General features: G+C 37.4%; 1 protein-coding gene and 2 pseudogenes across 2 annotated transcripts; 2 read left to right on the top strand and 1 right to left on the bottom strand.

Annotated features, from left to right (window-relative positions):
- Nucleotides 1-1,634: 1,634 nt before the first annotated feature.
- On the bottom strand, nt 1,635-55,796 carry DHX40 (DEAH-box helicase 40). Of its 2 annotated transcripts, XM_028109415.1 has the most exons (19): nt 55,637-55,711; nt 55,174-55,309; nt 54,627-54,794; nt 53,452-53,597; nt 51,470-51,589; nt 51,049-51,276; nt 50,765-50,831; nt 49,673-49,804; nt 40,217-40,316; nt 38,363-38,449; nt 38,044-38,226; nt 33,902-33,982; nt 32,742-32,899; nt 10,542-10,656; nt 9,778-9,886; nt 8,533-8,627; nt 5,563-5,632; nt 5,053-5,281; nt 1,635-2,925 (listed from the first exon to the last, which is right to left on the bottom strand). In XM_028109415.1, the coding sequence occupies exons 2-19, from the start codon at nt 55,289-55,291 to the stop codon at nt 2,786-2,788; spliced, it is 2,346 nt and encodes a 781-aa protein (XP_027965216.1). In that variant the 5' UTR covers nt 55,292-55,309; nt 55,637-55,711; the 3' UTR covers nt 1,635-2,785. The 2 variants fall into 2 exon arrangements, with proteins under 2 accessions (XP_027965216.1, XP_027965218.1); XM_028109417.2 differs by lacking the exon at nt 55,174-55,309 and having other exon boundaries at nt 55,637-55,796.
- Nucleotides 22,345-22,400, top strand: LOC148163471 (U2 spliceosomal RNA; annotated as a pseudogene).
- A 2,624-nt stretch (nt 55,797-58,420) lies between the features above and the next one.
- On the top strand, nt 58,421-58,629 carry LOC114213881 (ATP synthase F(0) complex subunit j, mitochondrial pseudogene; annotated as a pseudogene).
- Nucleotides 58,630-60,948: the final 2,319 nt, after the last annotated feature.

Genomic DNA, 60,948 nt, shown 5'->3' with positions numbered 1-60,948 from the left:
CATGTCCTTTGGCCATTTTTCTATGTTAACATTTATCATTTGTTTTTATTTTGTTTCATTTAGTAATTTGAAGGTGAATCCTCATTCTTTAAAGAATAAATTTGTCCATTACCACTACTGTTCCTCCAAGGCTTCTTCCACCTTCTTAACTAGATCTAGTATTCTTCTCATCCTATGGACAGCCTCTCTCAGGGGAAGTCACCTATTTTTATAGGAACTGTTGTCACAATTACCTTAAAGCTTTAATGATGTCATTCTCCTTTAATACATTTGTATAGTACAAAATAAGTCCAAATTCCATAGCTTGGCTTTCAAAGCCTTGTATAATCTGTTCTGAACCAATATTTTTAGCCTATTACTATCCTACATGTACTCTATGTACCAAATAAACTGGTTTGCCACCCTTCTCAAATAGCCCCTGGCTTTCTAATTCTCTGTCTTGATCTATGCTACTCGTAGCATCCATCTGTTTACTGGAAATTCTTCTTCAAAGAAAGCTCTTTCTCATAATGCCAACAAATAAATATGTGAAAGAATGAGGGGGAAAAAAATCACCATTTTGCAACCATAAAAATAACACTGATTTGGCAAGAATCATCAGGTTATGGTAAATCCAGAGGGTGGTAATTTATGTGGAATAGGCTATTTAACATAATCTCAACATATCTCTCCCCAAAATTACTTAATAAAAGAGTAACTAACACTGAAAAAATCAAAATACCCTAACCAAGTAATCAAAATTAATGTCACCAAAAAGGGGCAAATACCATGTACCTCCAGATTTGATGCCTTAGGAAAGACATTGGCATTACATATGCAATTTTCCAGTCATGGAATTCCTACCATGTGTTAAACATCAGAGAAATCCAAACTGAGGACATTCTATAAAATAACAGCCTGGGGGCACCTGGGTGGCTCAGTCAGTTAAGCGTCTGACTTGATTTTTGGCTCAGGTCATGATCTCAGGGTTATGAGATCAAGCTCTGCGCTGCTTGAGATTCTGTCTCCCTCTCCCTCTCAAAAAAAAAAAAAAAAAGAATAATAACTTAGCCTGTATTACTAAAAACTGTCAGAAATGTTATTCAAAAATGTTAAGTGTGAAAGTTCAAGAAAGACTGAGGACATTTTGCAGACTAAAAGATTAAATACAGTATACGATTCTTGACTGGATCCTGAACTGGGGCAAAATGCTATAAAGAACATTACTGGGAAACGTGATTACGTACTATAGATTTAGAATGTGTGGCTAATATTTACTGAAATGAAAGAGCATTTATTCTAAGAGTCCACATACAGCCCTACCACATCTAAGGAAGTACACTGATACATATACCTGAGAAGAGAACCTGGTAAGACTAATGTGCTGAAATAGTGTCAAAAGCATTGAAGATTACAATGAGCAAAGCAACAATGCTGGGAATGTTAGAGGAACCATCATCACTCACCTTACTTTAAGAACAAACCCACAGATTTGGGTCCTCATGGGATTTTTCAATAAAGGCTCAAGTTTCTAATATTGAACAGAAAACTATTTAGACACCAAAGGAAATAACTGCAAAAGAATTAGTTACCTATGAAAAATTTAGATCCTTAATTTTTACAAAAAATATCTAAAAACAACACATTATACTACCTTTTGAATTTTAATGACACTAAAAGCTTTATTTAACAAACATTGAGTGACTACTATGTGCAAAGCACTGTGCTAGGTGCCATGAAAGATACAAAGATGAGAAAGACATAGTCCCTGCCCACAAGGAGCGTATAATCTAGTGGGGTAGACAGACAAATACACAAATAACTAGAATACAAGGCAGTAAACAACAGAGTGGGCAAGTGCTGAGTGTGGCCTGAGTGTGATTTTAACTAGCCTCAAGGTTCCAATTTGAAACACTGATGATGTGGTGTTGGCTGCTTTGAAAAACTCCCATCTCAAGATCAGCATAACAGATGTTTAAATGGTCCTACCCAAGCAGCTGGAGGCAAGAGAGTAGGCCAGGTGGAAGGGCTGTTTGAAACACTGTCACACCTACATACATGGTAATGATACAAGTATGTAGGGACAGCTAAAAAAAAAACATATATATATCATCTGTCCTTTGGTTAATGGCTATAGCTACTGTTTTAAACAATATATTTTTATATAAAAAGGAATTTGTATAATCCCAGAAAAATCAATTTAAGGATTAATATTAATTCAACAAAGAAACTTGCCATAGGCAATTTTCTTATTTACTAATTGATTAAGTCTTTTCTCTAAATATCTATAAAGCTCTGTAGCAATTAAACGGTTAGACATCTAAGTATTGCTGAGTAAAAACCTCTTATATTCAGCCTTCTGAAGGAAATGGTCACATACCTGATAACCTGATATAATACTATTCTAACAGCAACAAGAAGGCCTTAAAGAGATTTAAGGAAAATAATTTTTAATGCTTCAAATGCAAATGGAATACACGCTGATTAAATACAATTCAATGTTCTTTGAAAATATCTCAATGACAGCATTTGATACCAGTTAAGGCCAGCAAAAGTGAAGTGAGGAAAATATCACATGTATTGTCTTTCATTGGTTTCATATATCATTGCCTATGACAATGGCAACTCAATCTTTTCTTTGAAAATTTCATTAATTGGTATTGATGAACTTGGATTTGCTTTTAGCTTGTATGCTAAAAACAGCTGCTGACCACTTCCTCTTGGTAGTGCTGTCTGATATAAATGGCAAAGTAGAAGCACATTTCCTGGCTGCTTTTCCTACTTCCTGAACTGGCGGGTTCACTGCTTAGCCTGTTTCCTTCCGTGTGTCACTGTGATCCTGGGACCTCTGCTGCTTTCGCTCAAGGAAACGAGCACGTGCATCTGATATGGATTTATCATCATTTCTTCTCTGCATTTTCTTTAGGACTTCTTTTGAGATTCCATCTGAAAACATTACAAATTAATCCAGTAAAACTTTAGTCGTGAAACTCAGTACAAGAAGTGTTAAAAGAAGGAGATGCTCTGATTTTTCAATGTCAAGGGGGGAAAAAAGGAAATTAAATTTTGTTCTTTCAAAAGAAACAAATAGTCTATGGTTAGAAAATAAGAAGAAAGAAAGAGGGAAAGGGAAGAAAAGGAAGAGAGAAAGAAATGCAAGCATGAAGGCCTAAATGTTAGGATAACCGACCCTAATTCAAATATGTAGTACAGTTATACATTGCAACAAAACACTACATTTCTAAACACTCTTCCAGATCTTGGGCAAATTTCCTTACCATTCTATTTCTCATGATGTTAAAAAAGGATAATATAATTTGCTCCATCAATCAGCCTCGGAAGAGGAAGACAGAATCCCAAACAGGCTCCAGGCGCATTGTGGAGTCAATGCGGGGCTCGATCTCACAACCCTAAGATAATCACTGAGCCGAAATCAAGAGTCTGACGCTTTAACTGACTGAGCCACCGGGGTACCCCACTGCCTTAGACTCTTAGGTTCTTGCATTGGTATGAGAATTAACATGGGTTCTTGGAATTAGACATAATTCTAGCTGAGGGCATGAATAAATGTTACTAAATGCAGAGGACATGACCCTCATTTCTTCTGGCCAGTTGTATATTGTTAGGTCTTCATGACAATATATATACATTGTGGCAGTAATGGTAATGCTGGTGAAAAATCCATCAGCAGATATCTATATTTACATTTCTCTATCTTTTATATATCTTAATTTTTTGTATGAGGCTGTATAGTTTATGTATTTCTTTTTTTCATTTAAAAAATTAAGGTATAATTTATCTACAATAAAATATACCCTTTTTAGTAAACAGTTCTATGAATTTTCACAAGTACATTACAGTCTGTGACCAAACTCAAGAGACAGAACCCTCAACCCCCCAAATTCCCTCCTATCCCTTTGTGGTCAGCCCCTCCTCTCACCCCCAGCTCCTGACAACCACTGATTTCAACAGATCTATTTTTTAAAAGGCATTGGTCTTTCCACCCCAAGTTGACCTTTATTATAAAATCATAGGGGTGCCTAGGTGGCTTAGTGTGTTAAGTGCCCGACTCTTGATTTCGACACAGGTCATGATCTCAGGGTTGAGACATCAAGCCCTAGCTTAGCACAGAGCCTGCTTGAGATTCTCTCTCTCCTTCTGCCCCTTCCCACCCTGTGCCCTCTCTCATAAATAAATAAATAAATAAATAAATATCTTATTAAAAAAATCAGCCCCAGAAAGCTTTACTGAAAAGCTTTTTGTATATGTGAGCTGAAAATTAAACTTTGTCTCCTAGTTCAGTATAACTGTTTATGCCTCCTAACTAGAGTCCTAATGTTTTACAGAAAAATCCTGTAGGAAAAAAAAGATGTTCTGAAGTAATAGTTCACAAAATTTTATAAACAAAATAAAAATAGCAAAGGACTACTGAGAAGCAGTATGCTATTATGATTAAGAGTATAAGCCATCAAGGGGTGCCTGCATGGCTCAGTTGGTTGAGCATCTGCCTTTGGCTCAGGTCATGACCCTGGGGTCCTGGGATTGAGTCCTGCATTGGGCTCCCTGTTCCATGAGGAGGCTACTTCTCCCTCTACCTCTGCTGCTCCCCCTGCTTGTGTTCTCTCAAATAATCTTTAAAAAAAAAAAAAAAAAGGTATAGACCATCAAGTCAGTTTCCTTGGATTCAAAATCCAGACTCATGAATTATTAGCTATGGGATTTTCAGCAAATTATTGTTAACTGCTAAGTATTTCCTCATCTATAACATGGAGATATGTACTTACCTCATGGGGTTATTGTGAAAACTCAATGGGGTAATGCCAGTTGTTAGCACATGGCAAAAGCTCAACAGATACTGTTATTAATAATGTTGGACAGAGGAGTTAAGGAAAACATGATTAACTGGAAGGAAAGAAGGAAGTCAAAGTAACGAAGTCTGAGACTTACGACAACTTGCTTTCTGAGGAGACTGAACCAGAATCTACACTCTGTAACAGTATTTCTGTAATTATATGATAATGTAGATATATATGCTCCTTGGACTTACATCACTAGAACAAGCGACTGACTCACCCTTTAGATGTTTTACGTTTTCCTTATTTGTCCATCTCCTTCTTGCATCTTCTCTCACTTCACGTCGGGCCACACTGCTCAAATCATGTGCATTAAATTCATGCAACTTGGGTAACAAGTCTCTCACCCATTCGTAACGGATTGGACACACAATTCTTGCGTAGACCTTGGTGGTAACTAATACCTCATGAAAAATGATCCATTCGAGTTTGGTTTCTTGTTCATGAAGCTATACAAAAGATTTCATTTAAGGATGATAACTCAGTAACTTGCCTCATTCCACATTTAACAAGCCACATACTAACAGCCCAAACTCTTCTGAATTAATTCCTATATTCTTCAATCAAACAGAGGGCATGGGCCAACCAGTACCTTTACAGCTTTATGTAATAAAGATATATGCCTCAAAGTGAAAAGCAGAAGACATTTATGCATGACTTAGTCCTACACCTTTACAAATTTCTTTCCTTTATTAAAAATAGGACACTTTAAGAATAATAAGGCACTTACTGCTGAAGAAGGATGAATGTGAACTGGGCTTCCACGCCCATCCATTGTGCAAAACGTTCTCCCAACAGATCTAAAAAACAAAACAAAACAAAAATCAAAGGATAAAGACAAGAACAGTAAAATAATGAAATAAGTAGAGCACCAAGTCTAACAATAAACAATTATAATATGTTCTACCACAAAAAGTGTTATAAGCATAAGTTTAAACTTTTTCAAGTGTCACTATAACTTCTCTACCAACTCCTCTTAAATAATGATACAACTTCTCATTACATACAACCTAAACAGTCATTTAAGTACAAAGATTTTTTGGCTAATAAGTAGTAATATCAACAATAATATTGTATTTGTGCTTTAAAGTTTCCAAAATGATTTTATAATAAAGCCTCAAAACAACCTGTGAGTTTTGAGAGCAAGTCATTTTTATTAAGAAGTCAAAACTGAGATTCAAATAAGTCAACTAGCCTTCTAAAGATCACAGAGTTAATATATGGTGAAAGCAAGTCCCAAACATAGGTCTTCTGACTTAAATACAGTGTTCTTTATAGTATGCTACATCTCTTTTTAAAGAGATAATTTTCACTATTCTAAAATCTGATAATTAGAACACTGTACCTATCATTTCTCTAATTCATGTTTTAACTTCAAATTCCTATCCTCTTCTGGGGCGCCTGAGTGGCTCAGTTGGTTAAGCGTCTGCCTTTGGCTCAGGTCATGATCCCAGGGTCCTGAGATTGAACCCCACATTGGGCTCCCTGCTCAGCATGGAGCCTGCTTCTACCTCTCCCACTCCCTCTTCCCCCCACCCCACTCATGCTCTCTCTCTTTCTCAAATAAATAAAATCTTTTTAAAAAATTTCTATCCTCTTCTATACTTCCCTATATAAATGTTATTCCAAAAACTTGTCAAAATATTAGCCCTAGTTCAATCATCACCACAGATGATTTCCTATAATACTTTATAATTATTCCCATTATAACTCAGATCAGACTGCATTATAATTGTTTATATACTGTATGGTACAAAAATCTTTTTTACTTGAACCATTTGAGTTAGTTGCCAACCTTATGCCCCATCATCCACAAATATCTGAGTGTGTATTTCCTATAATCAAGGACATTCTCCTACATGACCATAATACATAATACAACCATCAAAACCAGGGAATTAACACTGAACATGACTAACATCTAATCCTCAGACCCCAATAAAGTTTTATCCAAATGTCCTAATAATATCCTTTATAGCAAAAGAATCCAATTCAGAATCAAGTATTAATTTTACTTTTCATGTCCCCTTAGTCTCCTTCATTCTGGCATACTCCCCCAGTCTTTCTTTGATCTTCATGATCTTGACAGCTTTTTGAATAATAATTTTGTAGTATGCCCCTCAATTTGAGTTTGTTTGTTTCAGGATGACTAGATTTAGGTTATACATCTCTGGCAAGAACATCACAGAAGTGAAGCTGTATTTTTCATTATATCCTATCAGGAAGAACATGATTTCGATTTGTTTCATTACTGATGGTGTTCACTTTGATGGTTTCATTTGGGTAAAATCTGCCAGGTTTCTCCACTAAAAGTTACTTTTCCCCTTCCCCGTTGTAATTAATAAGACTTTTGTGGAGGGCGCCTGGGTGGCTCAGTTGATTAAGCGGCTGCCTTTAGCTCAGGTCATGATCCCAGGGTCCTGGGATCAAGTCCCGCATCGGGCTCCCTGCTCAGCAGAGCGCCTGCTTCTCCCTCTCCTTCTGCCTGCCTCTCTGCCTACTTGTGCTCTCTCTATCTCTGTCAAATAAATAAATAAAATCTTAAAAAAAAAAGACTTTTGTGGAGAGGTGCTCAACTAATTCCATTTGTCATTAAACTTTTAATTTACTCATTTACTAATTTATATGACTATAGACCCATGATTTCACATTTTATTTAATGGGCTATATAATCCATTACTATCAATATTTATTTTGATGCTTAGAATGTCCTATATTGGATCAGTTGGGGCCTATTCAAGCTAGCTCCAGTGTACTTCTAACATGGCCTCAAACCTCATAGATCACTTCTTGCTTGCTGGCAAAATAAGATGTTCTGGGCTGATCTTGTACTTTCCCACCCCTATTTCTCCAAACAGTTCTGAGTCCTTTATGCAGCAGATGGTTGTTTCAAGTCAAGATCTGGGCACTAAGTATATTCATTGCTATTATGGTGTTATTGCTCCCAGTCCATCTCAGAGCTAGGGTGAATTTGTATATAAATATTTACACATATACAAATACATATTATAAATATACACAGTAACATCTATTTTTATTCCCATATCTATCTATTCATCCATCTAACTATATAGAAAACTGTAAGTTCACAATGATACCCTGAAATTCCAATCCAACACCACAGGGCTCATTCTCATTTTCTCCCTTTTAGTATTTCTAATACTCCCTTCACCATTCTTTAATATATTTAATTATGTGATCAATTCCTTTGTATATAATGAGTCTCCTATGATCACCATTGTTACCCCTTTCCCTAAGAAGATGCCCTCCCCCTCACTACACTCAGACTCAAACTCAGACTCTAAACTCAACACCAAACACCTCCTGTATGAGTGCCTTCCCCCTCCTGTTCAATCGCTGACACTCCACACCAAGTTGTTCTTCCTCAGAGATGCCATGCTCAACATGTTTGTCTTTCATATTCCCCAGAGCCACCCCTCTGGAAGAAAACCCTTGTCACTCAACTTAGGTGCTGATCCCCCATGCTAGACAGCTATCCTACAAACTCCCTCTTACTGAATATCCCACTCTGAGCCACTGCAGCTCCCCCTACACAAGTGACAATTACAGAGTCATTGTAATTGATGTCCTGATAATCACAGAGCTTAGATAAATCATCGATCTTTAATATTAAATAGTTCAACATTATAGCCAAATACAGTAGTATTTCTTATCCATTTCTCAAGCTCATATTGCTTACCTTCGAGCTACATTTTTGAAATAGCCTGCACAAAGACATCTTCGTAGTACTTCATGTTTAGGGCCTTCAAAGGTCTCTCTTGGGAAATCACTTTGCTATAGAAATAATAATATATATACAGTGGTAATATCACAGAATAATATGAAATAATCTTTTATTTTGAAAACTACACATTTCTAGAGACTTCTGTTTCTGGCCAATATGAAGTAAGAGGGATCAGATTTGGGGCACCTGGGTGGCTCAGTTGTTTAAGCATCTGACTCATGATTTCAGCTCAGGTCATGATCTCAAGGGTCGTGGGATCGAGCCCCATGACAGGCTCCACGCACAGCATAGAGTCTGCTTCTCCCTCTCCCTTTGCTCCTCCCCTCGATCGCACTCTCTCTCTCTCTCAAATAAATAATAAAATCTTAAAAAAAAAAAGAACTCAGATTTACTCTTCTCCTTAGAAACAACCAAAAATGTACAAAACATATGAAATAATGATTTCCAAAATACTGAATATCAAGCAATAAAGGACAGTGATCTCTGAGAAATAAATGAAGTATGGGAAATAAATGAAGTAAGCCCAATGACTGGCCCAGCTTACAGTCAACCTGGAGAGAGATTCTGGATGAAGACTCAAGGAAGGAAAAACCCAAGTGGAACCTGGAGAACTCCCTGAGCTAAAGAGACAGAGCTGGGGCACCAGGGTGGCTCAATCAGTTAAGCGTCTGCCTCCGGCTCAGGTCATGATCTCAGGGTTCTGGGATCGAGCCCCGCATCGGGCTCCCTGCTCAGCGGGGCGTCTGCTTCTCCCTCTCCCTCTGCTGCTCCCCCTGCTTGTGCTCTCTCTCTCTGTGTCAAATAAATAAATAAAATCTTTAAAAAAATTTAAAGAATTTAAAAAACATAAAGAGAAAGAGCTGAGAGTCCAGGAAGATTAAGACGACTAGAGTTCACAGGCCAAGAGTTCAGGAGAGAAGAGAACTTGATAGAGACAAAACTCCAGAGATTTGCAGAAGGGCCTCCACAAGTGTTTAGCTGAGCACTGGTTAGCATATAAATGTGAGGCAACTACCCAAGACCAGGAAAAGAACCTCCCCAAAGGATAAGAGGTAACAGTGCTTGTACTCACACAGTTAGGAATGGGGCCTATTTCTACAAATCAGAGATCAGAACACCTCATAATTTCCATAGCTGGGGGATAGTACTCAGAGAATCTTGCCAAAATGCTACTCAAGAAAAGATCGTTATAATAATTACCTGCTTAAGCTTCCTGATTAGTTCTCGAAGTTGAGCTTCAACACGAAATGCAGAAAATAAGCATCTCCAATGAATCCAATGTTTTTGGCACCATGAAGCTGGAGCTCCACTGCAAAACAAAAATACTGGTATCTTGAAAATAACTTCTAAAAGAGAAAGACAGTCTAACAGAGGCACCTGGCTGGCTCACTCAGTAGAGCATGTGACTCCTGATATCCGGGTTATGAGATCAAGTCCCATGTTGGGCACTGAGTTTACTTAAAAAAAAACAAAAACAAAAAACAAAAAGTCTAACATTTTCATTTCTATTACAAAACTAGAAACAAATAAGCAACAGTCAGTTCTTTTATGAGACTTGTCCAATTACTGAGAAAGCACTTTAAGGAATTTGAAAAAACTAATGTAGGTGCCTCTGAGTGAATTAAAAAACAAGTTATAAATGAATTTCTTCTTATACACAGATGCTTTAACAAATATATACAATCATTTTCTCATCTAAGCTACTTCTACAGAACCAAAATTCTATAAGGTCATCTTCAGGAAAGGTTTAGGGAGAGAAAAAAAGAAGAGAACTAATACTATATAATAAACGCCTACTTAGTAACAGTCAGCTGGCATAGATAAATCTCACTAATGTTCACAAAAATACCTTGAGGTCAGTAGTACCCCCACTGAATCTTACTGTCTAAAGTCACATGGTAAATACATATTGGAGCTATATTTCAAACTGACAACTTTCTAGTACATAGAACTATTCCACATACCTTGATTTGCACTGTTCAAAGATGACAGCTAAAGTTGCAAAGTCATTAAATCCTCCAGCTTTAGCTGCCAATTCTCTGTGTCTTTGTTCTGCTTCCTTCTGGTACTCTGGATCAACTAAAATGACAATCAGAGAGGCAATTTAGTTATACTTTACATCAAATGCCTACATTCACTTTGTTTACTCAAGGTCATTAAAATCTGCCTCATCATCTACAGTGGAATAAGGTGAACTATATTAACCCTTCTGGGGGGTGGGGGGGCTCTAATTACTCCCACAAGTCCTTTTCTACTTTGGATATTTAACCAGAATAGTAATAATAATTCTCCCAATACATCTGCCTTTAAAATGGTATTTAGAATTTATTTTGTTTTGATTATAAGAGTAACCCATGTTCACAGTAAAAAAAATTATGTAAAAGTTCAACATTTACCACTTTGTCACATTACCCACAAATTAATCCTCAAGGCTAACCACTGTTAATTACTGAATGTGCATCCTTCAAGATATTTTCCTTTTTTTTTGTTTTTTAAATTTTTTTTTAAAGTTATTATTATTAATATATATATTATTTGTTTCAGGGGTACAGGTCTGTGATTCATCAGTCTCACAGCGCTCACCACAACACATACCCTCCCCAATGTCCATCACCCAGCCACCCCATCCCTCCACCCCCCTCCCCTCCAGCAACCCTCTGTTTGTTTCCTGAGATTAAGAGTCTCTTATGGTTTGTCTCCCTCTCTGGTTTCGTTTTGTTTCATTTTTTCCTCTCTTCCCCTATGATCCTCTGCCTTGTTTCTTAAATTCCACACATCAGTGAGATCATATGATAATTGTCTTTCTCTGGCTGACTTATTTTGCTTAGCATAATACCCACTGCAAATGGTAAGGTTTCATTTTTTGATGGCTGCGTAATATTCCATCTCTCGCACACATACCCCACATCTTCTTTATCCGTTCATCTGTCGATGGACATCTGGGCTCTTTCCATGGTTTGGCTATTGTGTACATTATTGCTATAAACATGGGGGTGCACGTGCCCCTTCGGATCACTACATTTGTATCTTTGGGGTAAATACCGAGTAGCGCAATTGATGGGTCGCAGGGTAGCTCTATTTTCAACTTTTTGAGGAACCTCCATGCTGTTTTCCAGAGTGGCTGCACCAGCTTGCATTCCCACCAACAGTGTAGGAGGGTTCCCCTTCCTCCACATCCTCTCCAACATCTGTTGTTTCCTGACTCGTTAATTTTAGCCATTCTGACTGGTGTGAGGTGGTATCTCATTGTGATTTTGATTTGTATTTCCCTGATGCCTTCAAGATATTTTCTATGTATATACCAGCGTATGTATATGATGGTTTATTTTTACATAAATGGGTTATATGTTTTGAAACTTCCTTTATTTAATAATGGCTTCCTTGGACCCCTGGGCTAATGTAGAATTATTCATTCTCAAAATAGCTACATTGTATCCCCAGGGGTATAAGGAACATAACACAATTTAACCAGTCCCTATTTATCCAGTTCCTAATTAAGGGCAATTAGATAGGACTACCATGTAAGCAGAACTGAACTACTACAAGCTTTTCTTTCCTTTTTTTAACTTTATATTGAAGTAAAACATGCATGCAGAAAACTACCAGGTCATAACTGCATAGCTCAATGTTAACAAACACAACATACCAATATACCCAACACCCAGATCAACAAATAGAATATTACTAGCATCCAGAAGCCCTCTTTTTGCTCTCCTTCCAATAACTATCTATTCCCCTCCACAAGGGTAACCAGATCCTGACTTCTAACCCCACAGAAAGGTTTTGCCTGCTTCTAAATTTTGTATAAATGTACTTCATGTGTCTGATTTCTTTTGCTCAACATTATGTTTTTGAGATTTATCTGTTACTGACATGGACCCAATCCCACTCAGCACTGATATGCTCTCTGATTGCCCAAGTTCCCCACACAGTACTTTACCCAAGCTAAATTTCTTTCAGAGTCCCACTTTTTTTTTTTTCAAAATTTCCTAGGGTTCCTTCATTCATTCTACCACATCATACCACAATTTCTATTCCTTCAGTATACCCATCACAACTAGATTTAGCATAGGCACCACGATGCCTGATACTAGAAAGCAGCACTTATATAGACTACGATGTGAATCTGCAAAGCAGCAGTTCTGGTATTAGGAGGAAAGCAATCTGATTAAAGCAAACACTTATGAAGATAAAAAGTCTTTCATCCCAGGCTTTAAGTAGCTTCCACCTTTGTTACCCAGGTAACAACTGAAGGAAGCAGCTAGAGACAAAAGGAGAGAGAATATGATTAACTACAGACCATACAAACAGCACTGTCAAGGTGAAAATACAATTCCCATCTCTTGAACCACTCAGGGAAACTGATTTTTAAGCCAAAACATTTAATTTCAAGTACTGAATCACCACTGCCCAAAAGGTATTATGCCAAAAGTCAAATTCCACTAGACTTGAGCATCACCCTGTTCTGGCTCCCAACACTAGGAGACAAGCCTATCTATCAGGCTGGGGCCCCTGGATCCCTCAATTGTGTTTCCTGCTATAGAAATGTAGAGCACCAGCTGCCTTGGACCCCTGGGCTATAAAGCCTCAGAGAAGCTTCCTACCTTGGCTCAGTTCTTACTTTCTCTGCCTCTAGCCAACCATTCAATTTGGCTATAATACCTCCTAGCATAATTTATACAGGTGGCTTACCATCTCTTATTAAAAGGTCAGTAGAACGGCAACAACTTTCAGCACAGATTACAATTTTAAGCTCAGCTCATGTTTTCTGAAGATTAACTCTGCATGGTTAGTGTTGGATCCCTGTTGTTTAGAGTGGCTACCTGCTCACGTTTTTAAAAATGTAGAGAGCATATTGCTTCCCTGGATGTCCATCCCACATTGCTACCTTCTCTTTGTCTCTTCCTCCATTATTCTCAAAGTCAAGAGAACAGATAACATTTTTTTGTTCCTTTTCCTTGACTCTCCCCCCCCAAAAATCTAATTAACTAAAATTAAAACAGGCAGAAGTCCCATAGTAAATTCAAGATATGTATGGGAAAGTCAAAACCCATATCACACACGGTTCCTAAAATTTCAGCAAGTTTATCTGCTAAACAACAGTCTGACTATCCATCTTTAATTACTTTCCAGTAGACTTGTCACTTTATTATCTTTCCCCAGATGAAATTCTTTTTTTTTTTTTTAAGATTTTATTTATTTATTTGACAGAGAGAGACACAGCAAGAGAGGGAACACAAGCAGGGGGAGTGGGAGAGGGAGAAGCAGGCTTCCCGCCAAGTGGGGAGCCCAATGCGGGGCTGGATCCCAGTACCCTGGGACCATGACCTGAGCCGAAGGCAGACACTTAACGACTGCGCCACCCAGGCGCCCCGTCCCCAGATGAAATTCTGTTATCAGTTTTATGTCTTGCAAATAGGTAGATCTACTGAAGCAAGAACTGTAAGTAACAAGATGAAGCAGTAAAACAAGGTTGCATGAGCTGAACTTCTCCATTTGGAAAATTAATTCAATACTTTTCTATATAGCAATCAAACAGAAAACAAAACAGGATTTCAATAATAATAAGTCCTCAGAGCTGAAACAGAGGAATAAAACCACAAGTGTCACATGCACATAAAATGCCCTTTATGTCTAAAAAGTCACAATTAACATAATTAAAGACTACAGAACCAACCCAGTGTTATTTTAAATTTGTTCCATTTTAAGGCAATGCTTTTTACCACCTAAAAAATATTTAACAGCTCTCACTCTATTGTCTGACTTCTAAAACAACATCTATACTAGCAGATATTGGATACGGTTTACTACAGCAAAAGACAGATCATTAAAAATGTTGACAGTGTGATCATCTTGATATTTATAATCTTAATTTAATGTTAGAAGTGAGAATACTATCCAGTTTTACCAGTAAGTATATGATAAACTAAATTAGGTGATCTCCAAGACCCAAGCCAGAAAGGACTGCTTAACCTATAAAGACTACAAATGCTTATAGAAGCAGCTGGAAAGCCAATACACATTTTGGGTGTAACAAGATCCTAGCAAGTCACATGCTCAAAACCTGAAGCTGCATTCTGCAGCAGCTAAAGTTCTTCATGATCCAGATTTAAAAATTAATTAATTATATATATGCGCATATATATATATATATATATATGCGCTAAAGTATCTCTCTAAGTTATGAAGAAAAAACTGGTAGCAATTGTTGCCTCTAGGAATCAGACCTAAGGACATCTTTAAGAGAGGAAGACTTACTTTTCACTTAATTCTTTGTGCAGTGTTTGAAAATTTAACTATGTACATATATTGGAAATGGTGATGTGAGGAGTTAGGTGAAACCTCTGTCCCAGACAGACATCTGTTAAGCCAGTCAAAATTACCAAAGACAATCATTTAAAGTCTCTGGAGATTGACTGAATCTATGGACTTCAGTAAGAACAGAAGGAAGGATCACATTCGAGTAGGAACTACACTCAACCCCCCATAGCTCTGTGTGTGGAAGAACTATTCCAGAGCGTTTAGCAACCAGAAAGTGGCAGCCTTTCCCTCATCTCCAGCTCCTACTCTGTAAGGAGGATCAAGGCCCAACAGCTCATGACTGTGAATTACTGCTTTCCCTTCCCTTACAGCTCTGGATTGCAGAAAAGCTATTCTAGTGAGTTCAGCAGCTGAGTGGTAGCTCCCACTACTCCCAGTTTCCTAGAGTTATACCAGGTTTTTGTTTTTGTTTTTTTGTTTTTCTTTTTGCAGTCACAGATGCCATCTCACCAAGCTTTATGCTAAGGAAGATGTATACTGGGCAGTGGTGGTAACCAAAGCACCAGTTCCCACCACCTCCCACTTCAAGCTTCTGCTCTATTGGGAGGATCTTGGTGGGGCAGCCAGTGAAGAACCCATCCATTCCCAATCAACTCCCAGCTCCTGCTCCACAGCACAGAGGTTCTTCCCAGAAGAGGACAGAGACAAGCACTATTAAAAACAAGCAATACTTTGCCCCTGCCAAGGTGCCCAACTTTATTTGGATCAGACTATAGAGTAATTTATGCCCCAAAGGCACTGTCAAAAACAAGAGAGCAATCACCTAGCAATCAGTGGAGACTAACAGCTTAATCTGTTACCATTAGAGGCAGACCAGCAAGAAATTAAGGCAGGCCAAAAACTTCACAGAAAGATCAGAGAAACCAGCTAAACCCATAGTTGTCCTGATGTTCTGAAAGACTATGCAGATCTCCAAGGCTGTACTTTCTGAGGAGGTACAAAAGGAAAGGGAACATCCGAGCCTCTGGTCTATGGCTGAACATAGGACTAACTCATAAACTCTGAACTGTGAAAGCAGTCTCCAAACCACATAACACAGATTCAACAGGAAAGGATGCAAACATCACTAGCTTAAAGGTATTAAGTACAACCTGCAACCAACCAGGAGCTGACTGCTGGAACTGAAATGTACAATAAGAAATAGAAAAACTTCACTGAGTGGGGCTCAATAGTAGATTTGGGCTGGAAGAAGAAAGAATCAGCAAAATATAGATCAAGAGAGATTATGCAATCCAAAGAACAGAGAAAAAAAAAGAATGATGAAAAATGAGCAGTCTCAGAGCAATGTGGGACACCATTAAGCACATGAACACTTGTATAATGGGACTGCCAGAAGGAAAGAAGAGGAAGAGGTAGAAAAAATTTTAAGGAAATAATGGCTGAAAAATTCCAAAATTTGATGAAAAACATTAATCTACACATTGAGGAAGCTTAATGAACCCCAAGTAGGATAAAAGCAAAAAGACCCACAGACTCATAATAGCCAAAATACTGAAAGCAGCAAAAGGAAAATGACTTATTATGCACAAGAGAATGCCAATAAAATTAACAAATGATTTCTCATTAGACGTGATGGATGCTGGAAGACTATGGGATGATATATTTATTCAGTGTTGAAAGAAACTGTCACCTAAGAATCCTATATCCAGTAAAATGATCTTTCAAAATGAAGGCAAAATAAAGACATTCCCAGATAACAAAACCTGAAAGAATTCATTGCTGGCATACCTGACTTACAGGAAATAATAAAGGAAGTTATTCAGGCTGAAAGGAAGTGACATCAGATAGTAATTTGACACTGAAAAAGAGCACTGGTAAAAGTAAGTATGTAGGTAAATAAAAAAGAGAATATAATTATTTCTTCTATTATGTCCCCTTATGTGACTTAAAAAGAAATTACATGAAACATCACCTATAAAATTGTGTTGTTGGGCCTATTAACATAGAAATATATTTGATAATAACACCTCATGGATTACCTATTTTTATTTTTAAAGATTTTATTTATTTATTTGAGAGACAGAGAGAGTGAGCAATGAGCGGGGGGAAGGGCAAAGGGAGAAGGAGAAAGACTCCCCACTGAGCACGGAGCCTGACATGGCACTCGATCTCAGGACCCCGGAATCATGAACTGAACTGAAGGCAGACACTTAACGGACTGAGCCACCCAAGCACCTATGTACTACCTATTTTAAAAAAAAAGAGGCCTAGGTCAGTATTTAAGGGGAAAAAAAACCTCAATCCTGTATCTGACATAACAATAGAAAAGGCCACTGCTATTTTATAGTTGCATTGTCATTCTGTGGAATTTAGAAATGCTGAATCTCTGAGTTACCTTAGAGCTTTGGGGGTAATGCATGTTTCATATCCATTAAACGACTGACATCAAGTGCTTCACAAACATAAGACTTAATCAAAAATATCTCACCAGGGGCGCCTGGGTGGCTGGGGGTAGGAAGGTTAAGCGTCTACCTTCAGCTCAGGTCATGATTTCAGAGTCCTGAGATAAAGCCCTGCATCGGGCTCTCTGCTCAGTAGGGAATCAGCTTCTCCCTCTCACTCTCCTTCTAGGCTCTCCCTCTCTCTCAAATAAATAAAATCTTAAAAAAAAAAACCTCACCAAATCAAAGCACAGAATATAAGACATATTCCTACTGGCTATATTATCTGAATATTCTAAAGAGTTAGATCTATGAATATTCTAAACAGTTAGATCTATGTCCACAGATATCTAAGGCCAAGTATTAGGCTAACAAAGGGAAGTCTCCCTTTTCCTTGAGTGCCTACAAATATAGCTCATTTTCAAATAACGTTTTCCTAAAGTGTAGGTCCCAAATAAAGGCCTTCAAGATACCAAAAACCAACCCAAGGACTTGATAAAAACAAACAAAAAAACAAAGAACACATAATTAAAACCTAAGACCTGAGCACCTGGGTGGCTCAGTTGGTTAAGTGTCTGCCTTTAGCTCAAGTCATGATCCCTGGGGTCCTGGCACAGAGCCCTATATTGGGCTCCCTGCTCAGCAGGGAATCTGTTTCTCCATCTCCTTATGCTCCTCCCCATTGCTCGTGCTCTCTCTTTCTCTAATAAACAAATAAAATCTTAAAAACAAACAAATAACCCAAGACCTGAACAACCTAAAAAGCTAAAAAGTTGAGTCAACAATCCATCCACAGACAGAAGATTCTAAACAAAAATTTTAAAACCTGGGTGGCTTGGTCGGTTGAGCGACCAACTCTTGGTTTCGGCTCAGGTCATGATCTCAAGGTGGTGGGATCGAGCCCCGCAGTGGCCTCAGCCTCCACGCTCAGAGTAGAGTCTGCTTGAGATTCTCTCTCTTCCTTTCCCTCTGCCCCCCTCTCTGCTCACGCAGGCAGGCACACACGCATGTCCACTATCTCTCCCTAAAATAAACAAATAAGATCTTTAAAAGAAAAAAAAAATTTTAAACCAATACCTGAACTTCTACTTCCAGGACTGGAATGGACTTAATTTTTCATTTCTTCTCAACTTCTTTCAAAAACATATGAGGGTTTAAAGGAAATATTATATACTGTATTTGAAGTTTATAACATATGTAAATGTAATTTATATGACAACAATAGCACATATGATGGAGGAGTGAATGGAACTAAATTGTTGCAAGGTTTCCTGTATTTTACAAGAGGCAATAAAAAAAAAAACAAGAGGCAATAAAATATTCATTGAGTAAACTGTGATTAAAGATGTATATTATGGGGCAGAGCAAGATGGCGGAGGAGGAGGAGCCCTGCATTTCCTCTGGTCTCAGGAATTCAGCTGGATAGAGATCAAACCATTCTGAACACCTACGAACTCAACAGGAGATCAAAGAAAAGAATAGCAACAACGCTGAACAGAAAAGCGACCACTTTCCCGAAGGTAGGACGTGCGGAGAAGTGAATCCCAGGGGATATTCGGGAGGATAGACAGCAGGGGAGGGGGCCTCCATGGGCCGCTTTTGGCAAGTGATAGAGCCGCGGAGCACAAAATCGGAACTTTTAAGAAGTCAGCTCCGCTGAGGGACGTCGCTCCAGTGGCTAAGCGGGGGGTGGAACCCTCGCTGGGACGGTGTGGTCTCAGGACCCTCAGGGTCACAGAAACACCGGGAGTGCCTGAGTGCGGCAGAGCTCCTGGGTATCAGAGCAGGGAAGCCGGCTGCAGAGACGGAGCCGAAGCGCGGACTCTCAGCTCGGGGTTGCCATAAACCGTGATCCACGGCACAGTCGGGCCACTGCTCCTCCAGCAGGGACCCAACAAGCGGCAGATCCGGGGAGACTCCCCTTCCTCCCCTGGGAGGAGCGGCGCGGGAACGCACCGCAGGGATCTGCTGGGTTTGGAGACTCCACACCTAGTCAGGGGCCAAAGACAGAAACGCTCCATCACAGGCCGGGTGGGCATGGAGTGCAGTGGAGACGGGGGAGACAGGGGAGACAGGGGAGACAGGAGTGATTGACTGCTTTTCTCTGGGGGCGCACTGAGGAGCGGGCCGAGTTCTCAGCTCCTCTGGGGCGGAGATTGGGAGGCCACCATTTTCACTCTCGTCCTCCAAAGCTGTACCAAACGCTTGCAGGGAACAAAAGCTCCCGAGAGCAAACCGGAGCAGATTACTTAGCCCAGACCGACAAGGGCAGGCAATTCCACCTCCGGAAACAGACCCCTCCCCCAGAAGATCAGCAAGAACAGCCAGCCAAGACCAAGTTTACCAATCAATGAGAACGGCAGAACTCCAGCGCTAGGGGAATACTGCACATAGAATTCATGGTTTTTTTACCATGATTCTTTAGTCTTTCAAAGTTAATTTTTTTTAACTTTTTTTTTTAATTTTTCTTTTTCCCTTTTTCAGCGAACATCCTCTCAATCTCTTTTTTAAAAAACAGTTTTATTTTTCATTTTTAGAGTCATATTCTATCTCTTCATAGTAGTTACCCTTATTTTTGGCATATATATATAAGTTGTTCTCTCTTTAAAATTTTGAGATACAGTTTCTTCTAACAGACCAAAATATACCCTAAATCTCTAGTGTATGGCTTTGTTCTAGTCTCCTGCCTGATCACATTCTCTCCCCTTTTTTTCTTTTTTTTAATCCTCTTCTTTCTTTTTTCAAACAACTTATCAATTCCTTTTATAAAATTTTTTGTAATTTTCTTCTTTACAGTCATATTCCATCCCTTCATCATATCAACCCTTATTTTGTACATATATAAGTCTTTCTTTCTTTAAAATTTTGGGAGGCACTTTCTTCTAACAGACCAAATATACCCAAAATCTAGTGTGTGGCACTGATCTATGCACCAGCCTGATCATATTTGATCATATTCTGTTTTTTTTGTTTTGTTCTGTTTTTCTTTGTTCTTATCTTTTTCTTTTCTTTTATTTCTCTCTTTTCCTTTCTTTTCCCCTGGTTTCAGGTCTTTTCTGATTTGTATAGAGTGTATTTGCTGGGGACGTTGTTACCCTGTCAGCATTTTGTTCTCTCATTCATCTATTCTCCTCCGGACAAAATGACAAGACGGAAAAAATTACCTCAACAAAAAGAACAAGAGGTAGTACCATCTGCCAGGGACCTACTCAATATGGATCTTAGTATGATGTCGGACCTAGAGTTCAGAATCATGATTTTAAAGATACTAGCTGGCCTTTAAAAAAGCATGGAGGTTATTAGAGAAACCCTTTATGGAGAAATAAAAGAACTAAAATCTAACCAAGTCAAAATCAAAAAGGCTATTAATGAGGTGCAATCAAAAATGGGGGCACTAACTGCTAGGATAAATGAGGCAGAAGAGAGAATCAGCGATATAGAAGACAAAATGATAAAAATAAAGAAGCTGAGAAAAAGAGAGATAAACAACTACAGGATCAAGAGGGCAGAATTCAAGAGATAAGCGATACCATAAGACAAAACAACATTAGAATAATTGGGATCCCAGAAGAAGAAGAGAGGGAGAGAGGGGCAGAAGGTATATTGGAGCAAATTATAGCAGAGAACTTAATTAATGTGGGGAAGGAAACAGGCATCAAACTCCAGGAAGCACAGAGAACCCCTCTCAAAATCAATAAAAATAGGTCAACACCCCGACATCTAATAGTAAAACTTGTGAGTCTCAGAGACCAAGAGAAAATCCTGAAAGCAGCTCGGGAGAAGAGATATGTAACCTACAATGGCAGAAACATTAGATTGGCAACAGACCTATCCACAGACACCTGGCAGGCCAGAAAGGACTGGCATGATATATTCAGAGCACTAAACGAGAAAAATATGCAGCCAAGAATACTATATCCAGCTAGGCTGTCATTGAAAATAGAAGGAGAGATAAAAAGCTTCCAGGACAAACAAAAACTAAAGGAATTTGCAAACACGAAACCAGCCCTCCAAGAAATATTGAAAGGGGTCCTCTAAGCAAAGAGAGAGCCTAAAAGCAGCATAGACCAGAAAGGAACACAGACAATATACAGTAACAGTCACCTTACAGGCAATACAATGGCACTAAATTCATATCTTTCGATAGTTACCCTCAATGTAAATGGGCTAAATGCCTCAATCAAAAGACACAGGCTATCAGATTGGATTAAAAAACAAGACCCATCGATATGCTGTCTGCAAGAGACTCACTTTAGACCCAAAGACACCCACAGATTGAAAGTGAAGGGGTGGAAAACCATTTACCATGCTAATGGACACCAAAAGAAAGCTGGGGTGGCAATCCTTAGATCAGACAAATTAGATTTTAAACCAAAGACTGTAATAAGAGATGAGGAAGCATGCTATATCCTACTTAAAGGGTCTATCCAACAAGAAGATCTAACAATTGTAAATATCTATGCCCCGAACATGGGAGCAGCCAATTATATCAGGCAATTAATAACAAAAGCTAAGAAACACATTGACAACAATACTATAATAGTGGGGGACTTTAACAGCCCCCTGACTGAAATGGACAGATCATCTAAGCAAAAGATCAACAAAGAAATAAAGACTTTAAATGACACACTGGACCAAATGCACTTCACAGACATATTCAGAACATTCCATCCCAAGGCAACAGAATACACATTCTTCTCTAGTGCCCATGGAACATTCTCCAGAATTGATCACATCCTAGGTCACAAATCAGGTCTCAACCGGTACCAAAAGAGTGGGATTATTCCCTGCATATTTTCAGACCACAGTCTTTGAAACTAGAACTCAATCACAAGAGGAAAGTCGGAAAGAACTCAAATACATGGAGGCTAAAGAGCATCCTACTAAAGAATGGGTCAACCAGGAAATTAAAGAAGAATTAAAAAAATTCATGGAAACCAATGAAAATGAAAACACAACTGTTCAAAATCTTTGGGATGCAGCAAAGGCAGTCCTGAGAGGAAAGTATATAGCAATACAAGCCTTTCTCAAGAAACAAGAAAGGTCTCAAATATCTAATCCTACAATCGCTTCTCAGCCTTTTGGCTAAGATCAAGTGTAGTATCAAATACCTAACCCTACACCTAAAGGAGCTAGAGAAAAAACAGCAAAAAAAAGCCTAAATCCAACAGGAGAAGAGAAATAATAAAGATCAGAGCAGAAATCAATGAGATAGAAACCAAAAGAACAGTAGAACAGATCAACAAAACTAGGAGCTGGTTCTTTGAAAGAATTAACAAGATTGATAAACCCCTGGCCAGACTTATCAATAAGAAAAATGACCCAAATCAACAAAATCATGAATGAAAGAGGAGAGATCACAACCAACACCAAAGAAATACAAACAATTATAAGAACATATTATGAGCAACTATATGCCAGCAAATAAGATAATCTGGAAGAAATGGATGCATTCCTAGAGATGTATCAACTACCAAAATTGAACCAGGAAGAAATAGAAAACCTGAACAGACCTATAATCACTAAGGAAATTGAAGCAGTCAACAAAAATCTCCCAATAAACAAAAGCCCAGGGCCAGATGGCTTCCCAGGGGAATTCTACCAAACATTTAAAGAAGAATTAATACCTATTCTCCTGAAACTGTTCCAAAAAATAGAAATGGAAGGAAAACTTCCAATCTTGTTTTATGAGGCCACCATTACCTTGATCCCCAAACCAAAGACCCCATCAAAAAGGAGAATTACAGACCAATATCCTTGATGAACATGGATGCAAGAATTCTCACCAAAATACTAGCCAATATGATCCAAAAGTACATTAAAAGGATTATTCACCACGACCAAGTGGGATTTATCCCTGGGCTGCAGGTTGGTTCAACATCCGCAAATCAATCATCGTGATACAATACATTAACAAAAGAAAGAACAAGAATCATATGATCCTCTCAATAGATGCAGAAAAAGCATTTGACAAAGTACAGCATCCTTTCTTGATCAAAACTCTTCAGAGCATAGGGATAGAGGGTTCATACCTCAATATCATAAAAGCCATCTATGAAAAACCCACAGCAAATATCATTCTCAATGGGGAAAAACTGAGAGCTCTCTCCCTAAGGTCAGGAACACGGCAGGGATGTCCACTATCACCACTGCTAGTCAACACAGTATTAGAAGTCCTAGCCACAGCAATCAGAGAACAAAAAGAAATCAAAGGCATCCGAATCGGCAAAGAAAAAGTCAAACTCTCACTGTTTGCAGATGATATGATACTGTATGTGGAAAACCCAAAAGATTCCACCCCAAAACTGCTAGAACTCATACAGGAATTCAGTAAAGTGGCAGGTATAAAATCAATGCACAGAAACCAGTGGCATTCCTATACACCAACAAAAAGACAGAAGAGAGACAAATTAAGGAGTCAATCCCATTTACAACTGCACCCAAAACCACAAGATACCTAGGAATAAATCCAACCAAAGAGGCAAAGGATCTGTACTCAGAAAACTATAAAATACTCATGAAAGAAATTGAGGAAGACACAAAGAAATGGAAAAACGTTCCATGCTCATGGATTGGAAGAACAAACATTGTGAAGATGTCAATGCTACCTAGAGCACTCTACACATTCAATGCAATACCCATCAAAATACCATCCACTTTTTTCAAAGAAATGGAACAAATAATCCTAAAATTTGTATGGAACCAGAAAAGACCCTGAATAGCCAGAGGAATATTGAAAAAGAAAAGCAAAGCTGGCGGCATCACAATTCTGTACTTCCAGCTCTATTACAAAGCTGTCATCATCGAGACAGTATGGTACTGGCACAAAAACAGACACATAGATCAATGGAACAGAATCGAGAGCCCAGAAATGGACCCTCAACTCTATGGTCAACTCATCTTTGACAAAGCAGGAAAGAATGTCCAATGGCAAAAAGACAGTCTCTTCAACAAATGGCGTTGGGAAAATTGGACAGCCACATGCAGAAGAATGAAACTGGACCATTTCCTTACACCACACACAAAAATAGACTCCAAATGGTTTAAAGACCTAAATGTGAGACAGGAGTCCATCAACATCCTAAAGGAGAACACAGGCAGCAACCTCTTCCACCTCAGCCACAGCAACTTCTTCCTAGAAACATCGCCAAAGGCAAGGGAAGCAAGGGCAAAAATGAACTATTGGGACCTCAAGATAAAAAGCTTTTGCACAGCAAAAGGAAACAGTCAACAAAACCAAAAGACAACCAACAGAATGGGAGAAGATATTTGCAAATGACATATCAGATAAAGGGCTAGTATCCAAAATCTATAAAGAACTTATCAAACTCAACACCCAAAGAACAAATAATCCAATCAAGAAATGGGCAGAAGACATGAACATTTTTCCAAAGAAGACATCCAAATGGCCAACAGGCACATGAAAAAGTGCTCCTCATTACTCGGCATCAGGGAAATCCAAATCAAAACCTCAATGAGATACCACCTCACACCAGTCAGAATGGCTAAAATTAACAAGTCAGGAAATGACAGATGTTGGTGGGGATGCGGAGAAAGGGGAAGCCTCCTACAGTGTTGGTGGGTATGCAAGCTGGTGCAACCACTCTGGAAAACAGTATGGAGGTTCCTCAAACAGTTGAAAATAGAGCTACCATACGATCCAGCAATTGCACTACTGGGTATTTACCCCAAAGATACAAATGTAGGGATCCGAAGGGGTACGTGCACCCCGATGTTTATAGCAGCAATGTCCACAATAGCCATACTGTGGAAAGAGCCAAGATGTCCATCGACAGATGAATGGATAAAGAAGATGTGGTATAAAAATGATTTTATTTATAACGTATTACTTAAAGGTTAATTTAAGGTGGTCTGAAATACTTTGTATCCAACCCATATCATCCTGCATGAGGGGCCAAAGATGCCATCAGGAATTAAATGGCTCCTACAACTTCGAGCCCTGGGAGTGTGTAGAGTCAGAGAGAAACTTGGTGAAAGATACTAAGCCAGGGGTACATGGCTAGCTCAGCTGGCAGAGCATTTGGCTCTTGATCTTAGTTGGGGTAATGAGTTCCATCCCCACATGTGGCATAGAATTTACTTAAAAAAAAAAAAAAAAGTACTGAGACAGGAGCTAGTCTGTAAAAAGTCCTCCCAATCTTAAAGCTCATACATGACAGAAACCTGACAGATGTTTTCCCAAATTAGATGATGAGTCTAAAGATCTATGTAATATTGACAAAACTGGTTTATAAGTCTAAAACATTTCTAAACTATCAATAAAAAATTCAATTTAAAAAGAAGATGTGGTATATATATATACAATGGAATATTATGCAGCCATCAAAAGGAATGAGATCTTGCCATTTCCAATGATGTGGATGGAATTGGAGGGTGTTATGCTGAGTGAAATAAGTCAACCAGAGAAAGACATGTATCATATGACCTCACTGATATGAGGGATTCTTAATCTCAGGAAACAAACTGAGGATTGCTGGAGTGGGGGTGGGGTGGGAGGGATGGGGTGGCTGGGTGATAGACATTGGGGAGGGTATGTGCTATGGTGAGCGCAGTGAATTGTGCAAGACTGTTGAATCACAGATCTGTACCTCTGAAATAATGCAATATATGTTAAAAAAAAAAAAAAAAGAAGATAGCAGGAGGGGAAGAATGAAGTGGGGGAAATGGGAGGGGGAGACGACCCATGAGAGACGATGGACTCTGAAAAACAAACTGAGGGTTCTAGAGGGGAGGGGTGTGGGGGGATGGGTTAGCCTGGTGATGGCTATTAAAGAAGGCACGTTCTGCGTGGAGCACTGGGTGTTATGCACAAACAATGAATCATGGAACACTACATCAAAAACTAATGATGTAATGTATGGTGATTAACATAACAATAAAAAATTTAAGGAAAAAAATAAAATAAAATAAAAAGATGTATATTATCAGCCCTACAACAAGGACATGTTAACCAACAGCAATAAGAATAAAGGGTTCAACACAATCCATATCAAAATTCTAGCAGGCTTTTTCTTGAAAAAACTGATGCTGATTCTAAAATTTACACAGAAATGCAAGGAATATGGAATAACCACAAGGGTATCAAAAACGAACACAATGTTGATTTCAAAATTTTTCATAAAGCTATGTAATCAACACAAAGTGGCACCGACATAAGGATAAACAAACAGATCAATGGAATAAAATAAAGTCCAGAAAGAGAGTCACACATATATAGTCCACAGATTTTTCTAAAAAGTTGCCAATACAATTCAGTGGGGAAAGAAATCTTTTCCATAAATGTGCTGGAATAAGTGGATATTCACAGAGGGGAAAAAAGTAACCTAGGCCTCTACCTCATACCATATACAAAACTTAATTCCAGATGGATCACTGTACTAAACTTTATTAAAAGCTCAATACTGTAAAGCTTCTAGGTAAATATCAATAGAAATAAGTATATTTTCATGATCCTAAGGCAGGAAAAAATCTTTTAGCATTCAGATAGTAACCAAAAAAATAGCAACTGATGTATGAAACTTATCAAAATTCAAAAGCTCCCCTCATCTAAAGCCACGGGTCAGAAAGTAAACAGAAAAGCCCAGAGTGGGAACAACTACATGCAACTCATATCTACCAAATAAACTGTGTCCAGAATAAATTAAAAACTCAGACATTCCATCATTTTTTAATAAATTTAAAATCTGAGTAAGAGATTTTAACAGATAATTCACAAAGGAAGATAGATAAATGGCCAATAATCACATGAATGCACAAAAATATTAGTCAGCAGGAAAATGCAAATTAAACCATAAGGAGGGATCACCAATACATAATAGAATGAATAAAATAACATGACAGGCAACACCAAATGTTGAGGAAGACATGTGGTACAAACACTGCTGATGGAATTTTAAAATGGCATAGCCATTTTGGGAAAAGGGTTGGCAATTTCTTTCTTTCTTTTTTTTAAGATTTATTTGAGAGAGAGCAAGAGAGAATGTGAGCAGGGGGAGGGGCAGAGGGAGAGAGAATCCCAATCCCAAGCAGACTCACCATTGAGTGTGGAGCCTGATATAGGGCTGCATGGGGGGTGGGGGGAGGGGACTTGATCCCAGGACAAGCCAAAATGGGATGCTCAACCTACTGAGCCACCCAGGCACCCCAAAGGGTTGGCAATTTCTTAAACACATGCCTACTCAATAATGCAGCAATTTGTTCCTAGGTAGTTATCTAAGAGATATGAAAATACACATCCACAAAAGACCTACACAGGAATGTTCAAAACAGCCATTTTTTGGGTTTTTTTTTAAGATTTACTTATTTGAGAGAGAGAGAAAGTGCATACGTGTAAGAAGGTGGGGTGGGAGGAGCAAAGGGGCAGGGAGAGGGACAAGCAGACTCTATGCTGAGCCTGGAGCCCAACCTGGGCTCAATCTCAGGACCCTGAGATCACAACCTGAGCTGAAACCAAGAGTCCAATGTTTAATGGATGGTGCCACCCAAGCGCCCCCTAACAGCTGTATTTATAAATAGCAACAAACACGAAACAATTCAAATGTCTATCAATAGGATAATGGGAAAAAAACTAATTGTAGTATGTTCACACCTCAAATTACTACTCAATAAAAAGAACAAAAGCACTGATAATCACAACATGGATGAATCTCACCACATTATGTTGACCAAAAGAAGCCAAACACAAAAAGGTACATGTAAGTCTATTTATGTGAAGTTTCAGAAAAGTGAAACCTAAAAAAAAAAATAATAATAATAGAGAAATAGCTGACGGGGGAGAGGTAGGATAGTTAGATTCTGACTGCGAAGGGGTACTGAGGAAATTTTCCAGAGTGGTAAAACTGTTCCATATCTTGACAGGAGTATTGGTTATATGGGTGTGTGCACTTCGCAAAATTAATTGAATTATACACCTAAGATTTATACATTTCACTACATGTACATTTTAGCACAAAAATAAAAACTGTAGGGGCACCTGGGTGGCTCAGTTGGTTGAGCATCTGCCTTCGGCTTAGGTTATGATCTCAAGGGTCCTGGTCTCAAACCCCACATCAGGCTTCCTGCTCAGTGGGCAGTCTGCTTCTCCCTCTCCCTCTGCCTCCCCCACCTCCACTGGTGCTCTCGCTCGCTCTGTCTCTCTCTCTCAAATAAATAAAATGAAATCTTTAAAAAATAATAATATAAATAAATAAATAAATAAATAAATAAAAACTGTAAGCAGACACTGGTGTATCTTAGGAATTCTAAAACTACTTTTGTATATTCTAGGGACAATGGACAATTTGTTGGGCTAGATAATAGTATTGTGTCAATATTAAATTTCCTAATTTTGATAAATGTACTATGGTTAAATAAGAGATTGCCCTTATTCTTAGTAAATATACATTATCAATACTTTGTGGTATGTGGTAAGAGAGTGTAACATTCCTAAATGATTCTTAAAAAGACATAAAATGCATACATATATACAGAGAGAGACAGAGAAAGAGAAAAAGAATAGTAGAGCAAATACAGCAAAATGTTAAAAACTGCTGAAACTAGGTAAAAGGTATAAAGGAATTCCTTTACTATTCTTTCAACATTTCTGTAAGTTTGAAATTGTATTCCAATAAAAAGGTAATAAAAAAAAAAGAGCTAATACCAGAGTGGCTTCATCTATTTAAAAATTCCAATGAGGAAAACCAGTTCCTTTTTCTGGCCTTACAAGATTATTAGCTTGGATCACCCTAATCTAATCTAACTCTCTGATTTTACAAATGAAAAATGAAGTCCAGAAAAACTAGGCCAGTAGTCAGATAATTAGGTTGCAGTGGAGTCAGGTTAGAACCCTGATCTCTTGACTCTCACTTCAATACTCTTTAATAGTTTTTACAATATTTTTAGCTTTGAAACCCAGCCAAACTTACTTATTTACTTAAAGATTATTATTAAAGGATAGCTGACATACAATGCTACATTAGGTTCAGGTGTACAACACAGTGATTCAACAATTCTATACATTACTCAATGCTCACCACAGTAAGCGTATTTACTATAAAACATTATTACAATACTATTGACTGCATTCTCTATACTGTACTTTCATCTCGACTTATTTATTTTATAATTGGAAGTTTGTTTCTCTTAATTCCCTTCATCCATTTCACCCATCCCCCACCCACCACCCAGCCAACCTTATTTACTGAATATAGTCTTTTTTTTTTAGATTTTTTTTACTTATTTGAGAGAGAGAGGAGAGGGGGGAGGGCCAGAGGAAGAAGCAGGCTCCCTGCTGAGGAGCCAGACGCAGGGATCGATCCTGGGACTCGGGATCATGACCTGAGCCCAAGGCCCCCAAGAGCCCTTGCATATTAATGTCTTTAGTAGAAAAAAACAATTGTAATTAGGGGTTTTACTAGAACCAAAATTCTGACACTTAAGACCACATCTAGTGGGGAGGGAAAAAGAAAGACTATAGTCTTTTTGGGATAGGCAGCACACTGATTTAACCAGAGTATTTTTATAGAAAAATGTATCCTCCATCATAGTCTTGGCAATAAATAAACCAATCTGGACACACACTCACAGCCTATAAAGGGATATGGCCAATATGATAGCACACACTATTGTTAGTCTTGGCTACAGGCAAGATACACTACTCAGAAGGTCTTTTATTTATTTTTCATGCATTCATTCATTCATTCACTCATTCAAGGGGGAAGGGGGAGAGGGAGAGAGAGAGAAAACCTTAAGCAGGCTCCATGCCCATCATGGGGGCTTGATGTCACAATCCTGAGATCATGACCTGAGCCAAAATCAAGAGTCAGAAGCTTAACTGACTGAGCCACCCAGGCTCTCCCAGAAGCCCTTTAAAAAAGAAATTGTGACCCCCCCCCACCTCCATTAGAAGAAAGTAAAGCTGCTATAAGACTAAGGTGTGTCACATACTGACACACCAAGAAAGGAAAGCAGAAGTTTAAAGACATGGGAACCTCAAAACAATTCTCTTAGAACTTCCATTTCTTTTGAGTCTAGGGAAGAAAAGTTAATATATTACTAATGTACTGTAACAGGATAAAGGTCTACCATACTATCTCCCTTTACCAGTGGAAGGAAATTAACTCTCAGCCAGGAACATTATAAACTCTCTATTTCAAACAACTAAGTTAAAGAGTAACAAAATGTAAAATCCGTTTATACTCAGTTTCATGTCTCATAGGGCTGGATATATGGTAATAAAAAATGCCCAGTGAATTACTGGAGAATCTAAATAAATGGAGAGATAGTTCATGTACATGGAAAGGAAGGATCAATACTGCCAAGATATCAGTTCTTTCCAGCCTGATCTACAGATTCAACATAATCCCAAATAAAGTCCCAGCTACTTATTTTATGGATATCAACAAACCAGTTGAAAAGTTTATATAGAAAGGGAAAAGACCTAAAATAGCCAAAACAGTGTTGAAGGGGAAGGGCAAAGTCAGAGAACTAACCCTATCCAACTTCAAGAGTTACTATAAAGCTCCAATATTCAAGACAGTGTGGAATTGACAGAATAGGAAAAAAGGTCAACGGAACAGAATACAGGGCCCAGAAATAGACCCACACAAATATAGTTTAATGATCTTTAACAAGGGGGAAAGGGATTTCAACGGAAAAAGGATAGCCTTTTGAACAAATGGGGCTGGAACAAATGGACATCCAATTCCTAGAAAATAACAGGAGAAAACCTAGAGGATGTTGGGTATGGTGATGACTTTCCAAATATAACATCAAAGGCATGACCCATGAAAGAAGTAACTGAAAACTGGACCTCATTAAAATTAAAAACTTCTGCTCTATGAAAGACAATATCAAAAGAATGAGAGGGCAAACCACAGACTTGGAGAAAATATTTGCAAAAGACATACCTGATAAAGGACTGTTACCCAAAATATACAAAGAACTCTTAAAACTCAACAATAAGAAAACTACCCAATTTAAAAAGATCCAGGGGCGCCTGGCTGGCTTAGTTGGTAGAGCATGAGATTCAATCTCAGGGTTATAAGTTTGAGCCCCACACTGGGTATAGGGATTACTTAAAAATGAAATCTTTAAATAACATAATAAATTAAAAGACCTGAATGGACACCTCACCAAAAACAAACAAACAAACTACAGATGGCAAATAAGCATATAAAAAGATGGTTAACATCATTTGTCATCAGGGATCTGCATGTTAAAACAACAAGATACCACTACCACACTTATTAGAATGGTCAAAATCTAAAACAATGACAATACCAAATGCTGGTAAGGATGTGGAGCAACAGGAATTCTCAGACTCATTGCTGGTGAGAATGCAAAATGGTGCAGACACTTTGGAAGACAGTTTAGCAGTTTCTTTTTTTGTTGTTGTTCTTTTTTTTTTTTTTTCCAAGATTCCATTTATTTATTTGAGAAAGCGAGAGCAAGGGAGAGAGCGTGAGTGGGGGCGACTCGGGGCTCGATCCCGGGACCCTGGGATCACAACCCGAGTCAAAGGCGGACACTGGGCGCCTGGGTGGCTCAGTCCGTTAAGCGACTGCCTTCCGCTCAGGTCATGATCCTGGAGTCCCGGGATCGAGTCCCGCATCGGGATCCCTGCTTGGCGGGGAGTCTGCTTTTCCCTCTGACCCTCCCCCCTCTCATGTGCTTTCTCCCTCTCTCTCATTCTCAGTCTCTCAAAATAAATAAATAAATCTTTAAAAAAAAAAAAGGCGGACGCTTAACCAACCGAGCCAATAGTTTAGCAGTTTCTTACAAATATTATTATACTACAACTCAGCAGTGAGTTGAAATCCTATGTCCACACAAAAACCTGTGCATGGATTACAGCAGCTTTATTCATAATTGCCAAAACTTGAAAGCAACCAAGATGTCCTTCAATAGGAGAAAAGATAAATAAATCCCATACAATGGAATATTGTTCAGCAATAAAAAGAAATGAACTATTATGCCACAAAAAGACAACAAGGAGCCTTAAATGCACATTGCTAAGCTACAGAAGCCAGTCTGAAAAGGCTATGTACTATATGATTCCAATCATGTGGCATTCTGGAAAAGGGAAAACTATGGAGACAGTAAAAAGACCAGTGATTTCAAGGACTTGGGAGAAGGGATATAGGGATGAACAGGTGGACCACAGGGGATATTTAGGGCAGTGAAATTACTTAGTATATTACTGTAATGGTGGAAATGTGTCATTACAGATTTGTCAAAACCCAAATATACAATAAAGTGACCCTTTTAGTTAATCATAATGTATCGATACTGGCTCATCAATAATAATAAATGTACCACACTAACGAAAGATGTTAATCATGAGGAAATTGTGTGCGTCTGTACTTATCCTCAATTTTTCTTTAAACCTAAAACTGCTCTAAAAAATAAAGTCTACTAATTTTTAAAAAACTCATCAATAAGTTTATTGATTATTTATCTTACCTGGTCTAATGAAGACATTTTCCACAGATAACATTGCTGCTATTGGAAGTAGTAGATCTTCACAATCCAGAGAAGCAGCCTTTATTACTGCACATGTCAGATGTGGAGGGAGAGGAAATTCCACCATAGACAAACCCAATCTGGTCACATGGCCACTCCTTAATAGAAAGAAAAGGTTCTTAAGTCTTTCTACCTTGGGAGAGTACAAATGAAATGTTCATCATCCAAAATAACTCAGATATAGTTTATATTACCTTAAATCAACTCCAGAAATTCAATTCAATATAAGAAACATGACACATTGATCACTGATAAAAGAAAACATAAAGCTGATATATTCCCTGCTTTCAAGGGCCAATACATCCAAAAAAATTAAACAATGAGGCAGAATAAAGTACTATAATAAAAGACACAAAATGCTACAGAAGCATAGAGGATGTCCTTGAAGAAATAAGAGAATGATAATTACCAAATCTTTCCCCATCACACAATCATGAGAACAAGGACTCTGGCTCTTTTATTTTCATATACCCAGCTTAAAGCCTAGTACTGAAATGGTACTCAAAAATTACTTGTTAAATAATACCAAATATAAACACAGTTTTATCATATAATTTTAAAATTCAGAATTGCGGCAAAGAAAAACTGAGGATAAATTCTAATTTCAGATAAAACAATCCATTCAATTTAAACAAATCATTTTTTACTGATAAAGGAAACTATTAAGAACCCTATCTGAAAAATAGATTGAGGGGCGCCTGGGTGGCTCAGTCAGGTAAGCATCCAACTCTTGATTCTGGCTCAGGTGATGATCTCAGGGTCATGGGATCAAACACTGTGTCAGGCTCTGCACTCAGCGTGGAGTCTGCTTGTTCCTCTCCCTCTGTTCCTCCCCCGGCACACTCTCTCCCCCCCCCCCTCTCTCAAATATATAAATAAATAATAACTAAATAAAATAAAATAAAATATAATAAAATAGAGAGTGGGGTGCCTGATTGGCTCAGTTGGTAGAGCATGTGACTCTTGATCTTGGGGTCATAAGTTTGAGCCCCATATGTGACACAGAGTTTACTTAAAAATAAAAAATTTTTAAAATAATAAAATGAAACAGAAAGAGATTAACATCTGTTGTGGTTGGCTTGTTGTTGTTGTTGTTTTACCTGTCAATAGCATCACACTGGTAAAGTTGTTTAAGAGCTTCCAAAATGAGTCTCTCATTAGGTGGATCCAAATAGGGAAACCTGTATGTTTAAATCAGATATGAATAAGATTCCATTCCTTGACCATTGTAAGATTTTATACAGACTTGAAAATTTCTTTAAAGGGTTTTACTTCTCTTTTTCAAGCCCCCCTCTCTCCTTTTTTTTTTCCCTAAGCATTCTATGATCATGATCAGCCTTCAGCAAAGGAGGAAATTATTTTTTCTGAATCACGCTCTTTTTTCTTTTTAAATTTTTATTTAAATTCTAGTTAGTTAACATACAGTGCAATGTTGGTTTCAGGAGTAGAACTTGGTGCTGAATCACACTCTTGTATTTAATTCAAAAAACACTTCTTTTTGATCCCCCTTAGCTGGAACACTCATCATTCTTCTCTATCTTATTCCTGCCCCATTCTTCATAGCCAATGCCAAATCTACTCTGTTCTGTAGCCCACAATTTTTATTACAATTTTATAAACCAGTGGAGAAAAACTGCAAACATTACAAGTTAACAGTACTTCAATATGGCTTTTAATAAAATGGTAAGTATATTTGATTAATTTTACCATATTTGCTTTATGCATATTCTTATTTTCTCCTGAACTATCTGAAAACAAGGTACAAATACATGCCAATTCACCCACAAAATACTTCAGCATGCATCCTCTGAAAATAAAGACAATTTAGGGGTGCCTAGGTGTCTTAGTCAGTTGAGTGTCCCATTCTTGGTTTTAGCTCAGTCATGATCTCAGAGTCCTAAGATGGGGCCCACATCGGGCTCCACAATCAGCGCAGAGTCCACCTGGGATTCTTTCCCTCTTCCTCTCCCACCCTTCTGCCTTCCCCCTGCTCACGTGCACACTAGCTCTAAAATAAATAAATGAAAAATAAATAAAATCTTTGAAAATAAAAACATTCTCTTACATAATCACAATACTATTAATGAACATAAGACAATAATAGTCACAAAGGGTGGCATATAACCAAACCTGAATATATATACATATTATCTTAATAACAATAATTACTTAATACTATCTGCACTGGATTGCTTTTTCCACCGTAAGTCTTGAGATGGTTAAGTCATCTACTCCAATTTCTCACCTTGAAAAAGTCCAACAAAGGACAAAAGGTCCAATACCTTACATAAAAGTCCATTCCAGGATTCACAGCTCTATTTAAAAACAAATAAACAAAAATCTCGCAGACTGTTCTATAGTCAGTTTTCCTACAACTTGTACCAACAAGTCCTGGTATCTTCTAGAGCAAGAGTCGGCAAACATTTTCTGTAAAAGGCCAGATAGTAAATATTTTAGGTTTTGTAGGCCATATGGTCTCTGTCACAATTATTCAACTCTGCTGTTGTAGCAAAAGCAACCATACATGAATGAATATGCATGGCTGTGTTCCAATAAAATTTTATTTACAAAAACAGCCAGTGAGCCTGGACCATAGTTTTCGACCCCTGTCCTAGAGCAATACCAAACGAGTCAGCTTCCTCTTCTACATGGGTGCCCTTTCAGATTTGTAAAAACTACCTTTCTCCCTTGATTATACCAATTACCAAATTTGCAAGCATTCCTTGTATTATTTGCTTTCTAAAAGACCCATCGTACCTAATGGTAAACATTCTAGCTTGTCAAAATCCTCAAAAAATGTGATGATACCCATAAATGAACTCCAAATGTAGAGTGACCAACACAGAACAGGAATGCTATAATTCCAGTCATTTGAACACTGCAGCCTATTAACATAACTAAAGTCTATGCCACTAGGAATTTTTTATTTTCTACACAGAATAAAAATTGCAAGCTCATACTAAGTTGTGGTGATCTGATAATTTCAGATCTTTTCCATGTGTATTTCCTTAATGTATAACCAAAACAAAGGATATAAGATGTAATCTTTCAGACTTTTGCCTTGTTGATTTCTGCCTTTAAGATCATTCTAAATCTTCCAGTTTTAATCATCTACTGATTAGACATCAAGACATTTTCCAGCAATCTATAACCATGACTTCAATATCTTTAGTATTTTCATTGAAAATGCTCATGAGGAAAGAGCAAAGTTCAGCATACAATCAGCAAAACCTCCATCTGGGCTATGCTAAGCAATTAATCAATACATTCTGGATTTGGCTACTTGGCAACTATATTCAGCAGTACTGTCACCTTATTCACAAAGACGAGTAAGATAGATATAAAAGATACATAATAGATAGATATAAACTTATCATATACTGTGTAGAAAACAAGAGACAATAGGTTATCATTCAATAAATTCTTATGGTACACCCGTTATGTGGACAGTCCTGTCTTCAAACTAAAAAGGAAATGGTTTATTATGATATATTCTTTGTGAACCATTTTGATTCATATGGATTACCATAAATCACCATTAAATTCTCTAAAACCATTTTTCTAATAAACTCTGCTGGAATTTGCTGAAGATCAATTTGAAGCACACTGGGCAGTTGTTTCCAGATTCTACCCTTTTCCTAAATGAAGAAGTCAAAACATTTGTATTTCTCACAATTTTCTGGCAACCTGTTCTGCATAATTTCTCTTAGATGACCCAAAATCTGCAAGTTAATACTGGCTCTATTCCCCCTTATTCTACACACATATTAAAAAGAGAGAGGGAGGGCACCTGGGTGGCTCAGATGGTTAAGCGTCTGCCTTCGGCTCAGGTCATGATCCCAGGGTCCTGGGATCGAGCCCCATATCGGGCTCCCTGCTCCTTGGGAGCCTGCTTCTCCCTCTGCCTCTCTCTCTGTCTGTCTGTCTCTCATGAATAAATAAATCAAATCTTTAAAAAAAAAAAAAAAGAGAGAGGGAAAAAAAAAAGAGAGAGAGAGTAAAGGGACACCCAGCTGGTTCAGTTGGTGGAGCATGTGACTCTTGATTTCGGGGTTTGAGTTTGAGCCCCATAATGGGTATACAGATTACTTAAAAATAAAATCCTAAAGAGAGAGAGAGAGAGAGGAGAAATCTTTTTTTTTTTTTTATCTCTAGCATTTTGGGAACTTTTAGTACATTCTAAGTCTTAAAACTTAAGATGGAAAAATAACTCAGTGCAGATGATATTAAGTAATTATTATTCCTACTTTTCTAATATATATTCTTAATTATATGCCACTCTTAATATTATTCCTATTTTTCTAATACATAATTTATTATTGATTATATGTTGCTTTGTAATTATATATTATTCACAAAAATCATATTATGAATATTATTTTAAAATCTGGGTTCATCTGAAAGCTTTCTGTCTAGCTATTTAGATTTCTTTAAATGATTTTTCTTTCTCATTGGTATCATTCATAATTATACGCTTTCCTCTTTCTAAGATCTATATTCTCATTTAGAAAATCTCTAGTTTTAAACTATCCAAAAAATATTTTAATTGGCTTTCCAAGAGTATACAAGACATATTTGGATATAACTAGTAATTATTTCCCTTCTTATGAATTTAAAGAATGCATGGTCATCTTCTCCCAAGGTTCCTGACCCTTTCACATTTGCAGACAATTTAGACTAAAATTAAGACCAAGAACAGTATTTTCCTAGATTACTTCCTCTAACATGTATAATATGAAATTTCAAGCCCCCTACAATATTCTATCCTATGCCAATTAATTATATAGTTTAACATTTGAGTAACTTAACAGTTATCCCATTCTTTCCTTCATCTGTCTGAAAATTGTTTCTCTAATATAACTTAAGTTTAGTGAAGGCAAAATACTACCACAGAGTACTACTCTATCTCTCACAGTACTTGCTACAATGTTAGTCATACAAAAGATGCTACCAGAAAACCACTTTCTGATTAGAATAAGGGTCATTATATACCTTTCATTACAGATAAGCAGTGGCCACTGAATGATCCAAATAAACATCAGCATGAAGCACCCCATTATGCCAAGGTTAAAATAGGAGCAAGGAATCAAATCACAGGAAAGCACTGCAGAGAAGCCTTTTATTTGAGTTTAGCTAAACCTTAAAATGAGGCGGATGTAGGAGTCAAATACTTCAAAAGAATTCTGAGGAATAACCTGGCTCCATCCTAACAAATTTTTCTTTTTTCAAATTGTCTACGTACCTTATAACATCGTGTATGGCAAGGCACTTTAAGGTCAGAACTACAGATGTCAAACTAGTTCTCTTAATCTCAGGGATCACATGGTCAGGCATACACTGGTTCCAAAACTCTTTACTATAGATCCGAAAGCATTTTCCTGAGGAAGTCCTGCCAGCTCGGCCACTTCGCTGTAACGCCTCACTCCTTTGGAAGAAAAAAAACCAGAAGGCCCCAAAATGTACTGGAAGTTTTCTAAATAGCTAACATCAGACCCCCAAACCAGTTAAAAATGACCTAACAAACTGTTCTTTGAACAAAAAAGCGTGGCATAGAGACTTACTTTGAAATTGGAACCACCTCCAGGATGTCCAACCCTAATCTTGGATTGTGATTTAACTGCTTCACAAAGCCACCATCTACCACATATCTAAGAAGAATGAAAACCAGTTAAGCTTCTAGAAAATAAGACTTGTTGATTTTTAACCACTTTGAATTCTCCTTTTCTACCAAACTAACAAATACATGATGACTTTTATACTAAACGTAAAACTTGAAAGTCAAGAAATGAGAACCCCTGTACATCACTAATGGAAATGTAACATGGTTAAGCCAACGTGCAAAATGGTTTGAAGGTTCTAAACGTTAAACACAGAATTATCACATGATCCAGAAATTGCATTCTTAAGTGTATACCACAAAAGAACTGAAACAAGTACTCAGCCAATACCTGTAGACATATTTTTACAGAAGCACTATTCATAAGAGCCAAAAGGTAGAAATAACCTAAATGTCCATTAACCATTAAGGGATAAATGGATAAACAAATAATGGCATATACATATAATAGAATATTATTCAGCCATAAAAATGAATGATGTGTTGACACATGCTGCAATGTGGATGAACCTTGAAAGCATGGTTAAGTGAGAGAAGCCAGACACAAAAGTTTACACATTGTTTGACCATTTATATGAAATATCCAGAATAGGATCTCCATAAAAACAGAAAACAGGCTGGTGGTTGACAAAGGCTGGAATGGAAGGGGACCTGGGGAGTAACTGCTAAAAGGGTATAGGGTTTTATTTTGGGGTAATAAAAATGTTTTAGAAGTAGACAGAGGTAGTGTTAGTGTTTGCACAACACTGTAAATGTACTAAATACTAATTGTTCACTTTTTAAATGTTAATTTTATATTATGTGAATTTCTTCCCAAAAAAAACAAACTTGAAAGTCACCTCTAGACCACTCTAATAGCTTTAGTTTAAGTCAACTAAACAGAGAACAAGTCAGGTAAAAAACTAAGTTAGGAATAGTAATAAGTCTACCATTCACTAAGGGAACATTCCAAAACACAGTATTTAATGATTTTAGCTTTGCTGGAAACAGAAAATTACAGAGGTAAACTTACTCCAAAGAAGTGAAAATCCTTAGTGAAATAATTATTTTTAAAGTAAAGGAGAAAAGCAAAGGAAATTAAACTTCCTCTTAGATCTGGGTGATCATTTTACCCAAAAGAAAGATATAGGATCTTTGAGATTCAGGTACAGCCTTCCTGTGGCAAACAGATAAACTTTTATAGTTAAGGACATAAAATATATTGGATAAAAGATAAATATCCAAAAGGGCTGTGGTTCAATAGATTAAAAGAACTTCACATTAACCATCAGTCTAGACTTAAAACTTCCCAGTGTTTCTCCACTACATTTACCCAAAAATTGATGGCATCATTGATTACATCAAAAAAATAAAAGACTCACATAATAGTTCATTTCACAAAAAGTGAGAAACAGTACCTTCAGCTAAACACTGGGACATACAACCCCACCAAGTGGAGGTGCCAGATGAGAAGGGAATTATCATATCATCTTATATAGGTATATGGTGATAATGAGTACCGAAAAACAGCTTTGGCTTTCTATTCAATGAATAATGAATAATGAAACCCACGAAGCATTACACATAATCTTAAGTTTGGGAAGAGAAAGCTACAAATTGCCAAATACAAGTAGTTAAAAAGTATGATCAGGAATACTATATGTACCTCCTACTCCATTTCCTAATCATGGCAAACAATAATTATAAAACATAGTAAGTGATTACAAGTAGGTGAGAAGGAAATTAGTGGAGGGCACAGAGGAGCAAACTCAAACCTAAGTGGCTTCCTTGGCTTTAAAAGAAACTTTAAAAATTGTACCTGATTCCATCTATTGTCAAAGATGTTGCAGAAATATTGGTGGATATGACACATTTTCTAATTCCAGGTGGAGGTGGCAAAAATATTCTCCTCTGTTGATCTAAAATACACGTAAAGAGAAAATGTTAATTTACAACACACATTTGCCAAACTCCACTTTTGAAAGACGTACTTCTTTTCATTAAAAGTTATGTTTCCTTCACCTCTTTAATTATCTTGAATTCAAAATAGCAAAACTTATCTTTGCCTCATCTTTTACTGCTAACATTTCTAGATCCATTAAATCACAGATTATTATTGCTAAAATAAACCCTAGAGCAGAGTCCTTCATGTAGGTCATAGCTCCCTTTGAAAGTACTTAAAAGCTGTGGCCCTCTTCTCCATTAAAAGGCACATACGTATACACACACGTATACACACGTGCACACACACACACACACACACTTTAAACAATTTCAGGGTTTTCTGGGACTCACTGCAGTCCAACCATGGACTACACATTAATGACCTCTCTCTACCTTAAAGATCAACTAGCTAACTGGTTTTCACCCTTTGAGGTATATTTCTGATGGCTACCTCTCTAAGCAAGTAACACCACACTTATTTCCCCTACCCACACATTCTGAAGAGTGAACCCCAGCAACAAGGCTTGTACTATAGTGCCTTGTTCCTCCAACCATAGTTTATGGGACCAAAGATAAACATCTCCCCCAAGCTGGGGCAATCTGGAATTTGGAATAAGGTCCAAGAGATACTCTATTTGATTAGGCTAGTCTCTTGCAAAGAAGAAAAATGAACTTGTGAACCATAGGGAAGTGGTTAATGTACATGAAAGAAAGTCTAAAAAGAAAATAATGAATTAGCCATGAAAGTTAGTAAGAGAGTATTTCTGGGTTCCTGGCTCTTCCCAGGCCTGGGTGTAAAATAAGTAGTTAGATAGATTTGGCCAGACTTGCTCTCCTGCCAGGTTAAGCACAAAATAAGACAAGAGAGTTAAGAATGTTTGCAGGGGCGCCTGGGTGGCTTAGTTAAGTGTCTGCCTTCGGCTCAGGTCATGATCCCAGGATCCTGGGATGGAGCCCCGCATCGGGCTCCCTCCTCACCAGGAAGCCTGCTCCTCCCTCTCCCACTCCCCCTGCTTGTGTTCCCTCTCTCACTGTCTCTCTGTCAAATAAATAAATAAAATCTTAAAACAAAAAATGTTTGCAAGGAAATTACTATGGTATGGGTGAAAGAATGTAAGTGAAGGCTGATAAAGGACAAGTGTCAGTACGTTCTGGAAACTGTTGAATTATGAACAGTAGAGTATCTGGCAAAAACAAAGATGTTTAAAACTGAGATCAGAAATGATGGTAATGACAAAGTCTAGGATGGAAGCATCTGAATGGGTGGCTTAAGTGGGATGAAGGAAAAGATCACTTAGAGATTGTATAAGTGTACAGAGATCAAGAAACTTCAAAGCAAAGGATTGTTTGGGTGGATCACTCTACTTCAATAATCCCTAAAATTTAGGAGTGATCATTCCAGTGAGTATACAAGTCAATCTACTGGGGATATGAAAAGAAATTATTACCATTTTTATTTGTATGTTTCATAACATCTTTTTAAGCTGTTACATATATTTACTATTGTACATTATACAATAGAACAGTAAGTACATATATACCTTAAGAAGAAAAAAAATTAAATGCCTGGCTGTATTTGTTTTCCATAAGATATGCCCATATTTGTTTAGAAAATTCATCTTTTCTAATTGAGCAATCTCAAATTGTTTTCTTTTCAGTAGTCGAGAAAATCTTAACAAAACCTATTTTGAAATAATAAAGTACAAAACCTGTTCTTAAATAAAATCTTACAAAGATCCATGTATTCCCAGTATATATAACAGACCAAAGCTGGACCATTATAAGGGAGAAAAGGAGTGGCACAGATGAGCAGTTTTAAAATCATGGAACTAAGCCAACCATCTCATTTTATAAATGAGAAAACTAAATCCCAGAGAGGTCAAGTGACTGGCTAAGATTTACAGACAGACAAATTTGAAACGAAGTTGAGTAATGTTGCTATTCTTCCACATTATTCAGAAATTAATCTCACAAGTAAAGTGCTAGAAAGGCAGCTTATAAAAGATATCTGTGGAGAAGCTCTGAGGTAAATACAAAAATAATTCCAAAAAGACCTATTTCTCTTAGATTTATAGTTAACTTTGGTTAAGAATGATTTTTTAGGTATTAGACTTAGGTAGCTCATTTCTTCCAGATGGTTCAAAGGAGTTTTATACTACTTTGTAGTTCAAATTATGCTTATACATTATTTATGATCTGCTTGTTCTACTACAATGTAGCTCCATGAAACAAGGATTTTCTTTTATCCACGACATATCCCCACTACCTAGAACAATGTCTGGACCACAGAAAGTGTTCAATAGAGTTCAATGAATTGATAAATAAAAAATGCATTATATAAATATAAGTTAACATCCTTTCTACCGCACTACCCTAAAAATTTACATAAATTAAAAATGTCCCTTCTGAACATTTTTATCTATAATTAGGTCTATTTTTCAATCAACCCATTTCTAAAAATACCTAATTTTTTAAGTGTTCAGTTCAAGCAAAATTTCAGTTTAATTTACCATTTTGTTCACTATAATCAATTAAAAAGTCTTGAAACTGTTTTGACAAGACTCACGTTTATTTCATTTCCATTTCACCCACACACTTTAATACCATATTCCCCAAGTATAAACACACACCAGTTTAATTTTATATATATATATATTTTTTTTAGTAATCTCTAAACCCAGTGTGAGGCTCAAACTCACGACCCTGAGATCAAGAGTCGCATGCTCTTCTGAATGAGCCAGCTAGGCGCTCCAACACATACCAGTTTTATGTGTGTTTATAAAGGTTTGAAAAAAAAGTTAAATATATCCTAAAGCACAGTCTCACTCTCCAGGAAGGAAAGGGGAAATGGAATACTTTCATTAATATGTAGTTAGGACCTAGGATGTTATTAATAGGGAGGGCAGGGGATTGGCAAAGAGGCAAAAAAGATGTCCAAAGCCTACCAAGAAATAAGGATATTGAGAGACCACTCAACACTCATAATGAAGTAACGCTCCTATATTTATGCATATGACATATTATATGTTAAGGCCAATGAAACGTCCTCATAGAATATCTTGTCCCAAAGTCCCCCAAAAAGATTCCAAAGCAGAATTATTTCTAAGAGAGAGAGAGAAAGAGAAGAAAAAGAACATAACTTAAAGTAATAAAAACTGTCAATCAAAGGGGGAAAAAGATGACAGTTCTGGAGGAAAAGAAATAAGTACAACACTGCTTGGCTCAAACTGTACCCCTCTGGACCAAAGAAGTTATTTCTGGGTGAGTTAAAAATATCTTGAGAATTCTCAGTAACACAGCTGAAAATCAACTTCCTAACACAGAGAAAAGGCTTGAATAATGAGTAAATGCAACTGAAAAAGTAACTAGAAGGAAGCTAAAAAATATGGAAGACAGGCAATCCAACACAAGAGTAATCGGTATCCCTGAAGTAGAGAAACCAATAAATATATAAAAATTATATTCAAAGATATAACACAAAAGAGTTTCCCTGAAATAAGAACTGAATTTGCAGATCAAAAGTACACATCATAAAAGTTCATCTTGTTTGTGGTGGTCATTACACGGGTATGTACATTTGTCAAAATTCACTGAACTATACACTTAAAACAAGCATAGTTTATTGTATGTAAATTATACCCCAATAAAGTTGATTTTTTAAAAAAGCACATCAAATTCCAGGAAATTTTAATATAAAACACTCAACACCAAAAAAAAATCCTAATTAAAACTACTGAACTTTCAAAATCAAAGAAATTTTTTAAAAAAAGAGAGAAATTTTCAGGCAGACAGAAAAAGCAAATCACTTACAAGGAAGGGAAAAAAAAAAATCAGGCTGGCCTCAGACTTCTCCACAGCAACATTCAGTGCCAGAAGACAAGTGGGCAACTTCTACCAAGTTCTAAAGAAAAGAAAGTGTGACCCAAGAACATAAAACCCAGCCACAACATAGTTCAAGTATAAAGGCAGAAGCAAGACATTCTCAAACATAAAAGAGTAATAACAAAAAGTATCAAGAGCCCTTCTATTAGGAATAAAAAAGTTAACAAAACCCAGGCAATCGAAAATTAACGAAAAGTAACTTAAGAATGGAAAAACCATTGTAAAAGGATTGATGATAAACATCTAAACAATGTAAAAATAACTAACAAAAATCAGAAGGGAAAGATACAGAAGAGTCGAAGTATTTAAGTTCTTATCTTTCAAATCAGAGAATCAGCAGATAAGATTTCCAATCACACATGGTCTAAAAAGAAGCGATTAACTTCAACTTCTTAAAAATGTTCATCTTTTTAGACTTGACAGCAACCTTTTATATCATATTCTCATGTGGTAAAGAAAGTTACTTGACGTTTAACAATTCCTTCAAGTAAATTCACATAAAATTAAATACTTTTTAAAAAAGCAACTAATAGTATAATCTCACTTTAAAAAGTATTTCTATCAACCCACCTGTTTACTTCCTTATCCTTCTATATGTACGTACACACACACACACACACACACACACACACACACACACACAGAGCTGGTTATTTTTGTATGGAGGAACTTGAGGTAATTACTTTTACCTTTTTAACTTTGGACACTGCTTGAATTCTTTATAATGAAACTATATCATTTTTCCTTAATTGAATAGTTTCTCTTAAAGGAAAACTGGAGCAAAAATGTGGAGACACTAAGAGTGTGTTAATTCTGCACAGTGGGAAATGGATTGTTTTTGTACTTTTCTACACTTTAAAAATTTCTACAGAAGTCTAAAGGAAAAAACATTAAAGAAGATATATAACAAAATGCAATTTTTTGTTAGAAAAACCTAAACAATAAAAATATATTTATGTTAAAAATATATTTAAATATATTTAAAAAGTTTAGAACAATACACCTCAGAATATTAATAGTGATTATCACTTAACCATGTTGGTGATATCTAAGTTTATTTATCTTTCTTACTTTTCTGATTATATTTTACAACTACATACTCTACAACTATGTACTCTTTACAACTATGTCTGCTTTGTAAGACAAAAGAAATATTTTCCCATTTGGAGAGAGTAGAGTAAAAGTTTTTATGTGAAGCTCATTAGCCTTATTCCCCCCTCATCTTTAATCTTAACATTTAAGGAAATTATCACCGACAAAGCCAAATTCTAGGTACTTGCCAAAGTGAGATAATGTCTTTGTTTTGCAGGAAAAAGAAAGAAATAAAACTACTTTTAGATTAATGCAATATTTCCTCTTTTAAAATATTGGAAATAAAAAAGGAAATGTAATAAAAAATACTGCCTACTTTGAGCTTGAGAGAAACTTGCACTAATCCAAGGTAAAGCTCCTTTCCTTTTCTTCAGGTATTCTGAAAACACATGTACTATTTTTTCACCCCCTACTGAATGGATAACCAGTTATCAAATGCAGGTTTACCATGTGACCTCAGGAACATCAGTCTCTATCTGTTCAATAATGAAGTCTGATTATGCAAGAAAAACATTTATGGGTATATGTGCATTTTTCTAGAGAAAGAAACCATGGTTTTCATTATCTTTTAAAAAGAATCTCAGATTCCACCCTCTAAAAAGGCTAAGAAGCACCGAATTTCGATAATTACTTATAGTGCTAAAATAGTCAAATTCCATGCAAATATTTATTGCTTATGAAGTAACAGGTATATTTCAGTAAACCTGAAGAATTGCAAAATCTTGAACAAAAGAGGGAAGTAAGAAGAGCCAAAAGGTTCAAGGGAAACAAGAATAAGGTTCTAGACACAGCTAGCGTTTTGGTTTTTTTTTTAAGATTTATTTGAGAGAGAGAGAATGAGAGATAGAGAGCACGAGAGGGAAGAGGGTCAGAGGGAGAAGCAGACTCCCCGCTGAGCAGGGAGCCCGATGTGGGACTCGATCCCGGGACTCCAGGATCATGACCTGAGCCGAAGGCAGTCGCTTAACCAACTGAGCCACCCAGGCGCCCCACAGTTAGCGTTTTGATACAAGGTATAACAGAATGTCTAGCAGAAAGTGAAAAATCTGGAACTCATTTTAACAAACATCTAACCAGGACTTTTTCAACACAGAATACTCAAGTAGTTCACAATTTCAGAAAGGAGATGAGGCAACCATAACACAAGGGAAAATGTGTTAAGTGCCACAAGAGGTGCAGCAAAGCACAATGAGGTATAAACGAAGAAGAGACCAAAGTCAGTTGTGAGGTGGGAAATCAGGGAAGGTTTTAATCAAGGTGGTTGCACTCGTGAAACAAAACAGCAGGATTTCAGCCAGTAAGAGGAATAGAATAAAAGGGAAAAGGAGGAGTTCAAGTTAAGGGAAATATCAAATGCTGTCACAAAAAAGATGTAGAAGGAAATGGAATAAAAAATACCGCCTACACTTTGAGCTTGAGAAAAACACCTCAAAGGGTGGGGGTTAGAGTTCAACCCAGGGAGTGGGATCATATAATCTTGGCAATAGAAGGGATACCACAGCACCTCTTCACATCTGACAGTTGAGAATTTTTTGTCAATTAGGGAGATTTCTTAAGATGTCCCTTTAAAACAATCAGCTACCCTCATGGCTAGCCCAGAAATAAAAGCAAATACAACATGTCCACCTCATAATCTTCACTTATTCACTAAACCTAGATCTGAGTCATTTTTGAAACCTCTTCACAACAGGCTACAAGCAGGAAACCCTTCTTCCCTCTCCTCACTCCCAAGCACAAGCTTTATGTTCCTAAGACATAATAGGAAATAAAGGAAATAACATTTTAATAGTGTTTCTCCCCACCACCCGAAGTAGCAATAATAAAGAAAATAAGTGCCGTATTGTCTTAGTCAGACTTAAAAAAAAAAAAAAGCCTAAGATCCCAGGAACCTGCCACTCGCAACTTCACCTCACCCATTACTCAGTACCTCATCACCTCCATTTGAATGCCTCTTTGCATTGTAAGAAACTGCTCCCATAAATATTATTATGCTCATGATGGATCACCAGTAGCTCGCCCTTATAGTGCCCTTGGAACCAGAAGGGAAACTAAAATAAACAAAACCCTTCAGTAATGGCTCTACTGACAGGCAGCTCTACATCTTTACCATTCACACATATACGCCAACACAGAAAATCTCATACACTGGCAATTAAGGCTGAAAGCAGGCTGAAATCACACTGGAAGGATAATGAATGCCAAGTTATTAAGTTAGCATTTTAATTTAGCTGGTAATAGGGAATGGCTGAGACACCCAACAGGAAAATGATACAATCAGAGCTGTGCTTTTGAAAGATGATGCTTACCACTGCAGGTAGGATGGTAAATTACATCAGGGAAAACAGGTTAGCAGGTTATGTTAACAACTCAGGAAAGCAAATTGAGGATCCCAACTCTAATGATGACAATGAAAAACGAAAAAGAATGAATGAATGATCTGGACAAGACAAAAAAAAAAAACCCAACCTGTAGGAGTTGTCACTTATTTGGACTGAATGATCTAGGATGACATGATACACAGACTAGAAAGCCTTGTGAGAAGATCCAGGAGTTCTAGAATGCAGGAGTGAGACTTAACTAGAGATAGTCAACCTCTCCAAAACAGAGAACTCTAAGAAAACAGCAAGCTAAGGATAAAACCTTAAAAAATAGTCACATTTAGAGAGGAACAAAGGCTGGGAAGGATGGGAGGGCAGCACACTTAGAGAAAGAGTGGTCAGGAGAACCAGGTAATTAAGTACTATCCCAGATGACAGCATTTCAAGGACTTATTATTATCACAAAATCAAAATACAAACTAATGAAAAAAAAGCCACGAGATTTGAGAAATAGGAGGTCATTCACAACCTTTAATAGTATAAAAACTGGATTTCAGGCCATTAAACAAGATGCAATAGCAGACTCAGAATGCTATTTTCAATGTGAAAGTAACAAAAGAAAGAATGAAATTACTTATGTAGAAAAAAATATTTATATTGTTAATGGTTAATGACAAAGCAACTGTAATGAGTTTTGAATTACCTCAGCAGTAAACAAAATAAATTTAAAGGAGCCACTGGATCAAATCTCCAGAAAACAATGAAAACCTTAAATATCTAATAAAGACCCTAAGAATTCCCTTAAAGATACAAAAACCTAAAAATAGATTTCCATATGGAGGGCAAGGGCCTAATATCATCCCAAAAGAGATTTCTAAAATAGCACATGGTCTATGGTTATTTACCAAAACACATATTCCTAAATTTTTTTTGTTAATGTAAGATTAAGAACCACCTACTGAACAAAAACAAAAATACATATAAAATATAAAAAATATATATATAAAAACATTCAAATGCTTTTTACACATTTAATGCTAATCACAATCAAACTCTAAATAACTTCCCTTTTGTTTTACATATCAAATGCCATAATAAAGTAGTTTCACTAAATAAATTCTAAACCTAATTCAACACTATTTATTATGAACAAATATCAGAATAAGAGTTTGCATTTGCTCTTTGAAATTACAAAAGAACAGCATCATTCTTGAAAAGCAGACTGTATGCTACTTCAAAAGAAAACAATCCACTATGTTTAGTCTCAGATGTAGCTGGATGTATATGATTTCTAGAAATGCTTTGGCAATACTAAATTAGGTTTGACTTATTGTGCAAGACTGTTGAATCACAGATCTGTATCTCTGAAAGAAATAATGCAATATATGTTAAGAGAAAAAAAAAGAAGATAGCAGGAGGGGAAGAATGAAGGGGAGTAAATCGGAGGAGGAGACGAACCATGAGAGACGATGGACTCTGACAAACAAACTGAGGGTTCTAGAGGGGAGGGGGGTGGGGGGATGGGTTAGCCTGGTGATGGGTATTAAAGAGGGCACATTCTGCGTGGAGCACTGGGTGTTATGCACAAACAATGAATCATGGAACACTACATCAAAAACTAATGATGTAATGTATGGTGATTAACATAACAATAAAAAATTTAAAGTAAAAATTAGGTTTGACTTATGGTACTACTATCAAGAAATTGTAGTCCTAATTTCAAAAAATTACCAAAAATATTTTTGTTCTGCTGGGAGAGGACACAGCCTACTCTTAAACAATATCAAGGTGCGGGGGGGTGGTCCAAGGCTCCTGAAAAAGTGAATATGAAAAGACTGAGAAAAAAAATCACTTCTCTCAAGGAATGCTGGTTCCCTTAAAGTTCTATTTCATGATCTGGGTGTTGGTTATAAAAATGAGTTGTTCGTAAAATTAATTGACCTAAACGCTTAGGATCTGTACACTACTCTGTATGTATGTGATTATTCAATAATTTTTTTAAAAAATTAGTCAAATTTTCTATTCTAGTGAGGAATTACCTGTTGTCATAGATCCATAACATGGCAATATTAACAAACCATCCAGAGTTGTATCTTGAACATCATAATCATAATCAACAGACTCTGCCATCTGAAAAAGTAACTCACAACTTTTTTCAATTTCAAACTGACCTGAAATGAGGAAGGGAAAATAATGTCAGCAACTGAATAGCAAAATTAATTTAAGAATGAAAAAAAAAGAAGTCTTCTAGATTATTTTTGCATAATAGCTATTTTCAATCTCATTTGATCTGAAGAAGATGAACACATAAATTGTACCAAATCTCAACAATAGATTTAAAAACAGAACACGAGTTTCCAAGGAATTTAAACCCCTACAGGAATAAAAATGTTTATAATCTTCAAGCCTATCATCTTGTTAACACAGTATTTGAGGAAGACTCAGTAAAGTTAATCATTAATATAGAAGAATCTAGTCTAGGAGATACAGCATCTAGGTGTATCTCAAAATACTTAAGTAACCTGAAAAAGGCAGAGACCATTACAATGTCTCACTTCTGACATAAGTACAAGGCAGAGTAGGAGGTGAGCGATGAAATGACTCATTTCTGTTAGTAGGATGCTGCTAACTGAAGAATCACACTAGCTTAGGATTTAATCTATTTTTGACTTCCAAAAAAGGCCTGTCTATGAGACATGGATTCAACACCTTATGTACTGCTATCACACAGTACCATCCCACCACTCAAAGAAGAAATGAATTAGTAAGATGTCTTTTGAAATAATGGAATTAATCATTCAGATCCAGGACTGATCTGACCACTTTGGTGTGGTAACAGCTCTATCTAAGATAGACTAATAAAATATTAATACTTTACCATTTAATATCTTTTTACTAAAAGGTCAGTGTGTTTACATATGTTTACTCATGAGACTGGCAGTTTTTATGGCAGTATAGAATTATCTTATATATCTTAAATAAGACAGAATATCTAAAGCTTTCAGATAATCATACAAAGCTAAGGTAATGAGTTAAAGCCCAGATTTTCCAACAAAAGTAACACTATTGTGGTGCCACATTCTGCTCTTATATAAATAGTAAAATTTTTAAACCTGATACTGAATGCTCACCAGTCAGAAAAACCAAGATGTCTCCAGCCATTTCATTCAAATGGATATCCATGGTCACTTTAACAATCTAAAGCAAGAAACACAAGCATAATATGCTGATGGAAATACAGTCCCCCACTCCCAACCACCTCCCCTTATTCCACAGAAAAATTAAATTTGGTTCTCGAAACTTCTAGGACCTATAAGGGCTGCTATTAAAATAAAAGGGAATAAACGAATTACTGAACTACTCAACTAGAATCATAAATATAAAAAAAAGACACAAAAAGGATGCCAAGTAATACCGCTTGAATATATGCAGTATTTTCTCTGTCTCGTGGGCCAATCAAATTGCAGAATTTTTCTCTCACTGGATAAAGCCTTCCAGGTATATCAAATATTGGACAATTTCCAAAGAATGTAGAGAGCTTGGCTAATTCCATAGTTGCTGACATCACCACAACTTTCAAATGTTCCTTCCTATTAGGAGACTTCTCCTGAAATAACTTCTTCAATAAACCAAATAAGATGTCCTGAAAAAAAGTAAATTTCTAGTAAGTCACGAGTACGCCTACCAACCAACTTATTTTAAATATTTTGCTTTCCTAACCAAAGAATTCCTATTTCAATAGATTAAAATGTAAGCAAGACCAAGCAATTCTCTACAGGGTAAAAGCTACCCCAAATAAGTAAACTAATAAACAACCAGCATATTAAAATACTCACTGTAGTTAGAGTTCTCTCATGGGCTTCATCTAAAATGATGACACTGAACTTGGTAAGATTTGGATCTCCCAAAATATGTTTCAGTAAACATCCATCAGTCATATATTTGATTGCAGTTTCCTAATGTTCAAACAGCAGAGTGTATCAACTTATATATATAGTGTTAGAGAAATTCACCCCTATTTGCATAATAAATTCCCCCCCAAATGTGCAGCCATTAAGTGATCCACCTAATCTGACTAAATAAAAAAGTATATAAATTAGTCTAATAACAAGGATGGTAAATTGTAAAACTTGTGATCTATACAGGGACATAGAAAAGGAACTAAGGTGGATGTTCTGGGATAAAGCAACAAAAGGGGCCAATAAGGAGATATAAAGTAGTCTGGTGAAAGTGGTAAGATAATGCAATGGCTTCCCATGAGCAAGTTGTGGGAAACAACAATGAAATGGGATGCATTTCCCTGTCTCAGCCACTATTTTTTTCTTTTAAAGATTTTTTTATTTATTTTTTGACAGAGAGGGAGACAGCGAGAGGGAACACAAGCAGGGGGAGTGGGAAAGGGAGAGAAGCAGTCTTCCCGCTGAGCAGGGAGCCCGATGCTGGGCTTGATCCCAGGACCCCGGGATCATGACCCTAGCCAAAGGCAGATGCTTAACAACTCAGCCACCCAGGCACGCCTTAGCCACTATTTTAGAGGACTCAGAAGAAAAGGCAGAGGAAAGAGGTACTCAATTTCCTCTCACTCTCTTTCTTCCCTATTTGCTTATTTTAAAAATTGTGTCTGTCAAGGATGCCTGGGTGGCTCAGCTGGTTAAGTGTCTGCCTTCAGCTCAGGTCATGATCTCAGGGTCCTGGGATTGAGCCCCACATCGGGCTCCTTGCTCAGCAGGGAGCCTGCTTCTCCCTCTGCCTGCCATCCCCCCTGCTTGTGTGCTCTTTTTCTGACAAATAGATAATAAATAAAATTTTTAAAAAATTGTGTCTGTCACCTAGCATTAAAACAAGGTGAGAATAAGGTCCAAAAGCTAGAAGTTAACAACAGTATACACATAAAACAAGAGAAGAAAAAAGAAAGAAAACTCCCCAGCAGTAACCACTAGGAAGGCAAAGATAGTATTCTGGGGAGTCACTGTGTGTCATAATTGATGGCCATTCCTATTAGGGACCATATTTAATTAGGCATTGTTTTGTATTTGGTACAGGATTAAAAAATCCTGAAGGAATGTAAATTATAACCATTAACTACTAAAAAGAACACAATTTTAAACTTGTTGGTGCCGTGAATACAGAAGATATGCTTACTGACTTTGCTAAGTTGACTTCAGGAATACAAATATACACTACGGATGAATCTTGAAAACATTATGCTAAATGAAACAATCCAGACACAAAGGACCAAATATTGTGTGATTCAACTTATATGAGGTACTTAGAAAAGGCAAATTTGTAAAGACAGAAAGTAGAATAGAAGTTACCACAGGCTGAATGGAGGAGGGAATAGGAGAGTTAATGTTTAGTAGATATAGTTTCTGTTTGAGATGATGAAAACATTCTGAAAATAGAGTGGTGATGGATACACAACATTGTAAATGTATTTCATACCAATGAAATGTAACACTTAAAAACGGTTGAAATGGCAAATTTTACGTTATATATATTTTAGTACAATAAAAAATTGTTTCAAAGATTACAAATGTAAGTTACAGGTCCAGGATTCTTACAGCTAAAAAACCATAAAATAAAAGAATCCTTAAAAAAATAAACATAACTGTCACTTATAAACTAATTGAGAAGGGAGAAAATAATAAAACTACTGGGCACTTCAGAGCTAAATCATTTAACAAAGGACAACAAAAATTAATTCTAATCTTGGGCTTTGTTTAAAATATAAATGCAAATTTGAAGTTAAAATCTTTCATAACTTTCTCCAATCCTTCTATAAGTCTATAGGACTTAAACCGCAATAAAACTTTTGTACCTTAGAGCTGCAATCATCAAAACGAACTTGGTACCCTACTTTGGATCCCAAAGTGCATTTCATTTCTTCAGCAACCCTCTGAGCAACTGATATAGCAGCTACTTTTCGTGGTTGAGTCACACCAATCATACCATGTTGTGAAAACCCTATCAAAACCAGAGGTAAAAAAAAAAAAAAAACACAAAATTGTTAACAATTGTTTCCAATTAGGGCTAAATTGTTTCAGACCAATCAACACAAACTGTTCCAAGTGTTTCCAAAAGAAAACTGCAAATTAACAACATACTGTTTTACAAATGCACCATGGAAATTTAAGTAGTAATAAAAAATAAGAATACATATTTTCCATTAAAATACATATTTTATTAGGTTCCCCCCCTAATTTCAGTCTAAAGATTTACTCTAAAGAGTAAGCCAAAAATGTTTAAGTCCTAGGAATCCATAAAATTTCACAGACTTCCTAAAGATTTACTTTTGCCACAAAAGTTTAAATATACCACCTTTCATAGATTCATTTTTTTACCATTTTATTATCTCTGAAAGAAAGATGTGTCTTACAGTTGATGGTATTTTTTTATTAATAGTATGTAAAATAGTGGTAAATGTCTCAATAAATGGCGCATTAGATTTGATGGATTAGAATAAGTTAATATCAGCTAAGAAATGTTTATTTTTTATATGAATAACATCCAGTATAATTTTGCTCTATACCAACCTTATGATAGTAAGTTCTACCATATTGAAGCAAAGACACTTTAAGGGTAATTTGTTAGCTGGCTTGGGTTATGGAGTCAGGGAATAAATACTTACCTGATAATACTATGGAAAAAGAACCAAGAAATACTAATGTAAGCAACAGATATCACTATATTCCTGTAAATTATTTCAATACCCAATGGTTAACAGTATACTGCAAATCAACCTCATTCTATAACAGAGAATCAGTATCTACCTATAATTGAGATTATTACAGTAATTAAAAATGGAAAAATCATCTGAATTCCTGAATATGAAATAAGACCATAAAAAAGCAGGGAAGATGTAGGGAGGATGTGCCAAGAGAAGAATTGGGGCTGTAGAACAAATGGTGGGCATTTGTGCAATACAGAAGTCCTATTAGCTTTTAAGAGGATATATTTTTAAATACTCCCAATATTATCCTAGAATAAAATTACCTGCTTCATACAGATATTTTGGTAGTTGAGTTGTTTTACCACTTCCTGTATTTCCAGTAACAATAAGGAATGAATTGTCCCTCACAGCTTGAATAAGCTTTTTTCTTTGTTTTTGAATAGGAAAAGTTGGAGTAGTTCCTCCCTCCTGTGATGTGCATCCTTTCTCTTCTGTAATAACAGAAAAACAATTGTGCAATTAAAAGGACTGTCAAGATATCTTTGACTCAATTTCCCAGAACTGAATAGAGAAAGACAATAGAATTTTAGGGCTGGAAAGGATCAATCCATGACTTCTCAGGTAAATCATCTATGTCCAATTTGTATGTGAGGGTTTACAAGCCCAGAACAACTTTTTAGTAAAATCTAATAACATGAGCATTTGCTAATGCATGACTCAGAGTACTTGACAATGTAAGCCTAGCACAAGGCAATGTATATGCAAGCATACCTATATAGAAGCGCAAAACCCAATTTTATTAAACAATAGACCAAAAGCTAGAACACAGCAGGAAACTCTCAGCTGAATTAAAAAAAAAAAAAAAGCCACCTGTGTTTGCTTCTGATTCATGGTTCAAGTTAGGTCCCTGTTCAGAGTGACTGATATCCCAGAAGGCCAAGTGGTGGGTAACCATGGAAACTGGCTCCTGGAAACTGGCTCCCTTCATGCCATACCCAAAGGCAGGCTGGCGGCCCGACGAGTTGGGGGGGCGGGGGGGAATGGATGGGTAGAGAACAAAGGCTTTATGAGCCTCTTTAAGAGGAGAACGCGTCTAGGTGTTGGGGTTCACTTTTTTATCCCCCAGCAAGGTTTTCACCCAACTTGGATCTGGGACCGCCCCCCTCTAGACCAAAGTGCTCATTGGACGCAAAGTTCGCCTCCGGCTTGGAGGCGAGGAGAACGCTGCGGTCTCCGCTCCACTTTTCTCTGCCCGCCAAAAGCGGACTTTTATCCCCCCAAAACCCCCATGCCGAAACTCCCGCTGGCCTCCGCAGCGTCCCGCGGACCGCACCTCTATCAGCGATGGAAACAGCCGAAGGCCGCTCTTCCTGAAGGTCTATTGACCGCTCACCCTCCTCCTGCCGCCTTGGCGCCCTGCCCGCGACGGCGGGAAACCGGGACATAGACCTGGCCCGGAGCGGAGGTGAGCACGTCCACCGATCTGGGGAGATGGGAGGGGAAAGGCGAAGACGCGCCCTGATGACGTCGAGGTGTTTACTTCCGCGCGTGCGACTTGGAACGAGGGGAGGGGGAGCTGTTAGGTGACGTGGCGCGCGGCTGCCGGAAAGCTCTCCCCACCGGCGCGACCCGGCGGGGCTACCAGCCGAGGGACCAGCCCCGAGGGTTTCCTGCCTTTGCAGGTGTGCGCTGAGCCTAGGGTGCTGATGCCATCCCCAAGGTCCGGAAGGACCTCTTCCTACTTCTCTTGTGCGCAGAAGAGCCAGGTGACACCCCTCTTCTAAGCTGCTGTGGTCACTGTAACCCTGTTCTGCCTTCACACACCTAAGTGATGTGACCCTTTGCCAGGAGCTGGAACCTTGCCAGAGTGCATCGTTCCACAACACATTCTCACCTTGCTCATTCTGAAATGACCTGTTCACTTCAGAACTACTGAGTTGCAGAGCTGAACTTCTAGTTCTGTAGTGTCCAAAGCTTCCGTCCCACACGCTGTTCATTTCCTCCATAGGGCCCTGCATTTCAATTTATTTTATTCCCCTTTCCCCCAACTAGAGCGGGAACTTTTAGAAAACCACGGTACACTCAGCCCAACAAAGTGATTCAGAATGGGCCTTCAATACTTGAATTTTCTGGATGGTGAGTGAATTATTGATCGTCAGAGGAATTAAACTCACTTGATGGATATGGCTTTCTTGGAAACCACAATAGCAGAAAAGTTAAGCAAATATGCAACAATCAGGTGGGGTGACTTTTTCAGAAAAGGTAATTTGGAGGGCAGATCTTATTGTAGAACCTTCCAACTTTGTAAATAGTGTCAATTATAACAAAATCAATGCTAGAAGATTGTTTATTGGGCTTTTCAACCATCCCTACTATTAGAATTAACCAACACTTAGTGCCAAAGAATACAACTCAAAGTTGTCCCTTCACCATTAACTAAAGGCCGGTATGCCCCTATCTGATCAGGCTTCAAAAGATGTCACTGGACTCCAAGATTTTTCTGTGCTCATTAAAAATGTACCAACTTTTGGGGCGCCTGGGTGGCTCAGTGATTAGGCATCTGCCTTTGGCTCAAGTCATGGTCCCAGGGTCCTGGGATAGAGCCCCACATCCTCGGGAAGCCTGCTTCTCTCTCCCACACTCCCCCGGCTTGTGTTCCCTCTCTCGCTGTGTCTCTCTCTGTCAAATAAATAAATAAAATCTTAAAAAAAAAAGTGTGAGAAATAGAAATTGCACTCTGCTATTTCATAGATAGTCTTTCAAAATGTTCTTGAATCCAAGCAATTTGTTTCTGAGCATTCAAAATAAAGGAAGGAGGCTCAATATTAGAGATTTACAAAATGGAATAAAATTTTTTAAATCATCTTCAGGAAAGAAAGGAGACTATAGAATCAATGTTACAACTTAAAAGAAAGTAATGGAGCATAAGAAAAAGTATCAAAGTATTAATACAATAAAATCCAGAAAGTTACAAACACCAGACAAATGGTGCTATGTAGAAAGCTAATCACAACAGGAAGTCGCAGAAAGAGAGTGAGCAGTAGTGTCAAAGTACATGCATTTTTTTCCAGTTCATGAATTTGACCAAAACAATAGTTGTCTTGGTAAAGAGAGGCAGAGAGAAGCCAGATTGTAAGTGGGTGAGAAGAGAATTAGCAAATTAAAAATATGCATGATGCATCTGGAAATGTTTGGTTAGAATCAACTGAGCTAAATGAAAGGGAAAGAAAAGAATAGCCAGAACAAGATGCCACTGCTACAGTGTATAAATGGTGATTTTAAAGAGACGTGGTCAATGAAATCATTGAGGTACAATTAGAAGATGTGTTTGGGAGAGTTGAAACACAGAGGTACTGATGAGAAAAAGTGAGTTCACATTTTGAGAAAGGATGCAGGGTTGGAAGAGACAGAACAAACTTTTAGTTAAGGCAGTATTATAAATCTGCATTTGTGGCAAATTTGTATCCCAAAATATAAATCTGATTGTTCCTCTGTATTTTCCTTCCCTATTTCTAACTTACTTGTAAACCAAAGGCCTTTCTTCCTCTCCAGCCCCCACCAGAGCAGAAACAAAGATCCAAGGACACTGCCAACCTAAGGGCCAAGACCAGAGCCTCCTGTGCATGAAGAACTATTTTCTCTCAAGACTGTTGGGACTGGACCTAGGGAGAGGGAAGAGGGAAGGAAGAATGTAATGAGAAAGGAGGAACAAGAGAAGGAACAGAGCCCTCAAAGTGGTCAAAAGAAAAAGGTTTGAAAGTTCTAATGAAAGAAATTCAGGAAGATGAACCATCCTCAAAGGTGGAACCCTCCTCCTTTAAAAATAAATCAAGGTGAGGGGGCGCCTGGGTGGCTCAGTCAGTTAAGCAGTTAAGTGTCTGCCTTCAGCTCAGGTCATGATCTTGGGGTCCTGGGATCTGGGATCTAGCTCCGCTTCAGGAACCCTGCTCAGCAGTCTGCTTGTCCCTCTCCCTCTACCCCTCCCCCGACATTTGTGTGCACACACTCTCTCTCTCTCTCTCAAATAAATAAATGATCTTTATGGTAAATAAATAAATCAAGGTGACCTTTCCAGGTTGTTGGCCATGTGGGTCATAGCCACGGGTCCTGTGCTGAGATGCTCCAAAACCTTGTGAAAAATGTTTGGGTCCCCCTGAGCCCTGCTATACCCAGGTTTACCAGGAGATTTGGGTAGGAGTGGAGTTGATGGGCTTCATTGTTTAGAACATCAGGATTGCTGATAAAAGAAGTAAAGCTTTTAAAGCTTCGAGTCCTGCACCTGCTCCAGGTCATTTACTAGCTTTACTTGGAATGCACATCAGATAACATGTCAGTCTGGCTGTAAATCTCAGCAAGCTCTGTTAGATGGGAAGACTTGTACGCTTGTAGACGTGTTGTTTCCTTTGTGGCATGAATCAATGTAACTGAGGGTAAAAGAAATCATCAGTCCAAGGTAAAAGAAATCATCACACTTCTCCCCCGCTCATCCAGGAGTTAGCTTCTCCCTCTGCCCCTCCCCCTGCTCATGCACAGTTTCTCTCTCTCTCTCTCTCTCTCTCTCCCTCTCTCTCCCTCCCTCTCTCTCTCGTAAATAAACAAAATATTTTAAGGGGGGCATGCACCTGGGTGGCTCAGTCGGTTAAGCGTCTGCCTTCAGCTCAGGTCATGGTCTCCAGGTCCTGGGATCGAGCCCCATATCAGGCTCCCTGCTCAATGGGGAGTCCGCTTGTCCCCCTACCCCTCCCCAACCCCCCAACTCATGCTTACTCTCTCTCTCTCTCTCTCTCAAGTAAATAAATTTTTTAAAAATCTTTAAAAAAAGGAATCAGAGGTCTTAATCAATCTCATAAAAAAATAAAAAGAGAAATCATCATACTTTCTTCTCTTTTTAATCTCATGTTTCTGATGTCCAGATATTAAGATCTGAGTTAGTATCACAGAGCCCCTCACCAAGCAGTCATTAAATCATTCATCAGTGACTCAATTTAATTGAGAGATTGATAAGGATTGAGACACTTCTAATCATTGCCAATAAAAATTGATGATTTACAGGTATGCATATAATCTTGAATAAAAGTGTAGAATTCCATTATTCTATTAGTAAAATAATGCCTCTTTCAAAAGAAGGCTCAATGATTACTCTTCCTATTCATTCATTCATGTATTCATTCAGCAAATATCAGAATACACAACTCTTACATGTATCCTTTTTTTATAAAGATTTTATTTATTTATTTAACAGAGAGATAGTGAGAGAAGGAGCACAGCAGGGGGAGTGGGAGAGGGAGAAGCAGGCTTCCCGCCGAGCAGGGAGCCCGATGCGGGGCTTGATCCCAGGACCCTGGGATCATGACCTGAGCCGAAGACAGACACCTAATGACTGAGCCACCCAGGCGACCACATGTATCCTTTTTAATAGTCATACAGAGGCATAAAAATATGTGTAAGACATGATCCCTACCTTCAATGAGGTTACATGTATTCAAGGAGATGAAATATTTAGAAGAGGAAAAACTAGCTAGAGTGATCAGGGAAGGCTTCTCGGAGTTAGTGGCATTTGAACTGAGATTTGAAAATTGGGAATATTCCAGTAAGTGCCAGGGAAAGATCCTGGATAGAGGAAATCTCACAAAGGCACTAATAATGGAGTGATCAAGATATGATTAAGGATTATTGAGAAATCTACAAAATCAATGTTCTATCTCCAGTCATAGTCTCTGTAAATCTTTCACTTGCCTGAAGGTGGCAAGCTGGGTTTATTTGAAACTTTAGAATCACTATTATTTGAAAGAAAAATGAAACAGTATTATTTCTCTGAAAAACAATTTTTTCATTGACATTTAACTCATAAAATCAAAAAGTGGAAAAAGATAAAAAAATTACTAACCTTAACATTACTTACTAACATTATATTATTATATTAAAATCTGTATATATTTAGATTTTTTTTAAAGATTCTATTTTTAACTACTCTCTACACCCATCATGGGGCTCGAACTCACAACCCTGATTTTAGTATATGTGCTGCCGAAGCGAGCACTCGAACCCACAACCCCAAGATCGAGAGTCATATGCTCCTCCAACTGAGCCAGCCAGGCACCCCTAGTATTACTTATTTTAAGGCCATAGATTTTAGATATTTTAATTTTTAATTTAGATACTTAGATATTTTAAATTTTAATATTTTATTTTCCTTACTAATTTCTCAGTTATGATACAATTTTTTTATTTGAAAAAATAAGAGAGAAAAGGAGATTATACTTATTTTAAGTTTATTTATTTATTTTAAGTAATCTCTTACCCAAAGTGGGGCTCCAACACATGACCCCGAGATCAAATTCACACAGTCCTCCAACTGAGCCAGCGAGGTGCCCCTAAAAGGAGGTTATACTTTTAAGTATTAACGTTAAAATCTGTGATCAGCCTTGTTTATAAATCTTTTGAGAGTAGTCAGGTTTATTGAGACATAATTTCCAAATGGTAAAATGCATCCTTTTTTTTTTTTAGTGTATAGTAGTGAGTTTTATGAGTTTTGACAAGTGCATATGGTTTGTAACCACTGCTGTCATAAAGATATAAAACACTTCATCATTTTAACAAATTACCTTGTGCTCCTTTGTGGTCAACCGCCTTCTTCACCTCTAG

This window comes from Eumetopias jubatus, unplaced genomic scaffold, assembly GCF_037043125.1.
Source record: "Eumetopias jubatus isolate StellerSeaLion01/CBP00866 unplaced genomic scaffold, mEumJub1_p1.0 scaffold_10, whole genome shotgun sequence".
Lineage (NCBI taxonomy): Eukaryota > Metazoa > Chordata > Mammalia > Carnivora > Otariidae > Eumetopias > Eumetopias jubatus.
Note: the sequence above shows the minus strand (reverse complement) of the source record. Positions and strands in the feature narration are given on the sequence as shown.

What these genes read in the sequence shown, in the direction of transcription:
- DHX40 (XM_028109415.1), bottom strand. Translation starts at nt 55,291, where the DNA reads ATGAAGGGAGCCAGTTTCCAGGAGCCAGTTTCCATGGTTACCCACCAC. An exon ending in CAGTGTGATGCTATTGACAG is followed by an intron (nt 32,900 to 33,901) that starts GTAAAACAACAA and finishes CTTTCTATTAAG; the next exon opens with GAGTGGCCATGTGACCAGAT. An exon ending in AAATGTCTTCATTAGACCAG is followed by an intron (nt 10,657 to 32,741) that starts GTAAGATAAATA and finishes TTGTCATTTTAG; the next exon opens with TTGATCCAGAGTACCAGAAG.